Source organism: Bos javanicus, chromosome 6 (assembly GCF_032452875.1).
Source record: "Bos javanicus breed banteng chromosome 6, ARS-OSU_banteng_1.0, whole genome shotgun sequence".
Classification (NCBI taxonomy): Eukaryota; Metazoa; Chordata; class Mammalia; order Artiodactyla; family Bovidae; genus Bos; species Bos javanicus.
Genome location: NC_083873.1, coordinates 70,849,652 through 70,921,740, shown reverse-complemented (window position 1 = coordinate 70,921,740; position 72,089 = coordinate 70,849,652). Strand labels below are relative to the sequence as shown.

General features: G+C 41.1%; 1 protein-coding gene across 1 annotated transcript; it reads left to right on the top strand.

Annotated features, from left to right (window-relative positions):
* The first annotated feature begins 26,371 nt into the window (after positions 1-26,371).
* On the top strand, positions 26,372-71,298 carry KDR (kinase insert domain receptor). Its single transcript, XM_061420191.1, has 30 exons — positions 26,372-26,742; positions 30,391-30,484; positions 32,390-32,586; positions 35,454-35,584; positions 35,853-36,021; positions 36,735-36,874; positions 37,487-37,664; positions 39,045-39,159; positions 39,247-39,410; positions 41,275-41,431; positions 42,528-42,651; positions 43,168-43,276; positions 44,087-44,428; positions 46,473-46,619; positions 47,730-47,861; positions 50,128-50,234; positions 50,664-50,799; positions 51,385-51,489; positions 53,023-53,136; positions 53,710-53,798; positions 54,384-54,537; positions 56,453-56,550; positions 59,005-59,127; positions 59,280-59,391; positions 59,655-59,754; positions 60,165-60,270; positions 61,420-61,571; positions 66,717-66,816; positions 67,314-67,399; positions 69,382-71,298. Exons 1-30 carry the CDS (start codon positions 26,676-26,678, stop codon positions 69,602-69,604), a joined length of 4,071 nt encoding a protein of 1,356 aa, XP_061276175.1. The 5' UTR covers positions 26,372-26,675; the 3' UTR covers positions 69,605-71,298.
* The last annotated feature ends 791 nt before the right edge of the window (positions 71,299-72,089 follow it).

Below are 72,089 nucleotides of genomic sequence, written 5' to 3'. Positions count from 1 at the left end.
TGACAAACATAGATAGCATATTAAAAAGCAGAGACAAAGAGACCTTTACCGACAAAGGTCTGTATAGTCAAAGCTATGATTTTTCTAGTAGTCATGTATGGATGTGAGAGTTGAACCATAAAGAAGCACACAGAGGCCTGTTTTAACTTCTCTAGTACTGAAGTACTAGAGTGCTGAAGTGCTGAAGAATTGATGCTTTTGATCTGTGGTGCTGGAGAGTCCCTTGGACAGTAAGGCGATCAAACGAGCCTATCCTAAAGGAACTTAACCCTGAATATTCATTGGAAGGACTGATGCTGAAGTTGAAGCTCCAATACTTTGGCCACCTGATGTGAAAAACTGACTCATTGGAAAAGACCCTGAGGCTGGGCAAGATTGAGGACAGGAGGAAAGAAGGGGTAACAGAGGATGAGATGGTTGGATGGCATCATTGACTCAGTGGACATATTTGATTGAGCAAACTCCAGGAGATAGTGAAGGACAGGGAAGCCTGGCGTGCTGCAGTCCATGGGGTTGAAAGAGTCAGACACAACTGAGCTACTGAACAACAAACTGTTAGTCAGGGTCCTAAGAAAGTGGCAGAGGATGGGTGACAAAGCATAGAAGAAGAGATCATTTTGGGTCAGAAGAAACAAAAATAAGACAGGAACAGATGTATGTAGGTTGACATGGTAAATAATGGGAGATGAGGCATTCCGTCTGATGGCTTTTCCCCCCCATAATGTTGGAATAAAGGGTTCAAAGGAGGTAAAGAGGGCTTAGAGAAAGTTTCCTAGTATTCCTGCCTGGAGAATCCCATGAATTTTCCTAGAAGGAAAGAAAGAACTGAACAGCCAGTGTTGAGTGATGTGTCATTACCAGCTTCAAAGGTTTGGCCATTATACTCTCCTTAAAAATTAAGGAGCTCCAATTAATTTCCTGAGGGTTATGTTTAACTATATAAATTAGTTAGTTTTATAGAGACCTCCTTCAAAAAGTTTTGTTCCTCCTAAACCAAAAAATCCCAGCTTGGTGATATGGTTAGGTGATGGTGTGGTCAGGTGATGGTGTGGACAGGTGATGGCTGGATAGGAAGTGAATTATTCTGCAGGGGACATGGGCAACCTGATGAAGCAGAATGATGGGTCCAGAACATAGAGATGAATAGGATGTCATTGTCAGCTAATCCCATGTGCAGGTGACTGCCCCTGGACACAAAAAAGGGGCAAGGGTCAGGAAACATGTGGACCCTGAGAAGAGCAGAGAAAGTACTGAATCTCAACCACTTTTCCTGATTTTATTCAAGCCAAGAGGAAAGCAAAGGGCTGCGTCATCTAACTTTCTCTGAACTGGTGCATCAGCAGAACGGGCTGAGCCTCTCCCACTTACCTCCTGATCTCACGCACAAAGTTCATGGCCATCCAGCTGCCCTGTTTGGAGTTCCAGCAGGCTAAGGAGGAGAAAGGCCACTTGGATGTCCGGAAGTCTTCAATCTTGCTCAAGGCTGGCAGCTGTCACAGAATGTCATCAACTAAGAGAGCATCATAGCCACACGCTTCCCACTTCTTAAACCCTTACGTTAGCCTTTCACAATTTATGGTTAGTTCTATGGTTCTCTTCTGAAAAAGCATGTGCTTTTTCAGCTGCAGGATTCAAGCTTATGAGGCTTTAAACTATTGATTAGCACCCCAAAATCAAAATATTCATCCATCTATCCATCAGATTTACTTGAGGAAGTTATAATTTTCTGTGAGGGAATGACCAATACACTGAAATAAAAAAAAATCTGTATGTAGTGACTATTCTTCATGCCTGATGGTTCATTTTTATGGACCCTTTTGTTAATATTCTGCCTCACTTTGAGTGGATATCTCTAGCTTATTCATTTGCAAAGCAGAATATCTGAAAAACAAAAATGTCAAAATTATATATGTACATGTAAATTACTTAAACTATTTTAGAAGTATAATTGTGATACATTTTTTTAAAAAACTTCACCAGCACAGAAAATACTAAATAAAAACAAAAGTCTACTGATGTCACAGTTATCACATTATTGACAATGTCTCACATTGCCTCCTGGAATTGGTTGGAGGATGAGGGGCAATCATGGGGTACAGGTGTCCTTTTTTGTTTTAACTAAATGGGATCATATGAGACATTACTGCTCTATCTTTTCGATTTGCAATATGTTAAAATCCTCCTTGTTGATGAATATTAAGGTTGTTTTCAAAATCTTTTAATCGTCTAACATTGCAATGAATATCCTTGTTATAGGCAACTTTGCAGATTTGTGTATATGCTAAGTCACTTCAGTCGTGTCCGACTCTGTGTGACCCCATGGATGGCAGCCCACCAGGCTTCCCCGTCCCTGGGATTCTCCAGGCAAGAACACTGGAGTGGGTTGCCATTTCCTTCTCCAATGCATGAAAGTGAAAAGTGAAAGTGAAGTCGCTCAGTCGTGTCCAACTCTTAGTGACCCCATAGACGGCAGCCCACCAGGCTCCTCCGTCCACGGGATTTTCCAAGCAAGAGTACTGGAGTGGGGTGCCATTGTCTTCTCCGAGATTTGTGTGTATATGTCTTCAAATCATTAGATTTTGGTACTCATTACTAAAGTTTTCAAAAGCAAAGTTTTGAAAACTAGAAAGAGACCTGGAGGCAAAAATAAATGGTATGACATGTCCCTAGATTTATCCTCTTTGGTCTCTATCCTCAACTGCTACAGATAATTGAAAGCTGACGATAGGAAAAGAAGAGAAGCTGAAAAGTATATATGAAACAGGGACAAGGATTTTCTTGGGTGTCATCTAGTTCAGCTCTTAGGAGAGATGTGACTTGGTAATTTTTATCCTGGTAAACTATTTAGAAGAAAGTGATTTCATTTGTCACAAAATAAATTATGTTTTTCTTCTTCAAGTCTTACCATCACTGAGGTTTTCCTATCCTTTCCAACTCTCAATTTTTGTTTCAAGAAATGCCTGTGATATTTGCTGCTTGTCTTGTAAATTTGACATGCTCATGTACTTAACCTTACAGATTTATTTTCTAATGTAATGTATGTACTGTGACTTGATTATAATCTTATAAACCCCTTCAAGGCAAGCTTGGCCCTCTCTATGTCCTTTGTAGCACCTCTGAAGCAAAATGCAATGCTTTGAAAATGGTAGTGAATACTTAGTCGCTTTATAAATTGATTTCTCTAGAGTCCTGCCTTATTTTTTTTTATCCAGCACTATCTGATGGGTAAGGGAAATATTTTTTCCTCTGCCCCTTCCTAAGGTGGCCCAATGCTTGGCATCTCATATCCCAATCTGTGTTTCCAAGGTCTGGTTGGACCAAAACACGACATTTCGGTAGACAATGACCATGAACCTTTGTTTTGTTTCCTTTCATGGGTCAGGTGGCCTCAGCTGGCACATAAGTAGACACAGATGTCGAAAAGGGTAAGGAGGTATGTGGTGCCAATGTCTCAGTTCTGGGAAAAGGAAACACTTCACAGAGAATAGGTGCCACCTGTAGTGGTTATAGTTTGCCAAGTGAAACCAGTTTGGCTAAAGATAGCTAAAAATAATTCCCAAGGGTATAAGGTGAGGTTTGTTTACACATGAGACTGAGTGAGGGTGTGTGTGTACATGTCTGTGTCTGTGTGTGCCCGGTGCTCTACTCCACTGAAGCCTAGTGACCCATTTATGAATTCCAGTTACTCAAAGAGTATTTTGATTTAATATTTGACCTGTTCAGAAGAATAGAGTTTTTAAATTGGTTTCTAACAGGCATAGATGAAAGAGTTTCAAATTTCCTTGTTTTCAACTATCTCACTGAGATTTGTTAAGCTATCCAGAAAGGATTTGGGGCTTTGAAGAGCTATGCAACTTTACACAATGATTAAATATTATTTAAATTTTCTTCCTAGCAGAATTTAACTTTAGTTGGGGATTCATTATAGTCAAGGCCATTAGATGGAATGTAAAACCCCCTGGAGAAGGAAATGGCAGCTCACTCCAGTATTCTTGCCTGGGAAATCCCATGGACAGAGGAGCCTGGTGGGCTATAATCTATGGGGTCACAGAGTCAGACATGTTTCAACAACAAGCACAAAAGCCATGTCTCTCTGGACAAATGACTGAACTTCCTTGTGCTTCAGTTTCCTCATCTGTAAAATGGGTATAATAATTGTACCTTTCTTGTGGTGTTATTGAGAAGAGTGAACATTCTAGGAAAGTCACAGTAAACAGCACACAAGAAGTCATCTATTATTGCTATACTGTACTACAGCTACTAATCCTATTATGATGCCAGCCATCACTACTCCAGTCTTTCATCTTTTTCTGTCCACCTTTTCTCCTTTAATTCACAAAGATTGTCAATAATTTAATGTAACCATAAAATTCCACTGAAATTTGTGAAATATTTCCTAAATATCAGATCAGATGAGATCAGTCACTCAGTCGTGTCCGACTCTTTGTGACCCCATGAATCGCAGCACGCCAGGCCTCCCTGTCCATCACCAACTCCCGGAGTTCACTCAGACTCACGTCCATCGAGTCAGTGATGCCATCCAGCCATCTCATCCTCTGTCGTCCCCTTCTCCTCTTGCCCCCAATGCCTCCCAGCATCAGAGTCTTTTCCAATGAGTCAACTCTTCGCATGAGGTGGCCAAAGTACTGGAGTTTCAGCCTTAGCATCAGTCCTTCCAAAGAAATCCCAGGGCTGATCTCTTTCAGAATGGACTGGTTGGATCTCCTTGCAGTCCAAGGGACTCAAGAGTCTTCTCCAACACCACAGTTCAAAAGCATCAATTCTTTGGTGCTCAGCTTTCTTCACAGTCCAACTCTCACATCCATACATGACCACTGGAAAAACCATAGCCTTGACTAGACAGACCTTTGTTAGCAAAGTAATGTCTCTGCTTTTGAATATGCTATCTAGGTTGGTCATAACTTTCCTTCCAAGGAGTAAGTGTCTTTTAATTTCATGGCTGCAGTCACCAGGAATCTATAATTTTCCTTGATTTTGGAATTTAAATCATGAGGCTAGATGTCTTGGGAAGGTCACCATGTTTGGAGTCCAATGCCTTGGATTTTCTAGTTCTATCACTTACTAGCTTAGTGACCTTGGGAAAGTTGCCACATTTTTCTGGACTTTCTGTTTCTTCAGCTGTGAAATGGAGGTGGTGAATGAATGAGATGATTTCTAAGTTTTCTTCTGGAAGAAGCTTGGGAAGACTTAGACCCTGAAACCAAGATATATGAAAAAAACACTGTAATTTTTATACTATCAGTTGAACTTAACTGTTAATTTACCAAGACAAATTTAAAAATAATCTACTATAAATGAAAAGCTTAGGTAACAATTGAACAAAATAGTCTATATAAAATTTATAAACAGGATTAAAGATAAGGATCAGTCAGTTCAGTCACTCAGTTGTGTCTGACTTTTTGCGATCCCATGAATCACAGCTTGCCAGGCTTCCCTGTCCATCACCAACTCCTAGAGTTTACCCAAACTCATGTCCAGGGTCGGTGATGCCATCCAACCATCTTATCCTCTGTCGTCCCCTTCTCCTACTGCCCCCAATCCCTCCCAGCATCAGGGTCTTTTCCAATGAGTCAACTCTTTGCATGAGGTGGCCAAAGTATTGGAGTTTCAGCTTCAGCATCAGTCCTTCCAATGAACACCCAGGACTGATCTCCTTTAGGATGGACTGGTTGGATCTCCTTGCAGTCCAAGGGACTCTCAAGAGTCTTCTCCAACACCACAGTTCAAAAGCATCAATTCTTTGGTGCTCAGCTTTCTTCACAGTCCAACTTTCACATCCATACATGACCACAGGAAAAACCACAGCCTTGACTATACGGACCTTTGTTGGCAAAGTAATGTCTCTGCTTTTTAATATGCTATCTAGGTTGGTCATGACTTTCCTTCCAAGGAGTAAGCGTCTTTTAATTTCATGGCTGCAGTCACCATCTGCAATGATTTTGGAGCCCAGAAAAATAAAGTCTGACACTGTTTCCATTGTTTCCCCATCTCTTTCCCATGAAGTGATGGGACCTGATGCCATGATCTTCGTTTTCTGAATGTTGAGCTTTAAGCCAACTTTTTCACTCTCCTCTTTCACTTTCATCAAGAGGCTTTTGAGTTCTTCTTCACTTTCTGCCATAAGGGTGGTGTCATCCGCATGTCTGAGGTTATTGATATTTCTCCCAGCAATCTTTATTCCAGCTTATGCTTCATCCAGTCCAGCATGTCTCACTATGTACTCTGCATATAAGTTAAATAAGCAGGGTGACAATATACAGCCTTGATGTACTTCTTTTTCTATTTGGAACCAGTCTATTGTTCCATGTCCAGTTCTAACTGTTGCTTCCTGATCGCATACAGATTTCTCAAGAGGCAGATCAGGTGATCTGGTATTCCCATCTCTTTCAGAATTTTCCACAGTTTATTCTGATCCACCCAGTCTTTGGCATAGTCAATAAAGCAGAAATAGATGTTTTTCTGGAACTCTCTTGCTTTTTCCATGATCCAGCGGATGTTGGCAATTTGATCTCTGGTTCCTCTGCCTTTTCTAAAACCAGCTTGAACATCTGGAAGTTCACGGTTCATGTATTGCTGAAGCCTGGCTTGGAGAATTTTGAGCATTACTTTACTAGCATGTAAGATCAGTGCAACTGTGTGGTAGTTTGAGCATTCTTTGGTATTGCCTTTCTTTGGGATTGGAATGAAAACTGATCTTTCCCAGTTCTGTGGCCACTGCTGAGTTTTCCAAATTTGCTGGCATATTGAGTGCAGCACTTTCACAGCATCATCTTTTAGGATTTGAAACAGCTCCACTGGAATTCCATCACCTCCACTAGCTTTGTTCATAGTGAGGCTTTCTAAGGCCCACTTGACTTCACATTCCAGGATACTGGACTATAAAATTTCAATGGCAAGGCCAATGCATTAATATGTATCCTTGTATCTCCAGAGGCTAGCAAAAGACCTGGTACATGGTTAATATTCAAAGTTTGCCAAAACAGAACAAACAAAATTTAGAGTCATTGAAGCTTTGATCTAAATAATATTCTACTTGGATTGGACTCAGGGTTTAAACTGTGAGAAAATTGGAATTGCTTAAATCTGAGGCTTTATATTAAAGGAGAAGTTCTTTTGTGGTTGTTGGGTCAACATCATCATTATCACCCGGGAACTTGTTAGAAATGTAGATTTGGGGGCTCTCCCCCACATCTATTGCATGAAAAGTTCTGAGGATAGAGTCTAACCACCTGTGTTTTTGTTGTTGGTTTTTAATTAGACTCTAAGATTCACCACAAAATTGGGCAGAAAATACAGAGAGTTGCTATAAAGAGTTGGACACAACTGAGCGACTGATCTGATCTGATCTGATCCAGCCTACTCCCCTATCAATAGCCCCCACCAGAGTGGTACATGAATTATAGTCAATGAAACTGCATTGACACATCATTACCACCCAAGGTCCCTAGTTTACATTAGTCTCATTCTTGGTGCTGTACAGTCCATGGTTTTTGACAAATGTATGACATGGATCCACCATGCCAGTATCACAAGAATAGTTTCACTGCCTTAAACAATCTGTGTTTTAAGAAGCCCTCTAGGTGATTCTCATGTACATTAGATTTTGAAACCATTGAGTTACAGAATAGAATTTTTCAAAGCTAAATGGGAGAAACAGCCAAGAAATTAAGACTTTTAAATCCTACGTCTAAACTGAAGCTGTAATTGATTTATCCTACTCTCCTCTTAGTGCACATTTGGGTGTTCATGATCAGTGCAGTCTTTAAAAGGACCTGGAAACTCTCAGTGTCTGAGCTTCTGCTTCACTTTTTGCTGAAACTGTGGGGCACCCTTTTGTCTAGCATAGTCATTGGAAAGTAGGGGAGAGCTGTGGAAAGGACACATTTATTTCTAAGAGAAAATATTTTATTATCGAAAATTTCAAACATATACAGAGGAGCAAAGTTTAGTAAATCCTTACATACCCATTGCTAAGCTTCAGTAATTATCAACTCCTGGCCTACCTTACTTCATCCATATTCACATTCATCCCTCCCTTCCTTCCAAATTACTTTTAAGCAAATCCAAGATAATGGTATCATTTCACCTGTAAATATATATGGTCCAGGAAAATAGAAGAGAAGGGAACACTTTTCAACTAATTTTATGAAGCTACTATTACCATGATTAAAAAAACAAAAAAAAATACTCAGAAACTGTCATTACAAGCAAAGTAAATTATAGACAAATATCCCTCCTAAAATTGGGTTTTAAGCATCCTTATTATCAAACCAAATCTAGCAAAATATGGAAAAGGTAACACATCATGTCCAAGTGAATGCAAGGAACTGCATTTTTATCCAAGGAATGCAAGTTTGGGTCAACATTCAAAAAAATCCATAAATGCGATTTACCAGAATAACCATAGGATTGTCTCAACAGATTCAGAAAAAGCATTTGACAGCATTCAGCATTCATATTAACTTCTAATAAATTAGGACTAGAAGGAAACGTCTTCAGCCTGATGAAAGGAATCTATGCAAAACTTACAATTTCACAGTAATGTGACTGTGCTTTCTGCTTGCTTTCTTCTCAAGCATGGACTTGAGGCAAGGATGTCTACCCTCATCACTTCTATTTGACAGTATATTGGAGATTCTAGCCTATATGAGAAGCCAACAAATTAAAAGCATACAGATTAAAAAGGAAAAAAACAAAATTGTTTTTACTCACAGAAATATTATCTACTAGGAAAAAGAAAATCCCAAAGAATCTACCAAAAAGCTACTTAGAACTTCTGTGTGAGTCTAGCAAGGGCAGAGTTTACTAGGACAATACAATTAATTGTATTTTTATATAATGGTGAAAACCGATTGGAAGTTAGAACTTAAAATGGCATCAGTGAACATGAAAAGCTTTGGGGAAAATCTGTTAAAATATGGTCAAGATTTGAATGCTGAAAACGATGCAACACTAATAGAAATTATAGCCAAATCCTTAATGATCCCCAGTGACCCCTGTCTACTGTATTTAATCCCTGTATTAATGGCCTCAGACTGTGAATAGGGTTGAACTGCTTAATAGAATATTGTGGACGTGATCATGTATGACTTTCAGTTCCAGGTCACGGTAGACTCTGGGGCTTCCACCTTGCTATCTTGGATCACTTGCTCTAGGAAAGCCAGCCTCCTTGTCTGAGGACACAAGTAGCCCTATGGAGACTCCCAACTTTCAGTGAGGATCTGACTCCTTCGCTGTAGTCATGTGAGTTTTTTTTTATCCCCAGTCAAGCCTTCACATGACTGCATCCCAGGCCGACATCTTGCCTGTAACCTTATGAGCGACCTGAAACTGGAACAACTGAGCTAAATTGCTCCCACGCTCCAGAACCACAGAAACTCTGCAACAATAAATGCCTATTGTTTGAAGCCATTAGCCTTTGGAATAATTGGTTATGTGGTAACAGAAAACTAGCATAGCTTTTGGTACCTGGAAGTGAGGTGTTGCCACAACAAACATTTAAAAATGTGGGAGTGGCTTTCAAATGCGGCAGCTGGAAGAGGCTGTCAGGATTTTGAGAAGCTTGTTAGTGAAAACCTAAGGGATATTGAAGAGATGATCTTGTGATTTTCATCCTTCATTCTGTCAATATGGTGTATCACATTAATTGATTTTCATATGTTGAGCCATCCATGCATCTGAGGGATAAATCCCACTTGGTTCTGGTGTATGATCCTTTTGATGTGCTGTTGAGTTGAGTTTCCTAGTATTTTGTTGAGGATTTGTGTATCAATGTTCATCAGGGATATGGTCCTTCAGTTTTCTTTTTTTTGTCTGACTTTGGTATCAGGGTTAGGCTGACTTCACAAAAGAAGTTTGGAAATGTTCCCTCCTCTACATCTTTTGGGGAAAAGTTTAGTGTTAATGCTGCTGTAAGTGTTTGGCAGAATTAAGTTTAAGTTATGCAAGATGAATAAATTCTAGAGATCTGCGGTACAACATGGTGCCTGTAGATAATAGTACTATATTTTATTATGAAGAGGATAGAGCTCATGTTAAGTGTTCTTACCACAATAACATTTTTAAAGTAGAATAAAATTTAAAAAAGAAAACTGGGGTTGAGCACAGTTAAAATTGCTCACGTAGCAGAGCTGAGATTATAATCTTGGTTCATCTGGCGCCAAAGCTCCCACTCCTCCACTACATCATTGTACTTCCCCTTCAAACAAATATGGGAAACTGCAAGAGGGAAATATCTTTAGAACAAGCCCTTTGAAACTAAATACAGTATGTTACTCCATAGGAAATCGATGAAAAGAAACAATGGCAGCCTTTACACATAAGGTATTATTATATATATTATATATATGTTCATGAAAAATCACCTATTGTATTTTAAGGAGTCTCCCCCCTTCACAGTTATGGGAGATGTATTTTGAAGGATTTCCCCCTTTTCAGTCATGAGGATCATTATTTAGGAGCTTATTATGAGGAAAGGACCTAGGCTGAAGAATTGAACAGGGATCAAAACTTGCAATCAGTCAATGTAAAAGTTTTAAAAAGTAATATGGACCAAACCTAGTATCTTGAAACTTCTCTACAAAAAAAATTTTTTAACTGTTACAATATGTATGTGTGGGAGGAATTATATATGTAAAAAATAATATTGAAGTTGCTAGCAAAAGCATGATGACATTTGAGAAGCCTGCTGGTGAGGGCTAGAAGGAAAATATCACTGAACACTGGAGGCAGCAAGTTTAGCAGAAAGACCGAAGGTATTCGGGATTATTCAGTCAAACAGTTGAGTTTCTAAGAAACTTGGGGCCGTTGTCCCCCAGCCTTGTCAGCAGAAGCCCAAGGTAGAGAGACACTTGCCTCAAAGAGATTTATGGTTGTGGACTTTGACTCATGGAGTCAAGAAGAGTTGTAGGAGAACTACAAAGTTTTAAGGAGGGTTATAGTAACAGAAATGTTACCAACTTAGGCAGATATCCATTTACTGTTCAAATTTCCTCATTGTCTCACAATTCTAATTTCTCTCTATTTTAGGACACTGGTTTGTGAAGCCAGAAAGATGTAGATGTATACTTTTTATTTATTTATTCACTTTATTATTATTATTTTTGGCTGCACTGGGTCTCTGTTGCTGCACAGGCTTTTCTGTAGTTGTGAACAGCAGGGGCTACTCTCCAGTTGCAGTGCATGGGTTTCTCATTGCGGTGGCTTCTCTTGTTGCGGAGCATGGACTCTAGGGTGCGTGGGCTTTAGCAGTTGTGGTTCTCAGGCTCTAGAGCACAGGTTTAATAGTTGTGGTGCATGGGCTTAGTTGCTCCGCAGCATGTGGGATCTTCCCGGACGAGGGATCAAACTCATGTCTCTTGCATTGGCAGGAAGATTCTTTACCACTGAGCTACCAGGAAGGCCCATAAAGATAGAGATTTAAATCCTGGCTCTTCCATTTACTATTGGTGTGGGCTGTCAAAGATACCTAAAATTTCTGAGTCTCATAGGATTGTTTTGAAGAGAAAATGAGATAATGTGTAAGAAACATTTTGTATAGCAGGTACTTAATACATTTGAGCTCTTAATTATTATCGATAAGTTAGGGCTTTTCTGAGATCAAGCTCCTGCTTTGGCACCTCCATGAAACCCACGAGGAAGCAGGGAGTATTCCAGGAGAATTGCTCCATGCTCTCTAAGCAGGAGAGAGAAGTGCAAGCACTTCTGTTCACATCCTCTTATCCACATGGGCAAATGAGATGCTAACAAAGACACTTATAAATTACAGAGGATGAGGATTGCCTTTAAGAGCTTTCTGAGAACTCAACACTTGTTGTGTTTATTGTTATTTAAATTATGATTCTAAATTATCAATGAAAATACTAAAAAACACAAAAGAGGATAGAGTAATACATGTAACTGCTTCTATCTACCATTCCCATCCTTGTCCTCAGGAGTTATTATTTTTAAGTTTCATATGTGTCCTTCATCAGTTTTCTTTTCTGCATATATGAGTAAAAAGTACTCTGTGATTCCTGAAGATCATTTAAGTTCTCCATATTTTTTATTGAATAACCTCTGTTAAACTCAGAGGTTATTCAAGTTTTCAGTCTGTTTTCTGTATGCAAACACACACATACATTTTCCAACTTTTTGAGTTTGTTAAGAATAATTTTGTTCTCCTAAAGCACAAGCTGGAATCAAGATTGCAGGGAAAATTATCAATAACCTCAGATATGGAGATAACACCTCCCTTATGGCAGAAAGGGAAGAGGAACTAAAGAGGCTTTTGATCAAAGTGAAAGAGGCGAGTGAAAAAGCTGGCTTAAAACTCAACATTCAAAAACCTAAGACCATGGCATCTGGTCCCATCATTTCATGACAAATAGATGGGGAAACAATGGAAACAGTGGCTGACTTTATTTTGGGGGGCTCCAAAATCACTGCAGATGGTGACTGCAGCCATGAAATTAAAAGATGCTTGCTCCTTGGAAGAAAAGCCATGACCAACCTAGATAGCATATTAAAAAGCAGAGACATTACTTTGCCAACAAAGATCCATATAGTCAAAGCTATGGTTTTTCCAGTAGTCATGTATGGATGTGAGAGTTGGACTATAAAGAAAGCTGAGTGCCGAAGAATTGATGCTTTTGAACTGTGGTGTTGGAGAAGACTCTTGAGAATCCCTTGGACTGCAAGGAGATCCAACCAGTCCATTCTAAAGGAGATCAGTCCTGAATATTCATTGGAAGGATTGATGTTGCAGCTGAAACTCCAATACTTTGGCCACCTGATGCGAAGAGCTGACTCATTGGAAAAGACCCTGATGCTGGGAAAGATTGAAGGCGGGAGAAGAAGGGGATGACAGAGAATGAGATGGTTGGATGGCATCACCGACTTGATGGACATGAGTTTGAGCAAGCTCTGGGAGTTGGTGATGGACAGGGAACCCTGGTGTGCTGCAGTCCATGGGGTCGCAAAGAGTCAGACACAACTGAGTGAGTGAACTGAACTGAACTGAAAGCTCCTGAAGAATTTGAGAGATGTTTGTAGTCCAGTGCCCTCATTTTAGACCCTGAAGAATTCTTGTAACTGGTTATCAGAGCTAGTGCTCCATAGTACTCCAGTTCTTTGGAATCTAACTTTTGATTTTAGGAGTTAAAGAAGAGTGAAAAATGACATCACAAACTGCATTGTGTTCAACAGTGTTTCTAGATCAGAGAAAGTGATTTAGATAATTCATCTTTCTTGAAACTCCATTTTGGTGTCTTCCTCCTTTACAACCTCCCCCAAGCAGTTCTTTGTCTCAGAATACCACTTATCAAAAAACATAACTCAGAAAGAATGGAAGAATTGCCTCAATAAACATAAAAATCTTATCTTCTGTTTAAAGCTATTATTCTTTGTATCAAAATGAATGGTGGTTACCATACTGTTGACTTCAGACTCTTTTACTTCCTTGATATTTTCTTCAGCAGTAGATAAGAACATTTCAAGCTCTAAATACTGAATTCTAATTTGAAATACTCTATTAAGGAGGATTTAAGGTCTCTTTATGTTGTAAATGCTCTTACTTTTGGAAGATGCACCAAATCTGGAATCATGGCAAATACATTCAAAGGTACTGCCATCTCACATTAGATTTTTTTGGTTGAAAAATATTTAAAAGTCTTAATAATTTTGAGTTTGCTAAGAATAATTTCATTCTTATGAGTTATACTGTTAAAATTTCTCACAAATTTTTGTACCCTTTGGAAAGCTCACTATGACTGTAGTATCCAGTGCATGAAATAGTCCTGGAGCTATAATGTGCTAATTTCAAAGTTTTGGGGTCTTTTCTGTTCTCATGAACAAGAGTTTAACATGATGTTTCTCTACTCTGGTTACATATTAGAATCACATTAAAACATACAAAAAATCGGTTGGTCAGGTTTTATTCCCAGAGATTCTGACTGAACTGATGTAAGATGATTCTAGGTACTGGTAGTTTTTCAAAGCTCCCCAGACCCAGGATATTCTAATGTGTAGTCAGGATTGAGAACCACTGTTTTGTTGTTAATAAATGAATTTTCTAATAAATAAAAATGTAATTTAAATAATGTAATTTAAAAACAAATGTAAGAACTATACAATAAAGCCTCTAATAAAAAACATGAACTGTATATGTAGTTCAATTACTTTTAAAAAGTCTAAAATTCTGGTGTTTACATATATATGTCATAATTCCCTTGCTATGAAAAAGGAAATGAATAATTTGCTGAATGAATAGGGATTGCCCAGAAGTCTGCCATCTGTACTCAAGGAGCAGACCTCTGGTACTAAAGTGGGTTTCTGGGTACAGAGTGTGAGGTGAGACCTTATGGTGTTGACATCTTGGGAAGACTCTGTCGCTGTCACATGATAGAGAAGGTTCTGTGCTGCTGAGTGTGGTGATAGAGAATCTTTTCAATACTTCTTCAAGAGGGAACTAATCAAGACCTGTCTTGAGTGGCTAATGGCTGTTGACTGAAGACAGGAGACTGAGTTAAGTAATCTAATAAGGGCCCCTATAATTCTGAGTTCCATTTCATGGGAGGGACAGCATCAAGGAGTTAGTTGATAGGCAGTCTCATAAGAATTATTGTCAGAAGCAACTCCAAATATAACCCAACATCAGTTCCTTACGCTACATGATTATGAGGTAGCATGCTACCTACATGATTATGAGGTAGCACTACATGCTACATGATAATGAGAAAAATATTCGCTATTTGATATTGGAGATCAAGTCAGAAAGAAGAGTGTAAAGACTAGGAGGATAGTTTGGGGTCAACATACGAGATTGATTTTCAAATATATTATTCTAAAAGTTGAGGCAAGATATGGTTAGAACTTGATGGTCAGCTTAATATAAGAGTAAGTTACAAAGAACCAATATGTTAGGAAAGAAGAATTGGCAATATTGAGTGATGCTTGGAATGGGAGGGCTGAAAGACAAGAAATAGCTTTTTAGTGACTGTTTTATCAAGAGGTGTATTTTACTGAGAGATGAACTAGCACAAATCTGCGTTATTAACTTTTGAAAAAATATTTATTTATTTGGCAGCGTCAGGTCTGAGTTGCGTCTTGTGCAGTCTTTCCTTGCAGCGCACGGGTTCTCTAGTTGTGGCTTGCAGCCTTGGTAGTTACAGCCTGCTCCAGCTTAGTTGCTCCATGGCTTAGTTCTCCAGGTTCTTAGTTCTCAGTTCTCCAAACAGTGATCGAACTCAATTCCACTGCATTGCAAAGTAGATTCTTAACCACTGGACCATCCCATGAATCTGCTTTAGAGTACAGCTTTAGATTCATCCTGCCTTGGCTCATATCCTGGCTCCACCACATGCAAACTACGTGGCAATGGGCAAGTTACTTAACCTCTCTGAGTCTTAGTTTCCACATCTATGAAGTGAAGATAATAATAGTACCTACTTTGTAAGACACTAGTGACGATTAAGGGAGTCAACACATATAAAGTGTACACAAGAAGACCTGATTTAATAAATTTTAATTAGTTATATTTATGATGCATTTTGATGATAACATTGGAAGACAGTGGAATATTTCAGAGGAAGACTAAAAAAGCTTGTGTTCAATTAATTGGAAGGTTAGAGAAAATAGCTATGAAAACTACATTAAACTTGTCCTCAGTCTCACAATTAAATGAAAACAAATACGGACCCAATAAATATGATATAAAGCAGAGTATCATATGTGCTACAACAGATATAGAATAATGGAGTATGGAAAATATAATAATAATATATTATTATAAATAATAATTGGAGTATGGAGAATATAGTAGTTCTTGGTTGGTTGTCCCCTTAACATTCATATCCCCTTACTTTCTACAAAAACCTTTAGATTTTTCTTTGAGAAATAGTCCCTACCCCATTTCAGAGTTGTGGTTTTGATGTTATCAACCCCACTCTTAATTGCATGGGCTTCCCTGGTGTCTCAGATGGTAAAGAATCTGCCTGCAATGCAGGAGACCCAGGTTTGATTCCTGGATTGGGAAGATCCCCTGGAGAAGGGAATGGTTACCCAATCCAGTATTCTTGTCTGGAAAATTTCATAGACAGAGGAGCTTGGTGGGCTACAGTCCTTGGGGTTGCAAAGAATCAGACATGACCGAGTGACTAACACACTACCACTACCAGGCTCTGATTAACCTCACCCTATTGGCATCCTTCCTGGTCTGAATGTTTGTGACCTCCCCAAAGGGATTAATATTAAATGATTAATATTTTGAAGTCATAACCCCCAAAGATGATGTATGAGTAGATGGAGCCTTTGATAGGTGCTTAGGTCATGAGAGTAGAGCCCTCATGAATGGGATTGAAAGTGAAAGTGAAGTCGCTCAGTCGTGTCCGACTCTTTGCGACCCCGTAGACTGTAGCCTACCAGGGATTTTCCAGGCAAGACTACTGGAGTGGTTGCCATTTCCCTCTCCAAGAGATCTTCCCAACCCAGGGACTGAACCCAGGTCTCCCACATTGTAGGCAGAGGCTTTACCATCTGAGCCACCAGGCAAATCTAGTGTTCTTTTAAAAGAAACCTCACAGAACCCCCCAGCCTTTTCTGCCCTGTGAGGACACAGTGAGAAACCCCCAAAAGGGTCCTCACCCTTATCTCAGACCTCTAGCCTCCAGAATTGTAAGAAACAAATTTCTGTTGTTGGAATGCTCCCCAGCCTTTGGTGTCTTATTATAGAAATCCAAATGGACTAAGACACTGCCTCCTTGTAAGTGCTATAGGGATGAGCAAATGAGATGCAAAAGATTTTTGCTGAAGACAAAGAGTCTTTCTCATTTTTTTTTTCTCAAGAGATCCTGGCAAAGAATTTTTTGTGTATACTGTGGTATGGAGATGTACAGCTATTTTCTTTTAACAGTAAGGAGAGCCTGATGACAGAATTGAGCAAATTATACAGAAAAATAGCAGGATGACACACTGAGATTCTAGATAAAATTATCTGAAGTCAGCCCATAACTTATAGCAACATGATCTGATACATTTAATCCAGATTGAGTTGGTTTATTTCTTTTTTTTTTAATTTTATTTTTAAACTTTACGTAATTGTATTAGTTTTGCCAAATATCAAAATGAATCCATCACAGGTATACATGTGCTATTGCTCACAATCCAAGGGGGCTTCCCTGGTGGCTCAGCCATAAAGAACCCGCCTGCTAGAGAAGACATGGGTTCGATCCCTGGGTGAAGAAGATCCCCTGGAGGAGGAAAAGGCAACTGACTCTAGTATCATTGCCTGGGAAATCTCAGGGACAGAGGGACCCGGTAGACTACATCCACGGGGATGCAAAGAGTTGGACACGACTTAGCGACTCATCAACAATGTACATACAATCCAAGGACTTCTGACTATTGCAGGTAGGGATCGAATAATTTAGTTGGATGGGGGTGCAGCAGTAGGAGTTGAGGAGACTTCTTAGTGCCTGGTTTTGAAGGGAGGCCAGCCTCCTATAGGCAGACTTTGAAACAAAGTATATTCTAAGCAAAGAGAACTAACATTGGGCAAAAGCCTGGAGACCAGAGAGTATATTGCATTTCTTTGTAAGTGATCAGTGGACTCTGTATTGCTGGATATAGAGTATGTCTATGGTATACTAGAAGATAAGCTGGAAAAACAGGAAGCAGACAAAGAATGAAGCTTTGAGCACCAGGCTTAGTATTTGGGACTTTATGTTGAATGCAAGTGCCAACAGTCAAAGATAAAGGACAGATGAACCTGGTGTTTTAGGAAGATAACTTTGGCAGCAGAGTGATGGATGGATTGGAAAATTCCAGAACAAAGGCAAATGGTCATGAATCAGGGCAGTTTGTGAAGCAAAATAGGGGTTAGATATGAGAGATATAAAGAAAGTAGACAAGATTGGTTTGGGTGGAAGAAAAAAGGCAGGGGGGTAGCAAGGCTGAAGGTATGGAGTACAAGCATTTAGATGGACTCTGCGCTTGAGAAGCCTGCACGAGGCAGTGCAGGAGTGCAGAGACAAGTGTTCAGTTTTGTATACTTTGAATTTAAAAGACTGGTGGGACATACACGTGGATATATCCAGGACAGATTGGAATTAGAGTCTGGAGCTAGAGTAGATGTCAGAGTTGGAAAGCACAACTTTGCATGTTATCCCCATAAAGAAGAGAGTTGAAAGCACAAGGGAAAATGAGATTCCTGAGAAATTCACGGGAGAGGAAAAGGGATGACAGCCAAGAATGATTTGGGGATTCCCTATGTCTAGAGTCGGAGAAGGCAATGGCACCCCACTCCAGTACTCTTGCCTGGAAAATCCCATGGACGGAGGAGCCTGGTGGGCTGCAGTCCATTGGGTCACTAAGAGTCGGACACGACTGAGCAACTTCATTTTCACTTTTCATTTTACTGCATTGGAGAAAGAAATGGCAACCCACTCCAGTGTTCTTGCCTGGAGAATCCCAGGGACGGGGGAGCCTGGTGGGCTGCCGTCTATGGGGTCGCACAGAGTCGGACACGACTGAAGCGACTTAGCAGCAGCAGCAGTAGCAGTATGTCTAGAGTTGAGCAAGGGCTTCCCTCGTATCTCAGTCGGTAAAGAATCTGCCAGCAGTGCAGGAGACCCGGATTCAATCCCTGGTTTGGGAAGATCCCCTGAAGAAGGAAATGGCAACCCACCCCAGTAACCTTGCCTAAAAAATCCCATGGACAAAGGAGCCAGCTGGGCTGCAGTCCATGGGGTCGCAAAGAGTCAGGCATGACTGAGCAACTAACACTTCACTTCAGAGTTGAGCAAAGGAGCTTAAGCTGATGAAAGGCATGGGCTGGAGAGGTAGGCACATACAGTGTAATGAGGCTCAAGCAAACACAGAGCTTCAAGATGGGCTTGACAATGAATAGATGTGCTCGAGGTGCTGCTGCTGCTGCTAAGTTGCTTCAGTCGTGTCCGACTCTGTGCGACCCCAGAGATGGCAGCCCATCAGGCTCCCCATCCCTGGGAATCTCCAGGCAAGAATATTGGAGTGGGTCACCATTTCCTTCTCCAATGCATGATAGTGAAAAGTGAAAGTGAAGTCGCTCAGTTGTGTCCGACTCTTTGCGACCCCATGGACTGTAGCCTACCAGGCAGCTGGGCAGAGTCAAGTCTGAGAAGAAGCTACTGTGTTTGAGAAGAGAAGATGAGGGGTGGCCTTTCTCTTTCCAGAAGTTTTAGATGAGGAAAGGTTAAAGTAACCAACAACCAAGTAGCCTTAGGGAGACTCAAGGTCACAGTCCTTATTCCTTAGGATAAGGAAATGTAAGTGTTTTTGTATACAATCCAAAGATCATTTTGTCTAATATTTTCGATGTGTTGCTTTGTTACTAGACTCATTTTCTCCACATCTGGAACTTCTATTTATATTATGTGGTCAGATGCGTGAAATGACTCCCTTATGGCCTTTCATCTGCCTATAACCAGCCTGACCAATTTGGGGATGATTATCAGTTAGATCTGAAGTTATACTTTTTATTTTATTTAAAACTTTCCCTCTGTGTGAGGTGTTCCTTGCTGAGTTGTTCCACTTGGTTTTATTACGTATACCAAACAGTGACATGTGAGAAATGAATGTTCAGAAACACACGGAAAGAAAATTTTTATTTGTGCCTCAAGGGATTCCTCACCAGTGTTTTGGAAACTCTGGGGACTAAATTTATATACAAAGAACGTAAAACTTTTCTGCTTTCATTGATTAGCTCTCATTGCTGGTGAAGCAACATTACTGGGAAACGCTGTCTTTATTCTGTAGAAATGTGAAAAGCACTGAAAACTAATACAACTAACCTGGAAGTGGGTATATTCTTCCTGTGAGGGATGAGTGACTTATAATTATTCTCTAGGAGACAAAGCAATTGTTTTTGCGCTATTTAGTTCTTTGAAAGCTTGATAAGCTTTTAAGGGGAGATGGCATTAATTCACTGGAAAATGGTTACAATCTGCAAAGGGCACAGACATGAGATTTGGGGCACACATTTTTTGTATAGCACATGCAAATCTTATAATGCTTTTTTTGTTACTCAAAAAACAAAACTCCAATATTCACTGATTAATAAATTGAGAACTTTTTCACTCTGTGTCTGTTGATGTTGTGTAGTTCTATTTATTCCAGGAAGTTGCTTTCTGTAAAGGTAATTGTGATGGATACCCAAGAGACACATAATTCTGAGGAGGGAAAAAAGTGAAGAAACAAAGAAGAGCAGAAAACAAAATAATAAAAATAGTTTGAGCTTCATCAGTGTATTAAGGAAGGATACACAGAGATTGTGCTAGGCATCGAAAATGCAAAATAGATTTGACTTGATTCCTGCTTTTGAGGGAGAAACATTCACATGAACATAGTCATATTATCATACATTGTGTAAGTGCTATGTGTATATAAGAAAAAGAAAGTAATTTCTTAGCTCTGTGCATAACAAAATAGTCCAAACTAACTTGTTCTAGGGTAAAGTATAAATTCAGTATAGCTTTGGATATATTTATATTTTTATATGACTATTTTATAAATGTGAATTTAAGAATGATTTGTAAGGTACATTTTATATAGCTAGCACATATAATTTGAACCCCACAGTATTTTTGACAATAGCTCTATTTAATCGGACATAACATGATAAGTATGTAATGTACAGGGTACATTTTATTAAATAAGCATCAACATCATGCATTTCATCATCCTTATTATTCCTTAATAACCATCCTGCTAAACTCAGCTACCTGCTCAGGTAAGATTTAATCTCCGCCTATTTCTTTGGGGAAGATCTCAGTTGAAGAAGGCAGTTGAATAAAGAACTAAACCATTACTTGGGAAGGTCATTTGAACTGGGTATTGAAGGACAAATAGAAGTCCTGGAGACTAAAGAAGCCCTCCAAAACCATGGTAGAGAACAAATGCTCCAAATGCACAAGTAATTATGTATACAGGAGTACCTGCTTTTACCTGAAGGGTAAAGTGAAGATCCAGTTGGGATGGGGTTTCTGGAATGGGAGGTGGAGAGATCTAGTGATGTGTCCTTATTCTGCCTTGACCGTTCACCCAGAGTGATTCTCCTAGTCACCCTTGGCCTTCCATCCACCCAGCAAAACGGAAACCATCATAATGGAGAGGCTGAGGAAGCCAATGACACCTACTGACTCAGCCTCATCCCCTGAAGGAGACCAGTCCTTCAAGAAACTGTATGTATTTGGAAGAGTGCTTCTTGTATATTTACTGCCTCTCTGCTTTGAAGTCCTGATTCTACCACTTATAGTTGTGGGACTTTGGAAAATTTCTTAAACATGCAAATCTCTTGCCCCTACTCCCATATGAAAATAATTATCGTATCTTCTCCACTGAGTTATTGTAAACATTACAATAAGATAATTCAAGGAAAATACCTAGCACATATAAAGTGCTCCAAAAATTCACTTACTGTTATTATTTTTATTTTTAAAAAGCAACGAGTCTCTTGGCCTTTAGCCAATCATTAACTAATTGTAAGAAAACTATGCATGGATTGTTTGCAGAGAGATGAAACAACTTCTTTTCTGTTTTGGAAAACTTTGAGGAAGGCAAAGGAACATTTATTTAAGGATGGTGATTTTTTGTCACTTCTTCACTGAGAATTGCTAACAGTGCCTGCTGCCTTCATGGGATGTTGCAGCAATGAAGTGAGAGATGCAGTGAAGCATTCACAACAGTACCTGCTCACAGAGTGTACTCAGTGAATGTTGGCTGCTATTATTATTTTCTAACATCCTCTGGTGCCATGTGGATTTTCAGTTGATTATTTAAATTCTCTGCATGCTTTCCACTTTTTAAAATTGTTACATTGATCCTTGTGTGATATAACAAGAAACTATATGGGTGAGCTTGGGGAAGGCACATAGGCGTGCATATTTATAGTAATTGAGATTTTTCCTATGCAGGTGGCAAGTAGTGAAGTCTGTTTCATAAATATATTGCAAACTCCCCAAAAGGATAGGGGACTTTATGAATGAAACCAAACACTGATAGAAATATCCAAGGCAAGCCTGGCTTTGTGGTGAAAATCTTCTTTTTCTTGAACATACAAATATGTTTTAAATTTAAGTTAAAAATAAGTCACACAGAGAGTAAAATACACATGGGTGTGTAAGGAAGATGGATAAGGAGAGATAAAGGGTGCTCGTGATCTCCCAGTGCATAAGTGTCATGAGTACAATGGGCTGTGAAGTGCAGCCAACATCTGGCAAGGTAGTCAGGGCTCTGGTAGGTTAGAGCAAAAACAAATATTGGAAACAAATTAAGTGAAGTAAACAGGGGAAAGTGACATGCAAATATGTAATCAACAAATGGCGATAGCTGAAAAATATAACAGCTGCTAGAAGAGAGAGCTGATCTTGATTTATATATTTTATTTGTACAAGTCACACGTTCTCATTTTGACAAAATGTTGTAGAAATATATGAATTAAAAAGTGCAAGTTCCCATCCATCTGCTTCTCTGCTCCAACCTTTTCCCAGAGGTAAAGTCAAGATAACTGACTGTGGAAAAGTCAGTGGTATTATACAAGACCAGGCAGCACTTTGATTATAGTTAATTAAAACATTTTTTTTTAATCGTGGGAAATTTAAAATGTGTAAATGTAGAGAGAATAGTAAAATGAACCCTTTTTTACTCATCATCCAGCTTCCACAGTTATTAATCTTTTGCTAGCCTTCATACTTTTTAAGACATCAAGTCCAAAATACTGGTGGTGATGGAACCAACGTTGGCCCCATGGAATGTAACTGATGCATTATGCTTTGGTGATATGAACCATTTATATTCTTTGTGCACAAAGCCCAGTGAAACAGCTGGACATGCAGAGCACACTGTGATTAAGTTAAATTTGGGTGGAGCTAGTGTGAGGACTGCTCATTTCTGTTCATGTTGTCTATATTTTTACCTTCTATACCCTAGTTCCTCATGTAGTATCTGGCACATAGTAGGGGATGAGAAATTGTTGTTGAAGAAATGAGCCTGATTTGCCATTCAGATCTTAGCAACATGAAAGAAACTGGGCATTGTAGTGTAATTAATCTTTGCAGAATGCTTTCTAATGGGCATTGGTGCTTATTATGTGCTAGGTGCTTGTACCTACCAGTTGTTAAGTCATGCTTTATGTACAGTAACTTATTCAATTCCTGCAAAAACCCTTGGCAAAAGATACTATTATCATCTTTTAGTTTCTGATATGCAACCAGTAAGTTGGTCAAGATCATGTGGATAGTAAGAGGTAGACCTGGGAGGTAAGCCGGTAGCCTGTGTGTACTTAGCACCACTCTTGGTTCCTAAAGATGTCTGAATACCATTTATGGGAAGCTGAACACACTTGCATACTTGGAAAGGTAGTGATCTTACCTGTACTGCCTGATTAACTCACAAATCACTCCTTTGCAGCGGTGCCAGATAATGGGAGGGTATTGCACGTGGAACAGACTTAAAAAAGAAAAAAACACACTTTGTCATTTTTCATGAACACAAGGCACTTCTTTGTGCTGTGTGGGAGGGAATGTGGTAGACTGATTTCATTGAGATCCTGCCAAATTCTGGTCTTGTGGCCATCAAAGACGCATCATTTCCTCTAAGACTTCTAAGGGGGCTATTACCACGGGCCTGCAGGTTCTGGTTTGCATTCAGAGGAGACACTATCTTCTTAAGTGAGACGTGGAAAAGGAAGTGTCACGAATTGTAAATAAAGTTGAGAGAGAAGAATTGTTTGGAGATGGAGAAAAATTGCCTGCTCCAAACCAGGTTCCATCTCCCTCCCCCTTATCCAACTTTGCCAGAGTGCATCCTGTTTTCCTTGCTAAGTTTACTTGCAGGAAGAGAAGAGTTTCTTTTAAGTATACCCCTGGCCCTGACAAATAGCTCCTAGATTAAATATTAGTGTATTTATATAGTGCAACACCATGCCACTATTAAAAAGAACAAGATGGAGCCCTAAGACTTGATGTAGAATGATCTCCAAGTGTTTTTTTTTTTTTTAAGTGAAAAAAGCCAACACTCAAATGGTATTTATACCAAGGCTACCCTTTGGAAGGAGGATCATGATATACCTTTATTTGCTTGGAAAAATAGGAAAGGTAAAAATGTTTGCCTCTGGGACTTCCCTGGTGGCTCTGTGGTAATGAGTCCGCCTACCAATGCAGGAGACAAGGGTTCAATCCTTGGGCCAAGAAGATCCCACATGCCTGGAGCAACTAAGCCTGTATGCCACAACTTCTGATCCTGTGTTCTAGAGCCAGGGAGCCACAGCTGCTGAGCCCGCATGCCACAGCTACTGCAACCTTTGTGTCCTAGAGCCTGTGCTCTGCAACAAGGGAAGCCACTGCAATGAGGAACCTGCACACTGCAACTAGAGAGCAGTCTTTCTACGCTCTGCTCACCGCAACTAGAGGAAGCCCACACTCAGTAGCCAAGATCCAGTGCTGCCAAAAATAAATAAATAAATATTTTAAAAATATGCTTGCCTCTGCTGGAGGAAAGACTTTTCATTCTAAAACTTTCCATACGGTTTCCATATGGTTAAAAAATAATTTTAACCATATACATGCATTACATTTCGAAGTTAAAGTATTTCAATTGTCAACCTGGCAAAGTAGAAGAGTAGATACAGTAAGGGCTTCCCTGGTGGCTCAGACAGTTGGATCCCTGGGTTGGAAGATCCCATGGAGGAGGGCATGGCAACCCACTCCAGTATTCTTGCCTGGAGAATCCCATGGACTGAGGAGCCTGGAGGGCTACAGTCCCTGGTGTCGCAAAGAGTGGGACATGACTGAGCAACTAAGCACAACACAGCACAGATATAGTCAGCTTAAAAAAAAAAAAGAAGAAAAGGAAGACTTTACATTGATTGTGTATTTCAAGGAGGAGGAGTTTGGATTAGATGTAGAAATGAAATATTTCTAGCTCTCCATCTTCCTGAAAGATGGTCCTTTAAGTTTTCATTTAAAAGCACCAGGGAAGTGAGAAGTTGCTGTGCAGCACTGGGAGCCCAGTCTAGCTCTCTTTGATGACCTGGAGGGATGTGATGGGGGGAGGGGAGGGAGACTAGGGAGGGAGGCAATGTATGTATATTCACCACTGATTTGCACTGTTGTATGGCAGAAACCAACACAATATTGTAAAAAAAAATTTTTTAATAGAAAAAATAGGAAAAATAAAAAAGCTCCTGGAAAGTAAGAGATGGATCTAGAAGATCCTACTTAATGAAGTTAGAGGACATGTGCTGTCACTTCCCAGGTTTGGGGAGAAATGGAGAGAAAATAATACATGTGGTTAGAAAGGAATCCGAGTTCTCCTCTAACAGAGCCACCAAGAGTCTACACCTGCCGAGAAAGTCGAGAGGTTTGGCACAGACCGTTCCGGGTGCCCAGGGTCGGGAGCTTTGCTTCATTGCCCCTCCAGTGAAGCCCGCCGCTGCAGGCCTCCTTCCCCTCCGCCTAAGGGGATCCTGTCTGGAAGCTGTGCTCTTGAGAAGGCCCAGGAAGCGTCACGCTAGGGACTCCTGGTCAGGCCACACGGTGGACAAAAGCTCCTTTTCAAGGAGACACTCACACACGAACAAGGTACGCCAGAGCCCTGGGTACCTCCAGCTCCTGGGAGGCCCGAGATAGGTTTTCGGTGAAAGGTAGGTACAGGGGGAGGGTCTCAGATTTAAATGCTTTAGGGGGCGAGACAGGTAACTTGAGAACGTTCGAAGCCATCAGGTATAAGAGGAAACAGTGGGAACTTTGGAGAACTGGGCAAGTGAATATTCGGACTAAAGGCATTCAGATTCAGATTTTTAAACTACAACTGTGCTGGCCAAGCAAAACACTCGAGTCTGGCTGGAGTCACCTCCAGGTTGCGATCCTGCGTTCGCTTCGGCTCAGTATCCGATTCTCCCGGGTTGCTTCAACCTGCCGCTGAGCCTCGGCCCGTCCCCCAGTCACTTCGGGCGCGCGCGGAGCCAAGACTGTCCCAAACTTTGGCGCGCCTCCTGACGGCGCAGTGTCCCTCGCCGGTCTCCCGGTGTTGCTCCCCAATATCTCGGGGGTTTGGAGGAGGCAGTGACCAACTAAATCTTGGAGTACCTCAGAACCCGTTGCGGGCTACATTTTCTTTCTGCCAGATATGGGGTTGTTGCACCCGGGACGTTCTCCCTTGGGCCACTCTGGGCCAGACGCAGTTGTGGGCAAGTGGGGGAGATGCAGAGATGGAGTGGGCGTGGGAAAGCACCGGATCCACGCACCGAACCCGGCTGAGAGGCGGGGCTGGTCTCGAAGGGAAGCCCCGCCCTGCATAGCCCCGCCCCCGCGCTCTAGAGTTTCGGCTCTGGCTCTCACCCAGCACTGAGTCCCAGGACTCCGAGAAAGCCGGAGGTGTATGGTTGCGTTTCCTCTGCCCGCGCGAGGCATCACTTGCGCGCCACGGAAAGCCAGGAGCTGTCCGGCAGCCGGGATCATTCTTTCCCACTGGCACCGCAGGCGCTCCTGCAGCCGCGGCCGGAGCTGGGGCACCCTCGCCCTGAGCGCCCCGAAGCCCTGCGCGGCTGCGCACGGTCCATCTCCGCGCCTTTTTGGCGGAGCAGGACCAGAAAGAGAACGGGCGCCTGATTTCTGGGCTTTGCGCCCGGCGCGAGGTGCGGGATGGAGAGCAAGGCGCTGCTGGCCCTTGCTCTGTGGCTCTGCGTGGAGACCCGGGCTGCCTCTGTGGGTAAGGAGCCCACTCCCTAGAGAGAAAACGGAGAGATCGGGTGCGGGCGGAGAGATAGGGATGAGGAGAAGACCTGGAAGCTGGACCTAATCGGGACTGATAAAGCTGGAGAGGTGAAAGTGACTTGACACTTTGTGTTCTTTCTTTTACCAAAGAGGGAACTGAACTAGCCCAAGTTTACCCAGAAAGTTGGTAGTCTCTTGAGCCTAGTTCCATTTCCACGACTCTGTTTTCCGACGGGGACCTGGGCTGGAGAGTGTCCTGCAGAAGCCGATACACCCTCCGGCTCTTGGGAGGCGGGAGTGGGAAGGCGCCCCGGGCTGGCAGGCAGGAGGTGCCCCCGCAGGCGGGAACAGGCGGTGAAACCTTGTCCGGTTGCGCGCATCCTTGCCCGAGCGCGGGGAAGGAAGCCCTCTGGGAGCCGGGAGCCAGCTTGGCCGGAGGGCACCGTGCGCTCAGCTCTGCCTCTGTAGTAGTCGAAGCGGGACCCCTGTCTGATGGTCGGATATTCCTTTTTGGTTCGAGCTCATCTATATACACCCACTGTATGAAGTGGGGTCCAGAGGAGAGCGAAACGTTTTCTTCTTCCTGGTGCAGGACAGCACTCTCTTCGAGGAGAGAAAGGGGAATGGGGCCTTGGACCCGAGGCTGTGACAGCTTCCGAAAGTGTCTCCAAGTAATAGACACCTTATTGTAAAACAGTTTTAGTTTAACATCTTTCAGAACGCTTTGGTCTTTTGGGTAAGCACACGGTCAGAAGTTCACGTTCTGAAAACTCTGAGCGATTTGGTACCTAGATTGGGTGCCACTCGTCACTCTCCTTGCCGTCTAAAATTTCTGTCCTTCAAGATTAGGAACACACATGCCCTTGTTGCAAGAAATTTCCTTTCTCTCTCTCCCTTCTCCCCCTTTCCCTCTACCCCGCCTTTCTCTCTCATCTCTCTGTAGCCAGTTTGCTGGTTTCCAGATTTCCACTCTTCCGAGGGCCAGAAGGAAGAGGGTGAAAAAGCAAAAAAAAAAAAAGGCATAATTCAGGGGAAACTTCTTATAAAATTAAAATTCCTTATAAATTAAAGAATCACCTGTCTTTTTTTTTTTTTTTTTTTAAGGACACTCACATGCATATACAGTAACAGGGTTATCTGTCTGTAGTTACTGAATTTTCCTAATAATGACTTGGTTCATCCATGCCAGCTCTACCAGGGACACTCATTTGTCCCTGACAAGATCTCTCTCTGTCTCCCTTTAGGGGTAGAGAGTGAAGTTCTGGAACTTGCGGTTTGTTCTGTATTTCCCAAAGATGTGAGTTGCTTTTAAGCCCAGGGTGTTCCATAGCACAGCAGTAGGAACTGTAATCTGGTTGCCCTGAATATGATGATGAGGTTGCCCTTTTGGAGTGTGTGACATGCTTAATTGGATCGGGCTATAATTGATGCCATCAGATTTTAGAGACAGAGGCACTGTTGTTTCTCCTTCCTGTCTTTGAGCTGGAAGGGTAATAGTGCACAAATGAATTAATTTTGGTTATGGGATTTGAACATAGAAGAGCTTTTTATTGAGTAGCAGTGTATGTACTTCTTAGAGTTATTTCTTGAGAACTTTCTGAAAAGCAGAACTCAAACTTGCCAATGAAAATGAATGAAGCTTATTGGAGCAAAAAGAAATTGAGCGTTGGTCTACATGTATGAATTTGAAGTTATCATTATTGATAGCCTTGTAGAATAGTTTTTTGTTGGAGATACATCTCTAGAGTAGTATGATGTTGTTTTCGTTCCCTATGAATGGATAACTTTTTTTTTTTTTTAACATAGGAAAGAGTGTCCAAAGTGTGTGATAATCTGTGGAGGTGATTTACCAGAGATTTTCAGGAATGTTTTATTTTGGTGATGGTGGGAGCATAGCTTATTTAGAGCTTAGTCTTTACTACCATTTTTTTCTCTTGTGAATATGCACAAATAATGGATTGTTTCTCATTTGGGTCATCATGTGAATTGTATTAAGTTACTGTTTTTGACACGTTTCTCAACTGAGCATGTCTCAGTCACACTTGATATCTGTGCTCATCCAAATGAATTGTTTTCGTTTTCCTTTCCTTAAATGCAGGAGGGCTCGATTATTGGAAGACTTTTCTTTAGCTTCTAAACATTTTGCTTTACTGTTTGTCTACTTTGAGGGTGGTTATTTCCTTCATGTTGAAAAGTGCTCTGCTGAATAACTGAGCATTACCCCCCAGACCACAGCTATCCAAGAGTGGCCCATCAACCATTTTTGCCTGCCTCACCTGAAATGCTTGTTAAAAGGCAGATTTGTAGGCCTAGTCATATTGTGATACATGCTAAGGTTTAAGACTGCTGTCCCCGAAACATGTCAGGTCCAATGCCTATTAGCTTCTGAGATTTATTGATAGAACAATTTCCAGTTTTTAAAATAAAATTTGATATTAAGCAACAAATCTACTAACAATGTATTTTGCACATCTGAATGAGTGTGTGAGAACACGTGTGATCAGTTGTTTGTTTTGCCTGCAGATGTTCACGCTGGGGTCCACAGAGTCAGTGCTCTGCACATTTACACTAAATATTTGCTCATACTTGTTTATTCATACATTTTCATATTTGCTAATACTCTTTTATTTGCTCAACAATGTGAATCCCAGTTTAGGCCTATAGAGTCATTTGTTCTTAGTGGATGTGAGTTAAGGGTCTTATGAAACTTGGGTGCTTACCTAGCATCAATCACTTTTTAAGGTGGTGTTTTGAAAATCTGGATATCAATTAAGACCCTAGCATGGTGGACAGTTTTTCTTTCTCTGATGGTTTTTTAACACCTGGTAGCTCTTTGCATTTAGTTGGCAGAGATCTCAGTTTTCTTGCTGTGGAGTGACCCATGGCAAGGAAACTGTGTGGTATATTTAGGTAGACACTTTTCCTGTGTTCCACGCTTGGTGTCAGAACAAGCTCAACACTTTGATCAATAAGTTGAGATTCCCCACTTGCAATTCATTAGCATTATCCTTTTTAAAGTCCTGTTCTCTGAGGAAAAGCACATGCATATTATATGACATTGGAAAATGTTTCTTTTCTCAATTCCTCTCACCTAGTTTTAATGTACGATCGTTCAACCTTGGCAGTTCAGTTACCAGAGTAAGTGCATTAGAAAATTGATAAAGGAAAATAAGGTCATGGACATTTCCCACCAAAGTACATCGATGAACTATGTAGAAGTTGCTCTACGTAGTACTCAGTAATCAGCGGTTTGATCAACTAATGTGCGTCCTATGTTTTATAAAAAATGTCAGCGGGTCCTTTCCCAAAGGAGTGAGGTCATCAGATGAAGGTTCATTTGGTTTCAATGTCCCATATCCTTTTGTAAGACCTTGAAGTTGGCAGTGCAGGAAAACAGGAACTCCACCCTCGCTCCATGAATTGCAGAACTGTTGTGTTGGTTTATGACCATCTGCCCATTCTTCCTGTTATGACACAGTTTATGAACTTTTACTGGGAATGGTGAAAAGTAAATTCACAAGTTTTACACAATGAACTGCTGAAGAGGACTTTTAAAGTATAGAGTGTGTAATGTTTATGGAAGGTGTTTCCTATTGGCCCTGACTCAGTGGTAATTGCATTCATTTATTTAATTTGTTTCTAGGTTTTTCTAGTGTTTCCCTTGATCCCCCCAGGCTCAGCATCCAAAAAGACATACTTAGAGTTATGGCTAACACAACGCTTCAGATTACTTGCAGGTAAGGATTCCTTTTAGATTCAGATTTCCTGTGTCAAATATCTTATTGTTTATTAAAGAAAAAATAATTTTCATACAGCAGAATTATAATAGAATCATTGTAATTGTTTATAAGTAGTGAGGTTTCTAAGAACTAAGGTAATAATGAAAACATGAGAAAGGTCTTCTCCCCGAAATTCTGTGCAATTTTACTGATATTTTTTTCCCCTACAGTCCTTTACCAGCACACATACAACCTGCTAACCATTATTGGTAGCACCTAGCATGTGGTATGTTATATATACTCTATCAATGTTGAATAAATAAATGTTATCAAGGATGTACCCCAAGAGTTAAAGAAGTTTTGGGACATATTTGTTATTCTCAGCATGGCTTTTGGACATCTGTTTAACATTTTTCAAGAACTTTATTTTATGATAAAATTCTGACTGTAGTAGCAATTTAATATTCAGTCATTAATATTACTGAGTGAATCTCATGCTCTGGCTTGAGGTTCTGACATGTCTGTCACTCACCAGCTAGCAAGAAGTCATGCTCTTGATTCTTGCTCACTGGGGAAATAGGTCGTCTTGACAAGAAAAAGAGGCTTTAAAATTTTGCCTTCCAGCCCCTACCGCAGGAAGAAAAGGAAGAGACCTTAGGGTTTAATGTAGTGATTATGCTTGTCAGACCCAGAGGCTTCTTGGGACCAGTGTGGCTTTGGTATGAAATGATGGGTGGAGGCAACCTTGCCCTCTGAGAAGAGTGCTGAGGGTCCACAAAGAACCTTGGGGCGCTTGTTGCCATTGTTTCTGCGTGATGAATGCGAAGTGTTCAGCACAGTGACACCTATCTATTTTAGCTTGCCGAGTGTAAAGGATACTCTAGTCCCCTTATCAAGGGTAGGTCACCAATACCCAGCCCTTGGGGAAGAAACATAGGAAGAGGTGCTGTTGGCTTAGCTTTCCTATTTCAAGATGCATTTCTCCATAGATTTTCCTCTTAACCACCCTTGACAAGATAGGTTATTTAAACCCCCTGAGATTCTGTACTCCTTTTATGTCGTGAAAAAAATGATAGAGTATGTTAAAAGTAACTTCATTAATGTCGCTGCAACTTGATGTCAAGTTCGCTGAAGAAGGGTCAGTAATGTTACATTTGTCTTCACGTTGACCGTCTTCTTTGGGGCTTTGCAGAGAAATTCTTCAGTGAAAGCAGTCTGTGTTTTAATGCTGTCCTTTCAACGTCCTGTGAGGCCCTTAGACAGTTGCATTGCCTTCTACCCTAACCTCACCTCTTACTCTCCCGACTGCCCATTCTTCTGTAGCTACTCTGGATTCCTTGCCATTCTCCTAACACTCCAGATAGGAATCCACCCCAGGGCCTTGATATCGCTGTTCCCTTTGCCTGAAGCTCTGTCCCCCTCAATATACATACGGCCCACTTCACCAAGTTGCCTCCCTCCAGAACTAGCTCTTCACTTGTTTCTTTGCATCTTCTAAATTTTCTTCATAGGACTTATCACTACCTTTTATACAATATATTTTATTCACTTTTTGAACACTTCACCTTCATTGAAGTTTATTTACTTTTTTTTTTTTGCCTGTGTCTTCCAGTTAGACTGAGGTTCCATGAAGGCATTGATTTTAGTTTGGTTTGTTCGCTGCTGTATTCTCAGTCTTTACCAATGTTTGGCACATAGCACATGCTTAATAAATATTTGTTGAATGAATGAATGAGTTAATTTCTGAAATTAAGACTCTGCCTTTTTGTCATATTGTCCATAATATCCTGTAATCACAGGTAAAAAGGCTGTGAATCTGTCTGTTGAGGAGTTTGTATAATTTGGAGAACTAAACCTTCTATTTTCTTAGAAACAGCCTCATAGGCATTTCACTTAAATACTTGCTTGGAATGAATTTTTCAGGGGTCAGAGGGACTTGCAGTGGCTCTGGCCCAACAATCAGAGCAGCTCTGAGAAAAGAGTGGAGGTCACAGACTGCAGTGATGGCGTCTTCTGTAAGATGCTCACAATTTCAGAAGTGATTGGAAATGATACTGGAGCCTACAAGTGCTTCTACCAGGACACTGACATGGGCTCCGTTCTTTATGTGTATGTTCAAGGTGAGTGGTTAAATGCAGTTCGCTTCTCCTGTTGGTTTACCAGTTACAAAGCACAATAGGTGCACAGAAGAATTGAGGACAACAAAGGCTCGCTCTGAAGGCTGTCGGCCAACAGGAATCCACAGAATTCCTCACTCCTAAGCCCTCCTCTGAGGACAAGATTCAGTGATTTGTTCTGCAGCTTGGGCCCTGTTACACCTCTTTTACCCAATTAGTTCGGTTCTGATCTTTGTTTCTAAGGGAAGTCTGTGTTTGCAGCTGGCAATGGAGATTTATAAGAAGCCTTCTGATGTTTGAGGAAAAAAACCCTGAAATCCTTGAAAAGGAAGATTCAGGAATGAATTATGGAGCAGTTTCTGTGGGGAGATAGGTTATCTACAGCAGATTCAGAGATTTCCCCAAGAATGCACAGGGAATCAGCCAAGGGCTCTGGAGCTTTTTTGTTCATAAGAGCTTTTTTCCCCCCCTCTTACACTTTATGAAAAACAAGTTTCCATACACTCACGCAAATGAAGACACTGACTCAAAGAGCCTTTTGAAGACAGGATTTCTTTCCTTTGCTTGTGTGGTCTGAGATATTGGATGATGTGCCCTGTTATCCTAGAGCTTGCAATTTGGAATTTACACTGTGGAGGCCAGCTTACCATCCACATAGGGTGCAATACATGTCACGTGTATTTAGTATTTATTTATTTATTTATATAAATTTATGTTTTTTAATTGGAGGTTATTTACTTTACAATATTGTATTTGTTTTGCCATACATCAACACAAATCCACCACAGGTATACACATGTATTTAGTATTTATAATCTGAATTATTCTTTCCTTTGTGTTTCAAAAGTCTTATATTAACTTAATTTTCCTAGGAAAACTGACTTAACTAGTGAGATACCAATCATGTAACTTTGGTGGGTGTTAACTGGATAGTATAGTATTTTGCTTAGATATACTGAATATTTTTCTTTTCAGTAAAGATGAGCTAAATTTTGTTTATACATTTGTATACCTCTATACATCCCAGAGAATCTGAGGCAGATGAGGATGGCTTAGACTTTTTTCCAGAAGCATCTTTTACAGATCAGGGATTTCATCAGCTTTGGGAAGCACGCTTGCATATTGCCATCTACATTTCAGTAATGCAATATGGTCAGTGCAGTGGAGGACCGTCAAATAATGTATGTCACTCCTGGATTGCACAATATTTGAGAATTACTTTTGTGCAGGGTAAGCACAACCCAGGATAGATTCTGTGTCCTCCTCCCTTCTGCAGAAGTTGAAAGAGACAAGGCTCAGATCTTTGAGAATTTCTGGCTCCTTTTGATCTGGCAGTCTTGGGAGATCAGGCTTTCTCAGAAGATTGCAAGGATTTCCTGCTTTCGGGCTGTCTGGAAATACTACTGGGATGAACCTCTCCCATAATATCTCGTTATTTCCTTCTTCCCAAGTCAGGAAACCTGGAGACATGCGAAAATTCATTTCATGATTTCCAGTAAATATTTTATTTTGAGAGGATGGGTGGTTGTTTGGGTTTCTTTTGTTTATTTCCTTTTTGGGGGGTACTGAAATAGAATTGATTTACTGAATAGCTTTAGTCTTACGTCAAGGGGTTAATTTAGCTTCCAAACACTTGCTCTATAAGCAAGCTATGTAATATTTCATAGCATGTAGCTGAAAGATAGGTAATACTAAGAAGTAGCCATCTCCTGCACTGTTTATTTGTACACTGCCTGTCTTTGAGAATACCATCAAATTCTACTTCCTGTCTAAGCCTAGTGTTCTAGGAGGTGAGTTGTCCAAGATTTTGGTCATGAAGTTTAACAATGGAAAAGAAAACATTGAAGTATTCCCTGTGGATAGTCCTTTAATATCCCCTCTGGTCCCCACCTTACTTCCTTAGTCTTCTGACCCCATTCCCTCCAGCAATGATGGAGCCAGGAAGTGGGTCTTGGCCTCGTAAGATAATGGCTGTGGCATGTGGTGGCCTGGATTGGCTGCCTTTCTGTGTTTTCCAGCTGGGAAGGAAATCAAACTTCTGCTGTTGCAGGGAATTAGCTGCTTTTACCCTTTTGGTTTAATTAACTCTTTCTTCACTTGGACCAGTGACCTTGAAGAGCTGTGAAAATGCTTGGTCAGGTGTGTTGGGGGTATTGGTATGACCCATTATCTCTCAGAGATTTCAAGCATGATTTTACCCCAACTCTGTCTCTGGGGAAAGGAGTGGTTTCCCAGCACCATATTAACATCATATGATCAATGTTTGAACAGCATTAAAATCTCTTTTGTTTTTTTCTCAGTCTTTGCCATGATGTTTTTTCATGTTTTGGTCACTGAAAATATTAATGACTACCGAATCTTAAGCTAAATGCAGTGACTATTAAACATTACTTTATACAGAATCTTATATTTACTCTTCACAATTTTAAAATACATAAGCTTTCTCTTGAATTGAATTAAAAATGGTCAGTTATTTCTTTATTTTAAAGATCCTTTGCAAGCCATTAATCTGCTTTCATGACACATTATTTGCTTAAAGAGAAAGAATGTGAATTTTAAAAAATATTAATAAAATTCGATAGGCAAACTATACAGATTTAACTTTAAATTTACTTTAAAATTTATGTATATGAGAGATGTATAATGTATATGAAAATGTTTATGAAAATAAAGACATGCGCTCTTTCACTTTGAGAACTATAGTGATCAATCTGCCAGATTTCTACCAGATGACCTACCTCCAGATTCCCTTGCCTAGTGAGAAATATCTTTCCCAGTCATTCACTTCTCTGGTTAGGGTTTATGAACCTGAAAGATGACCAGCTTTTCTAGTAAATGCCATTAATGAATGAAATTACATTCTCATCTAGATTACAGGTCTCCGTTTATTGCTTCTGTTAGCGACCAGCATGAAGTTGTGTACATCACTGAGAACAAAAACAAAACTGTGGTGATTCCGTGTTTGGGGACTGTTTCAGACCTCAATGTGTCACTCTGTGCAGTAAGTTACATCTTCTTCCATCATCTCTTACCTTTAATTTTTAGCTAATATTAAGATGGTTAGCCTGTTTATATTGTAATTATATATATTATATATTGTATATATTATATAACATTAAAATCAACATGAATTTTAAAGGAAACTTTAGAAAGGGTCAATATGACAATAAATAAAACCAATTTGTAATCTTAAGATGAATTCTTTAGTGTTCATGGTTTTCACTTTTGGATAACGCAATTAAATATTTGATATTTCTTTTTCTACCCAGAGGTATCCAGAAAAAAGATTTGTTCCTGATGGTAACAGAATTTCCTGGGACAGCCAGAAAGGCTTCAGTATTCCCAGCTATATGATCAGTTATGCTGGCGTGGTCTTCTGCGAAGCAAAAATCAATGATGAAAGTTACCAGTCTATTATGTACATAATTGTGGTTATAGGTAAGAGGACAATTCCTTTTTAATCTTTAATATTAGATAATAAAAACTGGCTTTTATATTAAGATCCTGGAAGACAAAAGATATTGAGAAATATATTAATTCAAGATTTAGTGTTAAGCAGTTCATTACATCCCCTCTTTCTCCATCCAATAAACCTATGTGCTGCTGCTGCTAAGTCGCTTCAGTCGTGTTCGACTCTGTGTGACCCCATGGACGGCTGCCCACCAGGCTCCCCGGTCCCTGGGATTCTCCAGGCAAGAACACTGGAGTGGGTTGCCATTTCCTTCTCCAAACCTGTGTGCAATTGAGGTTTTTCTCCTTTCTTATCAGGAGCAAGGATAAATAAGAGTTCTATTATAGGAGTATATTTTATGAAAAATTCAATGTTCCAAGCATTGCTTGGCATCAGTTCTTTTAAGTATACCTATTTTATGGGAAGTTCAGTAACTTTCTAAAGCTGGCCCCAGTGACTACTGACTTCTCATATTTTACTGCTTTTCTGTCCACTGGGCTACAACACATTGGAAATCCCTTTAGAGCTGCTTTGTGAATCTCTGTAGGCCATTTTTCCTGGGAGTTCCCAAGGTTTGGGGAGGCCCTCAGGGGAAAATGATGTGATAAATTTTGAAGTTGCTTCATTTCTGAAAAATGTGAGCCAAGTTATAGATTTGGTTTCCCTCTCACTTTCTCTTTTTCCAATTTACTTGCTCCAGGGTACAAGATTTATGATGTGGTTCTGAGCCCCCCTCACGGAGTCGAGCTGTCTGTTGGAGAGAAGCTCATCTTAAACTGTACGGCAAGAACTGAGCTAAATGTGGGGATCGACTTCCACTGGGAATACCCTTCTTTGAAGGTAACACTAACAACTCAAAGCCAGACCTCCAAATACTTTGATAATAAGCTCCACCGAAGTTTGATTGAGAGAGACAGGGACCTCTTTAGCCAGATAAAGTTGAAGGGCCTTAGCTCACACTAACACACACACGCATATACATACATTTTAAAAGAACTACAGGACATATAGCACCCATAGAAAGAAAGAGGCAAAATCAAGAACTCTGTCCAAACTGTGAAGATTAGTTTTCTTTTGGTGATTACGTCTTTCCAGTTTGCATTACTCCTCCATTCTCCAAAGTCCTTGATCTATTTTCCCTTTAAGGAAATTTTTTGCAAGAAGTGGCATGAGACATTGTTCTCCATAGACTGTGGTCATATTTCCTTGTGTTTCTGCAGTTTATATTTCTCTCATTCCTGTTATGTGAGGTTTTAAAATTCCTAATTCAGTTGATTCTATTTATTTCTCCTGAAACCAAATGTAATTGTCATCTGCATAATGTTAAAAGTTCAGAAGTCTCTACTATTAGCATTAAATAGTGTTCACCAAGGGCCAAGACTTTTGTCCATATCTAGAAGCTATTGGGGAATGTTATGCTGGCCTTTGAAAGTTCAGTAACCTCTTTTTCAGCATCAGCATAAAAAACTTATAAACCGGGACCTAAAAACCCAGTCTGGGACTGAAATGAAGAAGTTTTTGAGCACCTTGACTATAGATGGTGTAACCCGGAGTGACCAGGGGTGGTATATCTGTGCAGCTTCCAGTGGGCTGATGACCAAGAAGAACAGCACGTTTGTCCGGGTACATGGTAAGCGAAGATTGCCTTCGGAATTATGCTCTGCCTTGAAAAGTGAGATAATTCAAATACGTTTAGGTCAGCTAGTGAATCCTATTTTGTTCATTCAGAAGATGTTTTTGAGCTCTTTTTGGGACCTCAGGGTCAAGAACATAGCTTAGGTTCAGAGCCCAGCTTTAGAGCTGAAATGAGCTGATGTAGTTAGTGCTCACTAAATATTACTTGTTGTTGCTGCTATTCTTATTATCACTATAATAAGCAGAGGGCTTTTATCTAAGATCATTTTACAAGTTTTGCTCAATTACAAGCCTGAGAGGCTTCCTTGAATTGCAAGCATAAGCCTTGCAATTGATGAAAGCTATATTTAGTTAGTTTCTGTGGGACTTTGAGAAAATAACTTAATTTCCCATTTATTCTCTTTCACTCACATAAATGTCTCAGTTTAGATGATAATTTATATGGCATCTAACTTACAGGCCTTCATAAGAGTTTGGATTTTATAGTATGGGAATGCAAGATGGGTTTTGAGCAGAGAGAGACATGCTCTGGCTTATGTTTTTTATAGGATTACTATATAAGTTTTTTTTCCTAATGTGAAATACTTTAGAGAAGTAAGGGCAGAAGTAGAGATGGGCTAATTGCAGTCATCCAGGTGAGAGATGGATGGGTGGCCTGGACAAGGTTGGTGGAAGTAGAGGTGGTGAGAAGTGAACTGATTCTGAATATAACTTTGAAGATAGAGCCAATAGCATCTGCCTGTTGATTCCCTGCCTGTGGAATGTACAGAAAAGAATTAGAAGATGACCTCTGAGTTTTTAGTGTGAGCAACTGAGTGAATGATAGTTTTCTTAACCGAGATAAAGAAGGTAAGGAGGGGAGTAAGATTTGGGTACCCAGGGTTTGGTGGCTTCATTTGGTGGCTTCATTAAACATCCAAGTGAAAACTTTAATATATTAGCCTAGATTCCAGAGAAGCTGGGGCAGGAGATGTAAATTTAGGAGGAATGTAATTGACAAGAGGCGGTGTCGATAGAGAGAAGAGGTCTGAGGCCCGAGTCCTGGTGCACATGGAGTTATGTATAGGGTGTGAAGGGACCAGAGGAGAAGGAGCACCCAAGGGCTCCTGGGGGACATAGAGAAAGTTTCACAGAGAAGCAAATGCTTGGACTGAGTGAGATTGGAGTGCTCAATAGGCTTGCAGAGCAGACTGGGGGAGAGACAAAAGCTAGAGACCAGCGGTGAGAGAGAAGCTGGAATGGGACCTGTAGGAGTGTGGGAACCGCAGCGACTCAGAGCCATAGTTTTTAACTCTTCACTGGAAACTCTTCTTAGAAATGGCCATTTCTAAGAAGTTGCCATCTATGAGAAAAAATTATCTTTATTTTCTTCCAGAAAAGCCTTTTGTTGCTTTCGGTAGTGGCATGGAATCCTTGGTGGAAGCCACCGTGGGGGAACGTGTGAGAGTCCCTGTCAAGTACCTTGGTTACCCTCCTCCAGAAATAAAATGGTAACGACTGGAAATAAATGCAGAGCCTTGTGCCACATGAAAGCAAAGCCTCAGATTGGACTAATTCCTGGAATTTTTTCCCCATAGGTATAAAAATGGAAGACCCATTGAGTCCAATCACACAGTTAAAGTGGGACATGTGCTGACTATTATGGAAGTGAGTGAGAAAGATACAGGAAATTACACTGTCATTCTTACCAATCCCATTTCAAAGGAGAAACAGAGCCACATGGTATCTCTGGTGGTGAATGGTAAGTCCGTTCAGTTTTCCTTCTCTGCCCCCGTTCTATTACAAATAATTTGATGATGTCCTCCTGAGCAGCTGGGCACCTCTGCCTCACTGGCATCATGAGTAGGCTCCTGTGTATAAAAATGATCCAGAACAGTGTGGCTTGAAACGAGGTGGCAGCAGTGTGCTTTGGACACGTTTGCTTATGAGGCCAGATGATCGAACCTTGGTCAAATGTGAGACTAAAGTAGGTGGTTTAGCCCACGGCTAAATACTGTGGAATAAAAGTGCCAGCAGGGACAGTCCTCAGGCTCAATTGCAGTACCTTTGAATTGTGCTTCTGGCATGCAAAAGTTGAAGATTCTTCTTGAATTTTGTGGGAAAGTTTTAGTTTGATTCGGGGTTGATGTATCAGTGATGCACAAGTAGCTCCAATGCAGAAAGCTTTTCTAGGTCGACATTGCTTGGACATGTTTTAATCTTTTTTTCAACAGAAGTCTGGGACCTGACTCTGAGGCTGTAAAGGGGAGATATTAAATTTTGGATTTAAGGATAATTTGAACTTTATTTTTCCAACCTGAAAGATGCTTATTTATAATAAGTCTTCTGGGTGGGAGAAGAAGGTCATCAGGGTTAAGCCAATGCAAGAGATGCTAAGTTGATGGACACTGTGTATTGCCATCTTCCAGTGGGAGAGGGCAGACAGACAGAGTAGCCGAGGTCTAACAAACATTTGACTAGTGCACCCCTCCCCCGTACATCCATTAATATCTTGCTCCAGACACAGGTTGGGAAATACCTGTCTGTTGTAATTCTTTATGCTTTCTACTGGCATAGCAGATTAAAACTTCAGAACCTTCTCATGTGATATTAAAGTGCTTCCTTATATATCCTGCCATGCTCTGTATGTCTACTGAGCTTGGCTTCATTTCTTTTCTGGGACATCAGCTTCAAGGAGTATTTTAAAGAAAACAGGTTCCAGAAATGTCATTTAGGAGCCAGTTGGATATAGGGGTTTGGGAGAGGAGAGAAGCTGAGAAGCTGGTAGGAAGGGTGGGAAGAAGGAAATGAACAAGAAATAAAGATGTAAGAATGGACAGTGAATAACCATCTCATTTATCCAGGAAGTCATTCCACATTTGATTCACCCCAGCATTTACCCTCCTCTCTAAAACAAGCATTAAAAAGAAGTCAAGTTTTGAAAGTATAATCTTGGGCCTTAAGTTGGAAGTGATGAGAAGATAGTTTCACATTAATGACTTTGGAGCCAAAAACAGAAAAAAGGGAAAGAAGGAGGTCAGGCAGGGAAGGAATGGAGGGAGGAAGGCAAGAAGATAAGAAAGGACAGGAGAGAGGAAGGAAGGCAGGAAGGTGAAGAAGGAGGGAGAGATGAAGAGGGAGGCAGGGTAGGTGCCCTTGTCAAGTCATTTCACTTTTAAATTTTTCTCATGTGTAAAGTGGAGAACAATAATAGTGGCTGTGAGGATTAAGTGAATAAATTGGTGTAAAGCACTTAGAACAATGCTCAGCACATAATACATCTGCTTACAGTATTGTTCACAACTACAGTATTTTCTTTCTGGAGGCTTGCCCAGTCTTGTGAAATTGGAAGGGCGAGGAGAGCTCTCCCGCTGATGCAGATGAGAAAAGCGAGTCATAGGGCAGTGAGACTGGCACAAAGTCACCCAACTTACTAGTTTATTATTATTATCATGAGTATCACTAGAAGTCAGGTGTCCTGTTTCCAAGTCTAAATGTTCTTTGAAAAAGCAAATGGGGGCAAAAATCCTATGCTTGGCAAAACATAGGCTTTGGGTGCTGAAAACTGCAACTTTCCACTCCTCCAAGCTGACTGACAGTTCAAAAGTCGTCTTTCCCATCTCCAGTCCCACCTCAGATTGGTGAGAAATCTCTGCTGTCTCCCGTGGACTCTTACCAGTACGGCACTTCCCAAACGCTGACGTGCACGGTCTACGCCGTTCCTCCCCCAAGTCACATTCGCTGGTACTGGCAGCTGGAGACGGAGTGCACCTACCAGCCCACGTGAGTAGGACCACGCCCTTTGCCCCTGCTGTTTTGCACTTAAAAAAAAAATTTATTTGTTTTATTCTTTAGATTCCATGTGTAAGTGATAACAGACAGTGTTTGTTTTTGTCTGGCTGACCTCACTTACTATGATAATCTCTGGATCCATCCGTGTTGCTGCAAATGGCATCATTTCATTCTTTTATATGGCAGAGTAGTACTCTGTTGCAAATATGTACCACAACTTCTTTATCCACTCCTCTGTTGGTGGACATAGCCATGCTATGATATGATTCTATTCTAAGCCAAGGAGGCTATCTCTAAGGTTATTCCTTAAGCAGTACTCTTCATCTCCTTCCATCTTTCTCTGTGCTATGTCCTTAGGAGATGTCATTCCTTGGGGTATCCTCCTTTGAGATTAGCTCTCTCTAATTAGCCCTTATGTCTGCCTCTCTGAATGCAGTTTCTTTGCCACTTTGTTAATTGCCAGGCCTTGGTTTTTCTTCCTATGCCAGTCAGCTGGTGAATACCCCAATCTCCTTATCTGTGAGAAGGTCCATCTCAGAGGAAGTGCTGATGCTTGCAAGGGAGTGATATACCTCAGAGTCTCAGGCCCGGCTTATCAGGTCCTAACACACAAGTCCAGACATCCTTAGGAAAAACAGCAACAACAAGTCACCCACCACCACCCTAAGCAGTGCACTTCCTGTTGTTGTTTTCGAGATGGCCTCTCTAGTTTCTTCCTCAGATGCTGACCGTTTCCTACACAGGCTACAGTCCCAGGGAAATTACTTTAAGAAGCCCAATGGCTTCTTAGTTTCCTTGCCTTCCTTTGAACTAAATTAACTTGAATTGTCTTGTCGATCCGATTTATGAATGGAGGTTTGTTCCCAGAATAGCTGCTTCCCTCCTGTATCCTGAATGAATCTACCTAGAACCTTTTCCTCCATTGCCGAGGCCTATTTTTAATTGGCGCCAAGTCTTGTAACTCGGCGGAGTGCATTCGAAGTTATTTCTAAGAACGTAATAACCAAAGTCTGACTCCTTTCCTTGATATTGATTTAAATTAAAGGAAAATTAAGTCATGACATCACCTGTTACCTCTGTCTTACAGCCTCACTGCCTTAACGACAAACCCATACACTTGTAAGGAATGGAGAAACGTGGAGGACTTCCAGGGGGGAAACAAAATCGAAGTCAACAAAAATCAGATTGCCCTAATTGAAGGAAGAAACAAAGTGAGTTTTAAGTTTTTAAATTTGAAAATCTGTCTCTCTTTTAAGGACGGATGGACTGGAAGCAGGGTAAAATAATAGGTGAAGAATATTGGAGATTGACTGTCAGATAAGTGGAATGATAAAATACTAGCATATTAAGCCAGTTTGAAAACACCATTGACTTTTAGAAGCACTATTGACTTGCTATTACTGTATCAGAGAAACATAAAATACATATGCCATTAACTGTACATCAGCTGTATGGTAATTCTGATTTTATAAACATGAAAGTGAGAAAAGGTATGTAATGTTGTATTAAAACATTTAAAACTTTATGGTTCCAAAGCTCATTTTGTAGAATGTGTGAGTAGCATCAGCATAATTATAATTGCACGGATTTGAGTGCAGTCAGTACTAGAGTATGAATGGAGTAGGCAGGTCGCAGCAGTGGCGGGGAGGATACTGAGTTTTGGTCTGAGTGCATGTGCATAAACATAGGCTCCATTGTTTATGGCCTGGGATTTATTTTTTTCACAGACTGTAAGTACTCTTGTTATCCAAGCGGCCAATGTGTCTGCTTTGTATAAATGTGAAGCAGTGAACAAAGCTGGAAGAGGAGAGAGGGTTATCTCCTTCCATGTGACCAGTAAGTGCTCTCCAGGGGCTGGGCTGGCTGATAGATACTCTGTTGTCCTGACTGCTCCCATGAGGGGCAGTGGGTTTAGGTAGGGAACGTGGGTGGATAATCGATGCTTTTGTTCATAGATGAGAACTCCTCAGGTAGCTCCTGGACTCATGGGAAGTCAGTGCATTTGACCTCACAGGAGAGAGAACAGCTGACTTTGACCCTCAAGTCCTGCGCCATGGTTTTTGTGTCTGTCATCAGTCTTAGCACAGTGCTTGGCTTAGCGAGATTCAATCAATATTTATGGGCTGGCTGTTGAACATTTGACAAGTTGGGTCTTGGGGAGACAGTTGTAATGACATTGGAGCAGTGCCATCCCAATGCTGCCGATTTTGTCTGTTCATCTTAATTTACGGTTTGGCTTTAGCTGACTGGGATAAAATATTGCGGTCTGGGCCAATTCATGGTAATAAACATAGCTTTCCTGTCGGAGGGTGTTACATATCAATGAGGAATTAAGTTTGTAAATCTCATATTATAATTATCCTCTTTCAATTTGCATTTTTTAATCTTAAAACCACACTTAGACTCCAAGTGGAGATTTTATAAAAACCTGAGGAATTCATTTACATTTCCAAATAATGTGTTTTAGCAAAACACTACGTTTTGAAACCACATTGTCCAGTTTGGTTGTCTCCTTGTATCTGTTGTCTGGGAATGCCAGGGCTTCACTTTTCTTGGTGCTTCATTGCAGACTGAAGGCAACACGAAAGCAGTAGCAGAAAGCCCAAGGTAAATCACTATCTTCTAACCATGGGTTTTACATTTCAGGGGGTCCTGAAATCACACTGCAACCTGGCATCCAGCCCACCGAGCAGGAGAATGTGTCTCTGTCGTGCTCTGCGGACAGAACTATGTTTGAGAACCTCACGTGGTACAAACTCGGCCCACAGGCCCTGCCCATCCACATGGGCGATTTACCCACACCTGTCTGCAAGAACTTGGATGCTCTTTGGAAAATGAATGCCACCATGAACTCTAACGGCACAAATGACATCTTGATCTTGGAGCTGCAGAATGCATCCTTGCAGGACCAAGGAGACTATGTCTGCTTTGCTCAGGACAGGAAGACTAAGAAAAGACATTGTGTGGCCAGGCAGCTCACAGTCCTAGGTAGGGCAGTCACTCTGGACCATCCAGAGGCAGTTGGGTTGCCTTCAATGTAATGCTTTCAGGGCCCATGAGAAGATTGTCTTCTATGTGCTTATATATTAGACAGATGAGCTCATATCTGACTCACCAAAACTCCTCAAGGCAGAAGGAAGCTAATCATGCTGAAGTGATGTATTGAAAAGAGAAAATAATCCTATTCTTTCCAACCCTGATGGTGGGATCACTCACTGCTGTCTTCAGGGGATTACCCTAAACCAGGGACATTTCTGCCTCATTCTTGGGCATTCATTTTTTTAAATAGACGTGTATGTGTGAATGCCCACCATGAGCTTGGAGGGTTCTGGAAGGTCACAGTGGTGACTCGGTGGGTAGGATGAGAACACAGACAGCCTGTCGTAGTCCAGTAAATGCTCTGTGTCCATGAAGACTGGGATTGTTTTCTGCTTTACTCCTTGCTGAGCTCTAAACATAGAACATAGTGGCGCATACTGCTTGATAAGACATTTGCTGCCTGGAGAGTGTGGTGATGGGTTGTTTAAAACCTGTGAGAGCCCCTGGGAGGGCGAACTCAGTGTGCGTACCTCTGTGGTACAGCTCAAAGTCATGAGTTGATCATTCTAATGAGCAAAAGGCTTTGTAAGTTCCACATGAAGCCACTCTCTACACCTCCTCTAACATTTCACCTTGCACAAAATCTGTGCAGCCTCTGTCTCTGGGGAAATCAGGCAAATTTAGAGAGTTTCTTTGTGCCCTCTCTTCTCATTTTCTCATCTCCTTAGTGTCCCTTCCTAGTTCCTAGGATGCATATGTTCTGTTTTTTTAAGGAGAACTGCCCAGATAAGTTAATTTAGACTGCAGTTTCAGACGAATAACATTTCAAAGGCCTTGGCATATTTTCAGGCGGGAACTAGGATCGATTTTGCTAGTGTTAAGACTCTGGTGTCAAAAGAAGAGGTTTTTTGAGTGTAGTCATCCCAAGGCTCTTCAGATCACAGCCCATATATGAACATGGTTTTTCTGTTCATCTTGGTGACTGGTCTTGTTTCAAGCTAATGAAAAACTTCAGGAAGAGATGTAAAGGAGGCTTCCGGCTTGCCATGCCCAGGAAACACTTGCTCACGGTGGGCTGGTTTGCTTCCCTAAGGACTCCCAGGTTGCTTTCCAAAAATTATTCTTGGAAATAGACTAGAGTCTATTTGCTTAAGCCCTAGTGCAGTTCACTGTTGAGGTACTGTCGTTTTGCCAAATGTTGAAGTGGATTCTTTCAACAAAATTCCTTTTGATATTCAGTTAGTTTGGACAAATTATTTCCATAGCATTTTGCTGATTTGTAGGAAAGGTTAAATCTAAAGTTGTCCTGTACATTTAAACAAGTACCCATGGGCTTCATTTAAAAATAAAAATCTTTGACTTTTGTTAGAGTATTATTATTTTGTCTATGTTTTAGTGGAAATAGTGCTGAACTAACCTTTTGGCCAGCTAGATTCTGAACTCAGCTGTTAACTTAGTTACAGGGACTTGGACAAGTTGTTTAACCCATTTCATCTTCAAAATAAGACTATTACTCCCATCACAGAGTTGACAGTGAGCAACAGAAGTAGGACAAATGAGTTTTGTAAAAAACACCAAATACGTATAAGGTGTTCTTTGTTGAATTGCACTGAAGTTATATACTTTCCAAGAGAAACAACATGGCAGAATTCTTGGGTATCAGTGGCTAGAATTTATCTATCTATCTATCTGTTTGATAGGAGGGAAGTCAATAAGAATGACAACTTTAATTTTGTGTTGACTACCAGGTCACATCACTAGTATGAATGTTCAGAGATGCAGTAATCTGTCTGAACTGACTTGTTTCATTTAACTTTGCTCAGTGAACAACATTCCTGTTGTCCACCTCTGTGTATTTTCAGCTTAGTAAATTAATAGTTTACTAAATGGTTTAATAGTTTACTGATATGAAAACCATTTCAAAAGTCATAACTAAATGTCCTGTGATTTGTGTGTGTGTGTGTGTGTGTGTGTGTGTTGTGTGTGTACACAGAGCGCATGGCACCCATGATCACAGGAAACCTGGAGAATCAGACGACAAGTATTGGTGAAACCATCGAAGTTTCCTGCACAGCATCTGGGAATCCCTCTCCACAGATTACGTGGTTTAAAGATAATGAGACGCTTGTGGAGGACTCAGGTGAACAGAGCATGTCTATCTCACCTTGGCTGCATAATTTTCCTATAGATATTACCTAAAGTCCATATTATATCTTTTAAAAAAATTAGTTACTTACTCATTTATTTTTATTAAGGTATAGTTGATGTACAATATTATTTAAGTTTCAGGTGGACAACATAGTGATTCTCAACTTTTCAAAATGATTACTCTGTTTATCATTATTGCATAATATGGGCTATATTCCCTGCACTATGCAATATATCCTCGTAGCTTATTTATTTTATACATAGCAGTTTGTTCCTCTTAATCCCGTACCCTATGGTATCTTCCCCTACCCGCTCCCCTCTTCCCACTGGTCATCACTGGTTTGTTCTCTGTGAGTCTGCTTCTTATTTGTTATATTCACTAGCTTGTTTTATTTTTTAGATTCCACATAGAAGGGTCATATAGTATAACATCTATGTTGTTAATTGATTTGTTTTAGGCAGAACAAAAAGCAGTATTAGTGTCCGTGGTCTGACTCATTTTGTAGACTCAGAGCTCAAGTATCCAGAGCCTGCTGAATTCTCATGGAAGCCACGGGTACTGAGATAGCAGTTGACCCTGACTCCTTGGAGTCAGACACTAGCCCAAGATAAAGGGAAATATGTATATTAATTTTTTTTTCCTGGAAAGCTCCACCAGACCACATCATAAAATAAAAACCCTCCTGTATAGCATGGCTTCCCAGATGACTCAATGGTAAAGAATCCGTCTGTCAATTTAGGAGACATGGGTTCAAACCCTGAGTTGGAAAGATCCCCTGGAGAAGGAAATGGCAATCCTCTCCAGTAATTCTTGTCTGGGAAACCCCATGGACAGAGGAGCCTGGCTGGCTACAGTCCATGGGGCTGCAAAATAATCAGGCACACCCCAGCATCTAAACAACAGTTGTACAGCACAGGGAACTCTATACAATGCTCTGTGGTGACTTAAATGTGAAGGAAATCCAAAAAAAGAGCAGATATATGTATGCATATAGCTGATTCACTTTGCTGTACAGTAGAAACGAACACAACATTATAAAGCAACTATATTCAAATAAAAATTTAAGAATAAAACAAAAACTGCATTTTCTCCCTTTCTCAGGCATTGTGCTAAAAGATGGGAACCGAAACCTAACTATCCGCAGGGTGAGGAAGGAGGATGAAGGCCTGTACACCTGCCAGGCATGCAGTGTTCTTGGGTGTGCAAAAGTGGAGGCATTTTTCATAGTAGAAGGTCAGTGGGAATTCATAGACAATCAGATTGCTTTTAAAAATTAGCTTGTATCTGTACTCAAGTACTTTGGGTAGGAGGATTATGGCTGGTTTTTAATATCCTTTGTACTTTGTAAGTTTTCTACTATAAATATATATTTATTTTAACCAGAAAACATAATTAATGTTATTTTAATTCTGCTTGCATCACATTTCTATCTCTGCAGTTCTCATTGCAGAAAAAATTCTTAGCCTGGCAGGTAGAATGTCTTTCTTTCCTTGATTCTTTCTTCATATGTCTGGCTCAATTAACTAGTTATGAAAATTAAGCCCCTATATTTATTGGGTAGAATTACTGCCTAGTCATGAAAATCAGTGCTATCTAGAGAGTCACAGAGGTTCATAGTTTTTATTGGACTGGAGATACTTAAGATTCAATTGTGAACAATGGACCATTGCTTCTCTGAAATGGAAAATTTGGGGTTCTTATCTAAATGAATATGCAGGAATGATGTGAAATCTAGCATTTTTCTCAGATGGGAAAGGTAATTTGTGACAGAATATTTTATCTTCAAAAGTGTGTCCCTATCTTAAAAAAAAAATAAGCCACGAACAGGACAATGAAACTGTATTATGTGGGTGAAGGAATGGTATGCAGGGGGAAAGGAGAGGAGTGTTGATAGATGGAGGAATTGACAGATTTCTCTGAACTCATCCTAATTTGTCTCTCAGGGTCTAGATTTTAGTCCCTTTAATCTGTCTAATCTATGATGCCAAGTGTTACATCTCAATACTTTGACTTCGTTTTGAATCTGTAGGCTTACTGCCATTTTATAACCTGCACTTGCAAATAAAGATTTCGAGTGGCATGGCAGTTGGTCACATTCAAACTGCTTTATGCTTTAGGGCAAATCCTAAGGGAGATTTCCAGTTCTCTCCCATGCCCTGCCTCAGCTCTGTTAGCTTTCTGCAGCTGGTTTCAAGGAGGCCTAACTAGGTAACATTGGCACTGAGATTATGTTTACTTTTCACCAGCAGAGAATATTAAGAAAGGATGAGGTACGTATTTAATGCTCCTGCTGGTTTCCCAAATGTTCATATGGGAGTATTAATGCTCCAACTTATATAGACAGTTGTATCTTTGCACCTCCTACTCTGAACAAACAGATGTTTCAATCTCTGTGTATAAACAAAGAAATCTTTCAGTAAGACCACCAGAAAAACAAAGTCTGCTTGCTTCCAAGCGGACTTGATGCTTGTCTCTCAACTGTAACTCTTATTTTGCTAACTAATGAATTACTTGTCTTCCTGTCTTCTTGAGGCTGCCTGAGCCGCGCTCACAGCTTGTGGCCCAGTCTGATTCACATTGCACTCCTCCAACAGGCAGGTGACCCTAAGTGATAATTGCTTCCTTATCACCACTTTGCTAATCATTCTTAGTTGAAAGCCTCCTCTGGGCTTAATTTTCCCCCCTCAGAGCTGTCCTCTGGAGTCCTGAGCATCTGCAGCTTCCTTGCTGACCTTCAGCTTTTTCTCTTCTCTGTCCTTTCATGAGTGATTGTGCACTCATGCATTCACTTAAGCTCTCTCTCTTTCCTCACTGAGGCTGCTACCACATGAGGATGGGGTAATGTAATGTTAGCTGATGTTAAACAGACCTTATTCAACTCTTGACCATTCCAGCAACTTGTTGTGTGCCCTTGATGAAATAGCTTAATTCTCTCTGAGCGTCTTCTCCATCTGAAAACTGAGGGTTATTGAGAAGACTTAAGTGGCATGACATATTTAAAGTGATGTGCACCTGGTTAGTAGGTGCATGGTCACCAATAGTTCTCTGGCCAAAGGAATACATTTATTTCCCTGCTTGTTTTCTTAAACAGTCCTCCTCAAACTCCATACAGATCAAAATATAGACTATCAGCACAAAATCATACATTTTCTCCAAATACGATACTTTTCTTTTCTATAGAACATGATCTGTTTTCTTTCCATCAAAGTCTGCTCTTCTTACAAACACCTTGTTTCCTTTTTAAGATATTAATATTTCTCTCCTTAATTACTTTAGAATTTTAGTGTTGGAAGTTTTCATGAGCAATGTTTTGCAAACTGTAAATTATCCATTAAGAATATTATAAGCTCCATCCAAGTTAGAGATTGTGACTATTAATGCCTAGGATTTTTCTGAGTTCATAAGATTGAAATTTTGCTTTAGTGATTGAACTTTGTTGTTTTATGTCAAAAGGTATGAGTTTCCAGTTGTTGATGTTCATTCATTTGTGTATTGCCAGGTGCCCAGGAAAAGACAAACTTGGAAGTCATTATTCTAGTAGGCACTGCAGTGATTGCTATGTTCTTCTGGCTACTTCTTGTCATCGTTCTACGGACCGTTAAGCGGGTAACAGAATAATTTTCCTTCTGTCCCATTCACATTGGTTTTCATGATTAATGAAAGCTGACTGGAGTTCTTTGAGTTGATTCTTTCCATTGTTATTGGCTCAATAGGCACAATTTTATTTCTATACAATAACATTCTTACCCACTTACTTTTGGCTGGACCACTGGGCTTTAATTGATAGAAGCAACTGCAGAAGAAATGGGCTTGGACTGTCTAGTGTAATTAAGATTTGAGAATTAAACTCTGAGCTCATTTGCGGGTTGAGGGGACACTGGGAACAGAATTATACTAGGACAGCCCTCACACTCCATGAGCCATTTAGAAAATGAGACACCAAGAATGGGGCTTCTATAAAACAACAATAACAAGCACACAAAACAACAGCCAAACAACAGAGTGTGTGTGACCGGGAAGAGTAATGCTTTCCAGGCCAATGGAGGGGAACTGAAGACGGGCTACTTATCCATCGTCATGGATCCAGACGAGCTCCCCTTGGACGAGCACTGTGAACGCCTGCCTTACGATGCCAGCAAATGGGAATTCCCCAGAGACCGGCTGAAACTAGGTGTGTTTTCAATCGATATTGATTTGCTATTGGGTTTACCAGGCCGTCTCATCCTCGTTTAGGCTGATGACAGATCTAGTCTATTCAAATGTTCGATTCTGGTTTAGAAAATTCATTTCATCTCTTGAATTCAAGTGATCATCCATTTAGTCACTGAGAAGTATGCTGCTTGTATAATTGCTCAGAGCAGGACATTTGGAGAGTGAAGATAATGAGGAACTGGGAGAAGCCCAGTGAAGTGAAAGTCTCAGTTGTGTCTGACTCTTTGCCCTCCACATGGACTGTAGCCTGCTAGGCAACTCTGTCCATGGAATTCTCCAGGCCAGAATACTGGAGTGGGTATCCATTTGCTTCTCCAGGGGAAATTCTCAACGCAGGATCGAACCCAGGTCTCCCACATTGCAGGCAGATTCTTTACCATCAGAGCCACCAGGGAAGAGGGAGGTATTAAATTACTAAGCCAGGATGAGGGGGTCAACAGGACCGTCCCTGAAACTAGGATGTATGGTCATCCCATCAAGTCAGAATCTCTGCCTGTGGTTTCGATAGTGATAAAGTCGACGTCTGTTTTGTTGTTGACTCTAGGTAAGCCTCTTGGTCGTGGTGCCTTTGGACAAGTGATTGAAGCCGATGCCTTTGGAATTGACAAGACAGCAACCTGCAAGACAGTGGCTGTCAAAATGTTGAAAGGTAAAAGCAAAACTATGTGGTGATATGTCCCTCCATCTGTTTCATCCCATCCTTTAAACATGATGAAAGGCTTGTATCAGTGGCTTTGTGGCTAGATGGCCCCACTAGCCAAACTTGCAGCCAGACTCTATAATGCCTTTGGGCAAACTGGATAAAAAGTTCCTCTCATGCCAGGGTCCATGGCCTGGTGGGCAAAGTTGGGATAGATTTCAGCTACCCTACTGCCCCACCTTGCCTGAGAGCCCTCATACAAGAAACAGCTTTTACAACTATATATATATTTAGTTGTTGGGCCATAGGAAAATAAAAGCTTGGTCACTTCAAAATTGTTTCTTAGTGTACTGTGGTGCATTAGCAAGATAACTATAGACAATCAAGAAGCAGAAAAAGAAATTTGATCTAAGAAGTAAAAATACTAGCCATGTTCCCTAGAATTGGAGTATATAAACGATAATATGCAAAAGAATGGTTGTGTTGGGGTAAAAAGGATTATGGGTGACATTTTAAGAATTAAAAGTTTAATAAACGGTTGTTAGGGGCTTCCCTGGTAGCTTAGAGGTAAAGGATCCACCTGCTAATGCAGGAGACACGGGTTTGATTCCTGGGTCAGGAAGGTCCCCTGGAGAAGGAAATGGGAATCCAATCCAGTATTCTTGCCTGGGAAATCCCATGGACAGAGGAGCCTGGCGGGCTACAGTCCATGGGATCGCAAAAGAGTTGGACATGACTTAGCAACTAAAAAATAAGAGCAAACAACTGTTAAGCCTAATAGTAATGGTATTCTGGTCTTCCCATTTTAATTGGGGGAGGTCATGCCTATAAAGCTCTGTGCTATAATTGTGATGTGCTTTCACTAATGGAGACAGTGCTGCTGATCCTTTGCCAATAGGTCTTGTGCATCTTGAAGCCATCTCTCTCCTTTTGCCTCTTCTCCCTTGTGGACAAGGGAGTGTGTAATTTTGAGGTGGCTCATCAGGGTCTGAGGTGTGGACCAGGTCTGTGAATCACAGTGAAGTGTACCCATCTGGACAGGATCAAACTCACAGTCTTAGCCTCATCAGCCTCATGTGCCAACTGGCTTTGCCAGCTGGCCCTTGTTAAGTTTCCTGCTCGGCACAGATTGATGGGAACTTCAGCAGAGCCCATAACACATGAGGATATTTAATACATGATGTTGCTTCCTTATGAGGAAGCACTGAAATAATCAGGCCCTAAGAAGCATGGTAAACCTGATATGTGAAAATCCACTTTTGTAAAAGAAGAAAATCTGGGCATGATTTCATTTGCAGATGTATTTCTCCACTTTGCAAGAAGACCTCACAATGGCTTCCTTCTAATATCAAGCATTTAAAGAATCTGATCTAGAATTATAAAATATAACTTATATTTGTCTTTTAATGTAGCTCATCTGTAAATTGGCTCGTAGTTATATTATCCCTGGAGGGAAAGTTGCACAGATGCATGCAGTGTGGCATTCACCCTCCTAAGGTAATGCCCTCATGTTCGATTGCCTTCTTCGTTCTGTATCTGTAGAAGGAGCAACACACGGTGAACACCGAGCCCTCATGTCCGAACTCAAGATCCTTATTCATATTGGCCACCATCTCAACGTGGTCAATCTTCTTGGTGCCTGTACCAAGCCAGGGGGTAAGTGTCTGTGGATAGCTCTGGTTGTGGGATTTCAGCATATACTTTTCTGCTGGTATTTGAGGGAACCACCCAACTCCCATGGCCTTGGTTTCCTTAAATTAGGAAACTTTGGCAGATTCCTAGATATAAATATATTTCATGGAGATTTAATGGGAACTATAGATTATTCTAGAACTTCCTATGAATTAAAAAATGCCATATCACTATAATAAAGTTTGCTTCCTATGTAAAAGGTGTTCAGAGGAGAAAAGTAAACTTCTTCCCAAATTTGAGAGCAAAGGAATTTAAGAGTAGTTCCCCCTAAAATGAAATCAGCTCACATGGTTGTATGGAAAAGCAAGTGGGTGGATTTTCTTCTGAAATTTTGACTAATCTTTTATGGAAAGGCCTGTTAGAAAAAGAAAAAAATTACAATGGAAGGGAATGGCAAGCAGCTGGTTTCTATGATCCTGCTTCCAGTGAAAGGTTGTAGCCTTGTCTGTGATGTTTTCTGACTCATTGATGTATTAAACACTTGGTGAGAAACATGAGTGAAAATACATTTTCCTTGGCATGCTGTGCTGTCTGCAGGGCCACTCATGGTGATTGTGGAGTTCTGCAAGTTTGGAAACCTGTCAACTTACTTAAGAAGCAAGAGAAATGAATTTGTCCCCTACAAGGTATGTCATTTTCTACCTCACCTGTGGCCACATCGTAAAGCAGAGGAAAACTCAAAATGGTACAGATGAATTGTTTTGGTAAAATTCTGCGAGGAACTTGTGAGGAATCTTTTCATGTTACTTTCTTGGCTGTTGTATTTTTCTCTTTTACCTTCTGGAGGACACATCTCGTGTTTTGTTTTTGGGAGTGTAATCTACTGACCCATTACAGGTGATGCTGAGTAGGGGAAGGTGGGTGATTAAAGAAAAAGAATGAGAAGGGGAGAACAGCTCAGGATTATTCTGTCTCTTCCTTGGCCATATTTGGCCCTATTGAGTATCAATCTCACTGTCAAAATGCCCTAATGTTGGGAGCGTGTCTGAGGGAAACTGGAAGCAAGGCCTTTATCTCTAAGTTAAAAAGGAACCAGGCTTTATGGAAGAAAATATATTATTTAGCACACCTGCCCAAAATTTCAGCCCAGAGATTTCATGATCCTGAAATTGATGTCCCTCATCTTCTTCTAATAGTTACAATTGCTTCTATAGTTTATATCTTAGAGATTTTCTGGTATTCAAGGAGTTTGTTCATCTGTTTCTTTATAGACCAAAGGGGCACAATTCCGGCAAGGGAAAGAATACGTTGGGGAGATCACCATGGATCCTAAACGCCGCTTAGACAGCATCACCAGCAGCCAGAGCTCAGCCAGCTCTGGGTTTGTTGAGGAGAAGTCCCTCAGTGACGTGGAGGAGGAGGAAGGTACCTGCCATTGCTTCCTCCATGCCCAATACATGCTCTGTGGGAACAGACCAGGTGACGGGATGTGACAAAGAATTTTGTCCTGGAAAAGTCTTACCTAGTATTTGGAAGAGACCTAAATTTCTAGAAGGCTTCCATTCAGTTTCTCCAAAAGTGAAGGGCAGAAGGTCTAAAGAAGCAGTGGGCTAGGTTGTGAGTAGAGCATGGCTAGCCTGAGAAACCTTGGTGTTCCTGGAGAGCTAAGCAATTGGCAACACTCAAACCATTGCTCTTCAAGAGTTGGTTCAACATGTATCAGCAGGAGAAGCTCAGTGTGAAGGAGACTCCCTAGTGGTTGATCAGCCTCCCCATTGTCCACAGGGGTTCAGCCCCACCTTGTTTGCTGTAGCGGCACAACAGAAGTCCTTCAGTTAATCATACCCAACCTTTTCCAAGGCAGTGTAGGCCTTGGAAAAGGCCTCTATTGTCTCTACCCCATCCCAAGTGGCTTATCAAGTCTTCCATACTTCTTCAGAGGAGTCTTGGAAAATACCTGTTTCCTTATCCACTTATGCTTCCACTGATATTTTGGTGCTCTTTATGAGTGGGGTTGTGCTCCCAGCCTAACTTCCAGAACCTCTTCATCTTCAGGATACCCTGTATATCTGCTTCCCTCAGAAGGAGCAGAGACAGCCCCGTGGAGGAAGAGATGGGGCTTCTTGACATCTGGCTCTTCTTGAGGCATAAGCATAGAAGAGTTCTGTTATGAAATAGTGGAAGAAACCCACTTCTGTTCCCTTTGACATGAGGCCACAGAACATAAAACTAACCTCTTTCCCAGAGAAGCCAAGCAGGCGGTGTGAGGTAGAACGTGGTCTAGAAAAGCATGGTGGGGTTGTCTAGAGCTCATATAACCCAGCGCACACTGAGTGCAGCAGTCTCTGCCCCATCTTCTCTCTCACAAAATGGTGGCCAGTAAGCGGGAAACCCAAGAGCTTGAGGGAACCATTGGAGTAGAGGGGGTGTTGGCCTGGAATTTTGCCTTCGTTTTTTTAGAAAAGGAAGAAGTTTCACTAATTTTTCATGGACAGGTCTCCAGCCCTAAGCATAGAAAGTCACTGAGAAAAAGATTCAAGTGTTTTTATTACTTACAAGGCTAGTATTACATCTGAGTTTTCATTTACTCTGGTATTTGTCTCCAAGAGAGAAGCCATGTCTTATCTTATCTGACCAAAGTTAAGAGATCATGTTGAAACACCCAGTAATGTCTTAGTGTTTATTTGTACCACTTGCCCGGAAGTAAATACCATGAGTTTACATAAGTTTATCTTTCTTTCGATGTTCCTGTCATCTCTGGTTCATATCCTTGAAGGAAAAGAAGTATCCTCACAGGCCTGATTTAATGTGTTTACAGCATTTTCTCAGCTTGAAAGTGAGAGAAATAAATATATTTTTGGTATTTTTAGTTATCCGTTGTAGATTATAATTTGACCTTTGGCCTTTATCCTAGGACAAAGCTTGTAGAGAAAAGATTCAATGACCCTGGAGATTGTTGTTTTATTTTTAGAGTTCTTGATATGAAACTATTGTTTATCCCTCTGGGTACATGAAAAAAACAAGTTTAAAACAGCAAATTTGTAAAAGCCCTCTTTTACCTCCCTGTTATCTATGCCAGTTTCACCTCCATTTTGCCTCCTGGATTTGTTCACCCAATTTGGCTAAAATGGAAAAAACCAATATTTTGCTAAAAGGTTTGATGAGGGCTAATAATATACCATGATTCAGCATACTTACAGAAGAGAGAAGCATTTTTTGTTTGTTTCTATTTCCTGAAATTTAACTCCCAATTTTTAAAATGAAGATTACTCTATTAAGCTTAGAAACAAATACTCTCTGACTGAAATACCAATCTCTGTGCTCCTGTATCTTCTGACAGTTTCTGAAGATCTGTACAAGAACTTCCTGACCTTGGAGCATCTCATTTGTTACAGCTTCCAAGTGGCTAAGGGCATGGAGTTTTTGGCATCACGGAAGGTGAGACAGAGTATCTCTTTACATTACAAATTTGGAAATGAGATGTCCAGTGCCAGCCATTCGTGTTTTTCTGGAACTGTAGTTCATTCACCACTCCTGGGACTGTTAAGAGAGTCTATTGGGGAGGTTCCATTTCTACTCATTAAAGAGATATTATGAGCTCATGAAATTAATTCATGTGATAAATAGCTTCCAAGTGTCAGCAGTCTTCTAGGCCAGGGGTCCCCACCCTCTGGGATCTAATACCTAATGATCTGAGGTGGAGCTGATATAATAGAAATAAAGTGCCCAATAAATGTAATGCTCTTGAATCATCCCCAAACCGTCCCCCACTCCCAGTCCATGGAAAAATTGTCTTCCCCGAAAGTGATCCCTGGTGTCAGAAAGTTTGGGGACCACTGTTCTAAGCACTAAGGACACCATGTGGGCGAGTAAGCAGACTGTCTACCTGCATGGAGATTATGTTCCAGTGGGTGGAACAAACAATAGAAACAAGTGGTTTAGATGGGAGCAGGTACTGTGTAGAAAAATAAGCAAGAAAGAGTTATAGTCTGTAGGAGCTGTATGTTTGTATGTACAACTGCCTCTCTCTGTACACTGATTTTAAACTGAGTGTTTCCCATGGCTTGAGGGAAACATGGAATTTGAGCAATGGCCTGGAAGAGGTGAGGGGCTGAGCCTTGCAGATATCTTGGCGTAAGAGAGCCTATTTTTCATTTCTTTTACATTCATCACCATCCATCAAAAAGTATTTGTTAGTAGTATAATTAGAAACCAGGAAGGACAGCCTTTAGAGAGCGCAATTGAAAGAGCTAAAATTAGAAAAATAGGCTGAACAAAGGCTGAGGTGGGTACGTGACAAGTCACAAACATTCCAAAGGTTGTAAACATTGTGGAGGGAGTGAGGTTGAAGTCACCACCCTGGCAAGAGTAAAGTGGCTGGTTTTACATGGAACAAGACAAATTCAAATCAAGTTTCAGGAAAAATGATCATTTGACAGAATGCAATTGCTGCAGCCTACTTGGAGAAGAAGGACTTAACATTTTTATTTTGTTGTTTGTTTCTAAATTAGAGTGAAATCCCTCAGCCGTGTCTTTTTTCTGGAGTTTAAAGCTTGTCACAGCTTTCAGAGCCTCAGGATCCCAGAGGTTTCTGCCTGGGAACTCTTGTCTTCTTGCTCCCAAGGAGAAGGGAGAGAAGTGGAATCTTAGAGGATTTTCCCAAAGAGAAAGGCTTTCTGCCCTTCCTGACGATTTTATTTTATTATGTTTTAAAGGTCAGAGCCTGCCAGTTAGTTAGGGCTCCTTTCACAGGGAAGGGAATGGAGGAGAGGATCCTTTCATTACCCTGCATATACCAGCTGATTCTTGAATAACACCTGGTTGCTTCAAAAAAGGAAGCTCTTTGGTAGGGCTTGGAGAAGGAAGTAGGAAGGACTGTGTTTTTTGGAGTCTCCTGGTTTGCTTAATCATACTATACAAAGTGCTTTGTAAAAAACTTCTTTGAAATTTGTATAGAATTTTTTTCTCCATTTACAGTTATTACAAAATACTGGCTATACTCCCCGTGTTATACAATATATCCCTGTGCCTTGCTTGTTCAGAGGAAAAGTGCTATAGAGATGCAAGGTGTGGGGTCCCTCATGCTTGGCTCACACATCACTGTTCCACAGACCTAAGAGTGTCTCATCTGAGCCTTCCATTCATTTCTAAATGTTCCCCAAGGCTCTTGTTCCGTCACAGATCTGTCCAGTGGAGATAGAACTGCTTAGTGTAGGAAGTTACATGAAGTTAGGCGATGCAGAGAAGAGAGAAACTGAGGGACAGAACAGAGTAGAAAGAAAGCCAAGGAGAACTGGCTTTTCCTTTTGTGTGCATCAGAGAATCTCCTTGATGGGCAAGAGGCTGAGAGTGCCTTCACTGGCCTCTGTGATAAGCCAGCACTTTGAAAACAGGGTGAGCCCCACTCAGAATTGTTTCTCAGAGCTGGTCCAGCTTCGGTTACATATGAAATGGAGAAACCAACAAAGGGCACCAAACCAAGGAGAGCCCCTTGTTTCTGACTTCCGTGCATTCATTCATTCGAGGGCCTCCTTAGAATAACACATTTTAACCCGATATGGTGCCAGGCAAAAGGGATGTGTGGATGTGACCAGAAACACATTCTTAATTGTGCCCAAGAGAAGTCTATTTATGACTCCATCATTATGCTATAACTTAATTATTTAGTTTCAGAGTCCGAGGCTGTTTATGAAATAAGCAGATGTGTGTCTTAGTGAACCTCACAGACTTCTTTTTTCCCGAAGTGTTGATAAAAGATGTTAACCCAGTGCTTGTTAATCAGTTGGTTTTCTGATGTGGGTTTTTTTTTTTTTTTTTCTAAAGCATGAGGTCACAACAGATGTAGAAGAGATCAGCCAGGCTGAACTCTAATGCACACAATTCTTTTTGCAGTGTATCCACAGGGACCTGGCAGCGCGAAACATCCTCTTGTCGGAAAAGAACGTGGTTAAAATCTGTGACTTTGGCTTGGCCCGGGATATTTATAAAGACCCAGATTATGTCAGAAAAGGAGATGTAAGTTTCAAAGATGCACCCTGCGATCTATTAAGTTGCAGAATCCAAACTCTCCTGGGCCAGCCTGAGAAGCTGTGTGCAGGGATAATGGAAGTTTTTTCTTCAGGTTTTTGCCAAGTTGGGTTTTCATTCTTTGTCTTCTACCCTTACAGGCTCGCCTCCCTTTGAAGTGGATGGCCCCAGAAACGATTTTTGACCGAGTGTACACAATTCAGAGTGACGTGTGGTCTTTTGGTGTCCTGCTCTGGGAAATATTTTCCTTAGGTAAGTCCCTTCTCCTTGTTCCTCCATCCATGCTGCAAAGAAAATGATAAAAGTCAGTTACTCCTGTATCTCACCTTCATTGGATGAAACTTACTTGGAAGCTTTGGGTTATAAGAATCTTAAAAAAAGAGAGAGAAAGAAAGGGGGAAAAAGGTATACATGTGAAGAAGGTGTGAGTCAGGCTCATATATATGTGAATTAGACTCAGGGATTTCTGTAAGAGAAAATCTAATCAATTGTGTCCCATTCCTGTTTTCTTTCAGGTGCTTCTCCGTATCCTGGAGTCAAGATTGATGAGGAATTTTGTAGGCGACTGAAAGAAGGAACTAGAATGAGAGCCCCTGATTACACCACACCAGAAATGTAAGATTTTACACATATTTCTCTATCCTCCTTCTTTACTCACAAATATTCTCCCTGCCTAGAAGACTTTCCATTCTGTGTACCTCCTTTGTGACCCAGTGTGTGTCTTACTTCTCCCTTGAAGTCTTCCTTGATAATCTCAACCACAGAGTCATCCTTCTTGAAATGACAGCAGTTTATCTGTACGAACCAGTCAGTTTTTACTAGATGTTGATTTATGATGTTTCCTTTTCTGTACACACTTCATGTTCCAAGTGTAGGGCTCTATGTCTTACATAGTTTCATATCCCTATTTAGCATCTTGGCTCATGGTGGACTCTTTATAAATGTTTACTCATTCAAGTGCTTATTTTCAGCATCAGATCAGGAGGAAAGAGGCAGTTGATGACATCAGTGTTTTGCTTCCCTAGGTACCAGACCATGCTTGACTGCTGGCATGGGGATCCCAATCAGAGACCCACGTTTTCAGAGCTGGTGGAGCATCTGGGAAATCTGTTACAAGCTAACGCTCAACAGGTTTGTGACCTCCATGCAAGAAGCTTCTGCAGAGAGTACGTAGCTGTCCAGGGCCCTCTTGCTGCCTTCTCATGGCCACCACGCTGTCCTCTCAGCCACTGAATAAGGAGCCACATTCCAGATCTGAGCAGTAATGCTTTTCTAAAAGTCTTAGTTGCCTCTTTAAACAGATGAGATCCTAATTCATAACCTGGCAGCTGATCACATTTATTTTTACTGATGTATATTTTGGTGTCTTCGGGTACTCTTATGAAGTAAAAAAAAGCAAACAAAAACAACAAATAAAACCCCCAAATTGAAAAAAACAAAACCTCGTTGATTAAGTGAATATCAATAGTGGGTGAATATCAACAGTGGACAGAATTTCAAGGAATTTTAAATACATTCTTCAGACAAAAAAGATCTGAATCCTGCAAAATAAATGTTCTGTTTTTTTCCCCCTCCATGAAATCCCAGGCCCCCATAACTTCCATCAGAGGATTTTATTGTAGTCTTTACCCTTAGAAAGTTATTTACTCTCCAGTCAACACCTCTTACCACAGTGAATGGAAGCCAATTTCCTCCTGGTTTTCTTCTGAACAGCTGGGGGACAATGTGTCAAATCTGTCTTTATCAATAAACCTCCCAAACACTGAGAAGTATCAAATTGCCCTTTATTTCTTTCTCTCCATGAACTAATGTTAAGTTGCATAACCTTTTCTCAGAAGACCCATTTTCCTGCACATACATTGCTTTTCTTTAGACTGTCATCAGTTTTTCCGTTGCTTTGAAGTGTAGAGGCTAAAATTGGATGACATGCCCTTTAAAGGACCTGGCTGGTGTAGATAGGATTTTGTGAAGAAATGATTTCTAAGCCCTGCGGAGCTCTGCCTGTTCTGTTGCTCCAGCTGTAACTACAGCCTGCGTACTCCTCTGTGTTTTGCCCATCTCGTGTTTTGTTCGTTCCTAAAGTATACTCTCATATACACATCCCTTTCAAGTGCCCTTGTGTTTTTGACAAGCCATTTTTAAAGTTGTCTTAAAGTTTCACCTTCAGATATGAAAGCCACGTTCCCCATAAACAAGAAGCCCCCGTGGGCTTTGTTTTTCATGTAAAGGCTCTTGAAGGACTGAAGCCATAACAATAGCACTCTATGTTTATTGTTTCAGGATGGCAAAGACTACATTGTTCTTCCCATATCAGAGACTTTGAGCATGGAAGAGGATTCGGGACTCTCTCTGCCTACCTCACCTGTTTCCTGTATGGAGGAAGAGGAAGTATGTGACCCCAAATTCCATTATGACAACACAGCAGGAATCAGGTACGGTCTAAGGTCAACATCCCCTGGGGGGAAGGGGCTTCAAGGTCATCCTGGGGAGGCGGGTGGAGGAAGGACATTGTATGAAGTTGCTGCATTCACTTGCACGTTCACCCTTGGCCCTGAGAGGTCCTCCTTGGAGGGTGCCTGGGTAGGTGAATCTCTTCCCATCTGTGGTCCACATTGCGGCCGAAGCTCTTCCTTTCAGAATCCTAAGCCCTGCAGCTGCAAATAGCTGGAATGCCATAGTTTGTTAATCTCCAGAAAAAGAGACCGATTTTACAAAGACATCTGTATTTAAATTATCCCCATGTACTCTTTTATTAATGTGAATTAAACAGCTTAGGAAAGATTCAGGAAGGAAGAGTTCTGTGCGTTTATGAAAGCACACTTTTGCCTCTCTGGCTGGGATACAGTTGCCGTGGGGATGCGTCCTGAATTAGACCGGACAGCACATCTTCAGAAGCCCCTCCCAAGTCTGATTTTCAGCATTTTATTTGCATAATGGGACTTCTGGGCTTATTTAAAACACATGCACTGCAGTATTTTCCTGATTTGTAGAAGGGTTCTAAAGGCAGCTTTCTTTTTATTCTCTCCCAGCACCTGTGCATAAGGAAAGAGTTGATATGGTTTCTACAATATGATATTAAAATTGTCTTTTCCTAAGCCTGGGACTACTTCACTTCACTTTGTTCCCATTCCCACCCCTTTGGGTGTTTTCCTCCTGTAACCGCACCCCTGACCATATAGGCCCAGCCTTCCCCCTTGAGTGTGCACAGGCTGCAGGGAGCACCTTGAAGCTCAGGGTTGGGGGGGAATGGAGCTCTAGCCTGTGGCCAGCGTGCCAGATGGCAGGTGGGGAGTCACCCTGGTCAGTGTGCCCTGTGGACTTGCACAGGGAGGGCAGCAGGAGTGCTGCCATGGGAGAGAGGAAAGCTCAGAGTGGGTAGAAGCCAGCTAGTAAGCTGTCCATTCCATCTGTGTCAAGAACTTTTGGCATTTTTGAAAGAACGTTTTCTTACCAGGTTTTGCCAGAGTTAGGCAAAGTAGATACTATTATCTTTTGATGTAAGTGTTGAATATGAGACTCAGAGCAATTACCTGGAAGAATATGATATTGTGGTTAAAGATCCAGATTTTAAAGTCAGATAGAATTGGGTTTCCCTGGTGGCTCAGATGATAAAGAATCTGCCTACAGTGTAGGAGGTCTGGGTTCGATCCCTGGGTTGGGAAGATTCCCTGGAGGAACGCATGGCAACCCACTCCAATATTCTTGCCTGGAGAATCCCCATGGATAGAAGAGTCTGGAGGGCTACAGTCCAGGGGGTCACAAAGAGTCAGACACGACTGAGTGACTAACACTTTGACTTCATAACTGGGTTGGATTCCCAAGTCTGCTCTTTGCAGCTCTGATCTGGGGCAAATTTTCAGTGTGACCTAGGCCAGGACACTGGTGTTGTACAAAAATGATGACTTTGAGAATTACATGACATAATGAGTTTCTAACTGCTTGGTATCTGGAGAATACCCAATAAATAATAGCTATTGTGTGAGCTGCTTAAAACACATCCTGGGGATGAATCTTGTTCTTCCGATATCTAACTCAGGACTGTTTTCTCCCAAACCAAGGAAGGGGCCTCAAATAGAAGGAGGAATGAAATGAAAATCTGAAAATCCATAGTTCCACCCTCATATTTAAAAAGTCCTAGTTCAAGTTTAACTGGCCTTCTGGTGTGGTAATTATTCCTGCAACACTGTTGCCTTCTGCTTGATCAGAAAGCCATTTGATCATGAGCTGTGTTCCTTGGGTTTTCTGTGACGAGGTGGGGTGAGGACCCAGCCGGCAGCCTCTTGGCTCGCTTGGGCGCTTTGCATATGGTGCTGAGAGTTGATGAAGTCATGCATGTGTGATGGAAGTGCCAAATGCAATGCTGGATCTGAAGCAGGGCTGCTAACATTTATCCCCAGAAGCGTGGACAAATGTGACACCACACTCCCAGTGCAGGCCTGGCTGCTATTTGCTGTCTGTGCTTTTTGAATTGGTCTTTGCAGTCCAGTTTGTCTTTTATCCAGCCATAATTTGAAAAATAAAACGGAAATTGGAATCTCTCGTCTGCATCCCCACTCAATCCCCTCCACTTTTTTCCCTTTTCTAAAAATAAGACACCACGCTCACATTTTAATCATTTAGGTTAAAAGAGAGGCAGAGTCCAGGCGTCTCCACACAGCACACTTCATTTTGATGCTCTCCTGTGGTTCTGCTTCCCTGAGGAGCAAGAGGAGAGGTTGGGGTCCCTTCAGGGGACTTGTTCCCTTATCTTCATGTTGCCAGTCAAGGAGGAGAGCAGAGGTGTCTTTCTCACTTTCTTCCTGCTTATAATTTTCAATTTCATTGTGTTATAAATAGAGCAGGACAGAGACATCCCTGTGGGAGCCAACCTCCTGATTTTTTGCCCCATTAACTATTTTAAAAAATATTTGTTCAGCATTTATTTAGAGAAGACGCTGAGAGGTGTGTAGGGGAGGGGTGAGGAGGCAGGACCACTAGTGTCTAGACTCTGCTTTGTCTCTAATTTCCCTATGAATCAGCTCCGGCCCCCAGTTTGCATGCTTCCTGCAAGAAAACACATCTTAATTGGGCTCATCTTCCTTACAGGGTAGTTTGGGGACCATCTGCAGTTGGTCCACTGTTTCCCCTGGGAGTTTCACCCCCCACTCCAAGCAGCTTGTCAAAGACTTCTTTTCAGTTCTCTCCCAGAGAAAGGTTCTGGCACATACTTTTTTTTTTTTTTTTTTCTCATTTTGGTTAATTGCTAGTGATGATTTAAATGCTCCTTGTAGATTGATGCCAGGGACAGCCTGCTGGCTAGATGCTCCTGGATTTGGCTCTGATATTAGACTGCTTGAAATGAACCTGTTCTTTCTTCACCTTTTGTCTGTCTCATAGCCCACATTCCCCCTCCTCCACTCCGTATCACTGCACGCTCAGTGCACACATGGGAGCGTGCAGGGCTGCATGCATATCAGGTGCTTAATAAAGAACTGAACAATCATATCCAGTGCCCTCTTCTCCCTTCTCCTTCCTAATGCTATTCCAAGGGCATCAATGTGGAGTGAGGTAAAAACAAACAAAAACAACCCTGCATGGCCTCTAAAAACCTAAGTTTGAGCTCCAGTTCTAGTTATTACCCCCCTAAGCCATCACTTCCTCTTTTCCAAATAAGAAATAAGAAAAACCTATTGTGTAGATTTGTTAAGAACAGATGCAACAATGTATATGAAAATGCCTTGCCAACTGAGACTGGCTGAACAATGTTTGGAATTATTGGGCTCAGAAACCAAGAAAGTGGCCTTTCAAAGGAAGCTCACCAACTCTACTTGATGCTACAACCCAAATACCTCTGGAATCTGTCTACTTCTCCAGACCTGGAGGCATCACCTTTTGGTCAAGCTGCTCTTCCTTCTCCTAGATAAGTGGAACAGCTCCCTAATTGATCTCATGATTTTGGGTCTTACCTTCCTGAACCCAGAGTCATCTTTCTAAAAGGTGTATCTGACTTTGTCAATCTCATGCTTAAAATTCTTCAGTGGCTGCTCATTGCCCTCAGGATGATAATCCAGGTAGTCTAGTTATGTGATTTTGGACAAGTTCCTTAACCTTTCTATGTCTTAGTTCCACATCTGTAGTTGGGCTAAGGATACCCACCTAGAGAGGTACCATGGAGATGCCATGAGATAGTAGTTGAGGATCATTTGACACACTGCCTGGCACATGGGAGGGTTCCTGAATGAGTGAATGAATGAATGATTGACTATGGTACCAGTAAATTGGTAGAACTATCACTTTTGGGGACTGGATTTAGGAGAAGTAGGGTTTTCAATCTCCTTATTTTTAATACATTGTGTCCTCTTTCCCATGGGGTTTCCTGAGTGTGGATGTCACTGGTGAGCCTCATTCTCTCTTTGTAGAGGAAAAACCAGCCTCCTCGGGCAGGGGAGGAAGACTTGGTTTCCATTATCCTCCTTTGCCCAAATGAGTCCTCTCTTCACTTGGTCACAGAAAACACAAGGAATATGCAATATATCTGGAAGGCTCCTCAGGTGGGAAGTACAGTGGGGTTCAAGTGAAGAGTGAATTTGCTATCCCTTCCTATGAAAACAACTTTGCTTCTCTCCACTTGGGCTGATTTTCCCAAAACCACTCCCACTCACCCAAAGTCACATGGCAGGGAAAAAGCACCCCTAAGGAACAGGTGATGTGCTATCTGACATGTCCTGTCCTCTGGACTCCTGAAAGAAACTGGTAGTCTTTGAAATTCAAAGGAGGAAAACGAGCTTTGGTTGATGGATCATCACTGTTTCTAAGATCCTTTATCACCCACCACTGATCACCTCATTCATCCTCCAGATATCTTTGTGAGTGAGGGAAGGAAAGCTTTGGCCTGTACATCTTAAAGATGGGAAAACAGGGACATAGAAATATATTCGTGGCTTTCCCAAGTCTGTGTAATCCATGGTAAACTTGGAAATAGACGGAATATCTCATGATTCTCAAACTACAGCCCCAGCTCTGTGGGCCAAAAAATAGAAGATTGTGAGATTCAGCCCACCTCTACCCATTAAGCCTCTATTACATATAGCAGGAGAAGGTGCTTTCCAGAGTCTGCTGGGTTCAGCATCTTTTACTGAACCCAGTGAAATCTGGGAGTGTTTCCTCTGCCCATCTTTCGTGGAATGGTTGCTCTGTGGACGTTGTCTAGATAATTTGCCTAGTAGATGGCCAGAAAGATGTGAAACACTCGGCGATATGCTGAGAGCTTAGTGGAGGAATCGCAGGTAATCAAGAAGCCAAGTAGTAGGCAGACCACTGAGCCTTCAGTCCAGCCCTGGACCTCAGAAGCAAGATTCAAAGGAAAGGGGGCTCATCTAGGCCCCTCCGTTATATTATACTTTTAAATGGACTTAACAGGAAATTAAGCCTTCGGTGTGTGCTAGCAGAAATATTTGTTTTGTTTTTCTTTTTCCAGAGGATGTTTTGCAGGTCGCTATTAAACTTGTGGTTCAAAGATAATGAACTTAGGTATCACTTGTGGAATCTGCAGTCAACTATATACCACTACTAAAATATAAATATTTGTTTTTTTGCAGTCAGTATCTGCAGAACAGTAAGCGAAAGAGCCGGCCCGTCAGTGTAAAAACATTTGAAGATATCCCGTTGGAAGAACCAGAAGTAAAAGTCATCCCAGATGTAAGTACATCTTTTAAAAATAGTCTTAGAAATAATACCAAAGATGAAACATTAGCTAGATAAATATTAGCCTAAGCATTGGAGTCTTGGAGCCTCATTATGAGGCTTCCCTTGTGGGTATGTGTCTTGGGATCATTATAGCGATGGAACTTATTGGGCTGCCTTGTTTTTTCCATAAGTGAAGCCCCTAGTTAAGGCTCAAGACAATTGAGCTTCATGCCCAATTCCATTGAAGTGTAAATAATATTGTGGAAAGAGGGATAGAAACGGGTCTCCTTAGCTTCTTCCTAAATTCCTCTCTTCTTCCAGGCCTGGGTCTATTGTGGAAGCAGTTGCTTCCTCTCATAGCCGGTACAGTTTCTGGCTATAATACCTTTACCTCTCTCTGCAGAACATGAAAATGCTGTCTCAGAGATGGGTTAGGAAATCAGTTTGATTAAGTGATTGGTCAGTATATACACTCAATCAACTGTGCCATCTCATTGTCTCTTAAAAAGGACAGCCAGACGGACAGTGGTATGGTTCTTGCATCTGAAGAGCTGAAAACCCTGGAAGACAGAACCAAGTTAGCCCCATCTTTTAGGTAAGGTTCAGCCAACTAGAAAAGACAAATTTCAAAGGGAATTTTTGGAAGGAACTTAGGACTTTGAGCATAAGCGCAGAGTTTTCTTTTTTTTGTATCTTTATTGGTTAGGCAAATTTGCATCAACCTAACTAATAAAGAACAGAAACAAACACATTACCTGGCAAGTCTAAAAAGAATCTGAAATAAGAGGATTTGGTTGGTTTTTACCAGATTTTATGTATACTAAGGAATTTCTGAGCATATTTGCTTTGGTCAGTGGTTTGTGTGATATTGGCTAAGTGACAAAGAGGTCACTGGCTTGATCTTTAATAAAACTCTTGAGATAGTTAAAATCTTTGTGGACTCTACAGTGAAGAATTTTCAAACCTGAACAGAAATGGGTGCCCCTGTCTTTAAGTAAACCATTGTCTACTTGCTTTAAATACTATTGGCTGAATTATTGAGTATTTAATTGTGGGGAAAACAGTGAATTTGGTTTTGAATATAATATCTTCCACATGGTTCTATAGGAATTTGTAGTTGTTTTGAATAGACGTACCTGCCTTTACAGTTGGCTTCCTGTGTCTTCTCTGGTAGTTCAATCAGTAAAGAATTTGCTTACAGTGCAGGAGACCTGGGTTTGATCCCTGGGTCAGGAAGATACCCTGGAGAAGGAAATGGCAATCCACTCCAGTATTCTTGCCTAGAAAATCTCATGGACAGAAGAGCCTGGCAGGCTCTTTGGGGTTGCAAGAGCTGGACATGACTTAACGACTAAACCACCACCACCTGCTTTTAACTTAATAAATAAGAAACTCTGTATTTATAACAATAGTGGGATGTAGAATGGTTATTTATTTGCTGGAAGTTTCACTCAAGGTATGAATTGAGAAGATTTTGATCTACCTATAATCTAACTGTTGGATAAAATGGGAGCCCCCTTGCATTATTGAGTGATGCTCATGTTAAGAAAAAAAAATTAAAATGTGCCATTGTGCAATTTTATCATTTGTCCTAGGCCCATGATGAGAAATTGTGAGAGCCAATTATATGTTTTATTCACCGATTTAAAGTATTTTATTTGCTTAGCAATGACTATATACCATTCCATTGTCTGAGACACCAAGTCCGTTGTATTGAGGTTAGATTGAAAGAAAAGATGCATTTCTAGTTATTTGAAATAACTTTTAAACCATATATGAACACAGAGTTAATAAAATCCTTTTTTTTTTTTTGGTTTGTAACATGCATAGATTGATAAAACACCTAGTAAGGTGGGAAATCACTATACTTCAGAATGACTTAAGCTCCACACAGCCTACACCCAGCTATAAAAGGCCTTTTTAAGCTTTTTTCTAAGCTTTGACATGATTACCGTCTATCACAGTTCCACACCATTGAAAACATTTTCTGGTTGCTGCTGAGTGATCCAGTCCTCCATGCTTCCAAAGAATGTGGTTTTGATGAGTAAAAAGCAGTTTTTGACATGTCTAGCTTGATTGTACACACACACTTCAGGCTTACTAAAGTCTAAAGTTGCTCAAGAATTTTATTAACACCATACACGGGCCTTGTGATCCCCTACTTGGCAGTGTGTGACAAGTACCATTGGACTTTCAGAACATCCCAGTTTCCTCCCACATCATGAAAGAGTCCCTTTGGCTCCTATTCTTGTACACAAACTTGTCAGTCTGCAAGGCCATAAAAAGGTTCCATTGGTTGGAGCCTTTGCATAATCCAAAAGAACTGCCTTTCATCTCATCTCAGGCTTGAAAGACTTGGACCTGAATAAGAGGACTTATCTGAAACTCAGATTTCATCCTAGTACCTGAAAATAGACGTTGTCTGAGTAAACCTGCTATGTTGATTAACAAGTGGGAGGGATGGGCTGTGTCTGCAGGAAACTGACAGCCCACACGGGGTAGGGAATGGGGTTAGGATAAGATGCACAAGAACTGCCTTCTCTCTGCCAACTTATTTGGTTGCCATCTCTTCTGCAGTGGACTGCTGCCCAGCAAAAGCAAGGAGTCTGTGGCATCCGAAGGCTCAAACCAGACGAGCGGCTACCAGTCGGGATACCATTCTGACGACACGGACACCACTGTGTACTCTAGCGAGGAGGCTGAACTTTTAAAGCTGATGGAGATTGGGCCGCAGGTCGGCAGTGCAGCTCCGATTCTCCAGCCTGACTCTGGGACCACACTGAGCTCTCCTCCGATTTAAAAGGAGGCACCTGCATCCCCCAGTCCTGGAAATCACACGAGAGGTGCTGCTCCGATTTTCAAGTGTTGTTCTTTCCACCACCAGGAAGTAGCCACATTTGATTTTCATTTCAAAAAAAGGACCTCAGACTGCAGGGAGCCAGTCCCCTAAGCATTTCCTGAGATGCTTGTGACCCAAGAATGTGTTTGTGTCTTCTCCCCGTGTTGACCTTATTCCTTTTTTCATTCATTTAAAAAGCATGGTGGATGCACCCTACCCTGGGTTGCCCCAAGGGTTGCAGCAAAAGAAGTTCAAGAAATGACTTCACTCTCAGAGAAGTAGCGGTGCCCGGGGAGCGGACACCTCGTAAAACTAGAAGATAAACCAGGCAATGGAAGTGCTTTAGGTGTTGAAGATGGGAAAGACCTTTAGAGCTAAATCCATCTAGGAAGCTTTGCTTGTTGGAGCCACGTCTTACCTCTGGGGTTTGGATTGATGGAAAGGAAGACGCTGACTTGCTTTGGGAGCGCCCTGGAACCTGCGCATGCGTTGTGTTGGCTCTGGTGTGGAGGTGGTGGATGTAGGGTTGGTGAGGAAATGTAAAGGCTTCAGACAAGGTGACTGGTTTTAGAAGGTTGCGTGCTCTTCTCATTTGGGCTAAATGAGAGTTCCTTGTGCTGTTTCCGACTCCTAATGAGAGTTCCTTCCGTTCTCTTACGTGTCTCCTGGCCAAGCCCCAGGAAGGAAATGATGCAGCTCTGGCTTCTTGTCTCGAGACTGATCCTTTGCTCAGGATGCCACAGAAAAGGACACTCAGACGGAGGCTCTGTGTCACGTTGAGGATTTCTGACTGTGTGAACCAGCTTCTGGTTTCTTCTGGATGGACACCTACCTATCTGTCCTGATGTGATATGTCTGAGCCTGAACGCAGTAGATTCGGTGTGGAGCTGTGGTGTCAAAGCTTCAGGAAGGATTTTACTCTTATTCCTTCTCCCCTCTCCGTGTCTTTCCCCTTCCCTTCAGTATTTTCCTGACTGTCCCTTCCCCACCTCCCCACTCCCAGCCAGTCAGTATTCTAGTCATTTGACCTGTATGCCCTAGTAAAATATGATTTGGTTTGTTCACTCTCTGAGTAATTCTTAGCCAGATTTCAAAATTACCTTGTAGCTCAAGTTATAACAATACCTATTGTATTATTTAGACTTTTAACACGTAAAGCTCTTTCTACTGGTTCTGCCCTTATTCTTTTCTTTTTAAAAAAGATGTATTTTCTGTTTGGTGCCATAGTATGAGAGGCTGGGAGCAATGACTATAAAACATGCTATGGCACATATATTTATAGTCTGTTTATGTAGAAACAAATGTAATATATTAAAACCTTATATTATATATAATGAACTTTGTACTATTCACATTTTGTATCAGTATTATGTAGCATAACAAAGGTCATAATGCTTTTAGCAATTGATGCCATTTTATTAAAAAAAAAAAGCGAAAAACTTGAAGGAATCCTTTGCAAGGTTGCATCACTATACCCATCATTTCTCTCACTTCTGAAATGGAGGAGGGAGATTCTGACAGCGTTTCCTGTGGCTGTTTTTTATTTTCGCTTGTTCTCTTATTCTTCTTATAAAGGATATTTTCATAAAATGCTTATATACTTTATAAACAAATGTATTATTAGTTTAAAAAAATACAATGGTATAATACTATCACAGCTGTCTTGAGGGTGAATATTTCTGGCTTGAGGTGTAATTGCTTCTTCCCCTCTTCTTCATAGCACAAATAATTCACACACACACAAACTCTTGTTAAATTCCGAGCACTTTTGAGATTCTTAAAACATGGACTGAGAGATATGTGATAAGTACTCTAACAGTATTTCTGGCTCTCTAGTAACCCCCATGCCTCTCAGAACAGCCAACCATGAAAATCAGGGACCAAGATATCTGAGAAAGGTGACCAGACCCAGCAGTGCAGGGAAGCATGGAGCATATTTATAGTTTTCAATAACGCTTTACTCTATCCTTATGGGGCTTCCCTGGTGGCTCAGGCAGTAAAAATCTGCCTGCAATGCAGGAGACATGGGGTTTGATCCCTGGGTCGGGAAGATCCCCTGGAGAAGGGAATGGCAACCCTCTCCAGTATTCTTGCCTGGAAATTCCATGGACAGAGAAGACTGGTGGACTACAGTCCATGGGGTCACAAAGAGTCGGACACTACAGAGTGACTAACACACACCATCCTTACAGTGTCAGAACCTCTGATCCAACATTGCCTATTGAGTGATTACTTTTGCTTGAATTCAGTGAGTAGAGTTATCTAAAGATTATTGGCACTGAAGAGTAGTCCTATTCTTTGTGGGATTTTTTTCATAAAAGATTTTGAAATGTTTATATAGTCAAAAAATATGCCTGTGTATATTTTTAAATGTCTTCTAAGTTTTTAAAATCATATTGAGGAAGATCTTTCCAATTCTAAAATAATGCACAATTCTAAATTGTCT

Coding starts and splice junctions, on each gene's coding strand:
- KDR (XM_061420191.1), top strand. CDS start 26,676: ATGGAGAGCAAGGCGCTGCTGGCCCTTGCTCTGTGGCTCTGCGTGGAG. Junction 39,411..41,274: donor GGTATCTCTGGTGGTGAATG/GTAAGTCCGTTC, acceptor TCCCATCTCCAG/TCCCACCTCAGATTGGTGAG. Junction 60,271..61,419: donor TACAAGCTAACGCTCAACAG/GTTTGTGACCTC, acceptor TTATTGTTTCAG/GATGGCAAAGACTACATTGT.